Here is a 72,089-nt window from a genome sequence, read left to right on the forward strand (position 1 = left end):
GCACCAAGTTTTGGAGGTCTCTCCTCGTGGGGGCTACATCGCAGTTAAATTTGTACTGCTTTAGGAAGGCATCAGCTAAATCCTTCCAGGAGCGTAGTTTGCTCCTATCTAACTATATGCACCATCTTAAGGCTGCGCCGAAGAGACTCTCATGAAAGAAATGGACGAGAAGTCTGTCATCTTCTGTCAAGGAAGATATTTTGGCAACGTAAGTTGCCAGGTGAATGCGGGGATCTGAGTTCCCGGTGTACTTGTCGAAATCTGGGACTTTAAATTTAAGTGGTACTATCACATCTGGCACCAATCTAAGTGAAGCCACATCGACTGAATCGTACATGTTCAGACCCTCTATTGCTCTCAACCTTTCCTCCAGAGCAGAAAGCTTTTCATTTTCCCTGATCTTATTTTCTGCTCCTACTGCGTGAAATACTCCTCCAGTTGGGAGATGAGGGTCGGAGTGGACTGGAGGGACTAGGGCTGAAGGGTATGGTTCGTGATTAGAAACAACTGGATAGTAGGAGAAAGGTGGGTCATTACTTATGGCAGCCGGGTTGACAGTGATTGTCGGGTCCGGGATAGGTGACTGAAAGGTAAAAGAAGTTGAAGCTTAGTGCGGATCATTTGTTGTAGGTGGTGGAGGAGGTAGTGGCAAGTTTGGTTCTGAAGCAGGTTTATTCTGGGACATCTCCCTCATTAGTCTCATGAGTTCTGAGACCTGATCTTTCAGCTCGGAGACTTGCCCTTGTAGATTCTGTACTTGTTCCTGGTCTTCCATTATCTTCTTTGTTCGGGATCTTGTTAAGTACACTCGTTTGGGTTGAACTGTGTGCCCGGTCAGACTTGCTTTGTTTGAAGCAATGTTGATTTTCTGTGGGGAATAAAAAGAAATTTTTAGTGAATCTTGATCAAAATTAAATAGGGTTCTGAAGTGGACAAAGGATACGGTGGCATCTGAGAGCCAAAAATGAAATCTTCAGAAGGATAATTGCATCACTTTTATCATGGCATCGTTCAATAGTCTGGCTGTGAATGACTGGATTGAACACGCCTCTATGGTATTTATCCATGTGGCGCTTTCAACTTTTCGCATAACCCTAACGAGGGGATACCTACGGGAGTCATACTATTCATTCACAATTTGCTAAACAGTGGCCCAAAGTCATTCCATTAATTGAATAGTTCATACATGACATTCTTTACATTGGCCTAGGCTCAGGAAGGCTCTTTATAATGAGATGACATTTTCTGAGATATTCGTAAAGCCTTTCTTCTTGGCTGGCGGGGTTGAATGTCTTCAGAGCGTACTCGGATTCAAGTAGGAGTTCTTGTCTTCCTTGTGCTATCATTCTCTCCAGCTGGTCAACATTCTCTTTCAGCTCCCGATAAAGAGCAGCTTGTCTTTCTTTTTCCTTCCTCTCCTTAGCACATTCTTTCAGAATGTCGTTGATGAGTAGTGCTTGTTCCTTTAATTCGAGCTTCTTCTTTTTGCTTTCTTGTTTGTACTCTTCTACGAGTATATCCTGATATTTCATTTTCTCCTGAAGCTCGCTATTACGTACTTCTACTCTTTTATGACAGCTTTGAGGGAACTTCTTTCTTTTTCCCACCGTGTCTCTTGTTCTTCAAACCCAATCTTCTTGGTCCTAGCCTCTTCCCTGAGCCTCCTTAATTTTCTCTTGAGGATATGCTGTTGGCCCTTTAACTGTTCTATTTGTTTTTGCAGTTGCGAGTTTTCGATGTTTGCCTTTTGTAGGGAATCGACCAAATGATTGCTAGCTTCTTCTGATAAGACGTCTCGGGGAGAGTTGTTGTCTTCGAATTTTGTTGAATCCGCAGTTAAGTGTTCTTAGTCCCTGTCAGTCCTCCATTTAAGATAATCGCCCGTGACACTTGGACCTTTAGGCGACCTCTCTGTCAGAGTGATGTTTTCCCAAGATTTACGAGCCATTTTCAACCCTTCCTCTTCCTTGAGCTCATGGTAGAAATGACCTTGGTGGTATTCTTCAATGTTGATTCTGGACTGTGTTGAGCCAAACTGCCTCATTACCAATGCTGGAGTGTAACTTGTGTATCCAGTCACTCCGATTAGGGATACCGATTGATTACCTCCTGTGCTGATCAAAATAGATTGACTCGACGTCCACAGTTTCCTCCAACAGTAATCATGGCTATTGAAACTCAAAATCCGTTCCTGCCACTGTTGTTCATTCTTCGGACTGATTACTAACCGGGTTATCTTCTCGATGAGAGGCTGGTCAAGGTACCAAGTCAATCCCTTTGTCTCCACAGGACACATATGACTGATAATCCAGAGATACAACAATTGAGAACAACACTTAATGGACCCCTTGCCTTGTCGTCTGCAGTAAGTAAGGGTTAAGAAAGTCTCGGCAAGAATTGCAGGTATTGGATTGACCTTCTGTTTCTCTACTGCCCAGAATATTTCTATAACACCGCATGTTATGATTCTGAAAGGTCCAAGGAACAAGATCAAGCCGTAAATTGCCAAAGCGAGCATCAATGAAGCTTGGTCCCACTGTTCATCTTGAATGCATTGATCTAACCATTTCTCGAGGTAGGTCCAATGCCATCCATGCTTGTTCCCTTTGACAGTTTCTTTTGCCTTTGCTTCTTCATGGGGAATTCCCAACATATGTGCAAACCGTTTCCAGGTCTGTCTATGTTTGAGGTGTAAGTAGATCCGATTCTGTTTCGAGTAAGGAATTTCTAATAATGCCTGACATTCTTCCATAGTGGGAACAGTATCAATATCGTTGAAAGAGAACACCCCATACTTAGGATTCCAAACTGACAACATGGCTTTTAATGCCGAAACTTGAACTTTGACCCATATTAAGGTCGCAATCCTCCTATACTTTTCCTCAAAGCGTGCCTTAACCTGGTCGGGAAGTGACCTCCAACCATTAGACAGACTCTCAAGACTATTCATTCTGACCTCAACTTTGCTTAGATCCAATGAAGGCAGTGAGTCAACCTGCGCCTTGGTGACATCATTTTGTGAGGGTACTGAACTATGAACTGACTTGGGCCATAGTTTGGCATTCTGAACTTCTTCTGCCGACTGACTCGAGGATGCCATATTAAAAATGATGCTTATCCTTTTACAGACCTTAATTTGGTGATGCCTGTAGGAAAAATTTGTTAGCGAGGTAAGTTCGAATAATTTTGAATTATACTTTTGGCAAAGTGACACCTACACACTTATCAAAGTAGGAAAGCGTGTAGGTCCTTCCAACAGCATAATTCAAGATTACCCTAAAAATAAGAACAAGAGAAAACACAAACAGAGTAGGGTAAGGGTAAGTATGCCCCTTTTGTCCTATAATAGGGAAAATCCTAGTACCGGGTGGGTGCTACCTAACTGGATAGTTCTATCTTATAGGGTAGCTTGCTACGGCTTCCAACTATCGTGATAGTTTAGCTCAAGGTCTAATTTTCTAAAAGCCACAAGTTTCCAAATTGCCCCTACTGTAAACAATAGAGCCCCATTCTATAACCATGATATTGTCGGGAAAATTCCACGGGTATCATAGTGGATAGAATGAGTTTCAATTTGAGCAGAAGCCTTCACGGATACTAACGGGGTAGAACCCACGGGTACCGCTACATGACCCCCTCCTACTTTCCTAAAAGGGTAAGAAAGCCCGGGTATAGGGCTGAAGTGTGTGAGGACATCGTGTGAGAGTTCAGTGTGTGAAGGGACACCCTTACCTCTTCCCAATTCAGGGGGATTTTATTTTTCCCTTTTTTTTTAAACGAAGAGCGCTGTAGAAAATAAAACAAGCAAGACAAGCAAAAACGGTTAGTAGGAATAATCAATTAAAATATTGCCAGGTGAGCCCACCTAACTATAATTTGATCGAAAAATTAAATATACTTTTGGACCTCTGGACTGGGGTTAAGTTGTTCAGAAGACTATCCCCAGTGGAGTCGCCAAGCTGTCGCAAGGTGTTTTGCGATCGCCTGAACAAACCCTCACCGAAGTGGGAAAGAGTAAGGAGTCGCCACTTTAATTTTGAGGGAAATTAAAGAAAACCATTTGTGAAAATAAATTAAAATGAAACCACTTCAAAACAGAGATTCTAGGTTCGGGGTCCGTAAATGGGTGGGGAAGGTGTTAGGCACCCCACCTCGTCCCTCAATAAGGGTAAGTAGATTTAACTTCGCGTTCTTTATAAATTAGTTAGGAGGGCTCGAATGGAAATGTTAATCCTTTTGACAAAAGGAATATTCGATTTTTCACTAATTCGGATTACCCAGATACATAAGTAAATGAGACAACCTTAGTGAGTTACTGTTATATGTTAGTTTTGTTTGAAGGGCTATTTTATTAGAATTTAATTTTGGGAATTGGATAAGAACTCTCCTCCAATCTCTTTTAATATTTATTAAAATTTTTAAGCTTGAGGATCGGATAAGAACTCTCCTCCGACCTCTTTAAAATTTTTAAGTTTGAGGATCGGATAAGAACTCTCTTCCGATCTCTTTTAAACGTTTTTTAAATTTTAGATTGAGAACCGGATAAGAACTCTCCTCCAGTCTCTTTTATTTTAATGGGAGTCGGATAAGGATTTTTCCGATCTCTTAGAAGTTTAATTTCAATTACACCTCGTAAGAGCCTAAGACTAAGGGTTTTGGGCATTTGAAAATAATGGGGATCAGAATAGGGCTTCTTTTAACTCATTAGTACCTTGTGACTAGACAGGGAATAATGGACTGAACTTTACCGACCTCCTGAGCGGTCGCCTAACCAATACTTTTTCGATACCCGATCTGTTCTATTCATTTAGCTAAGATTTAGTTTTATTTCGCTTTGTGGCGTTTTCCCGATCGTTTTCTATGTTAGCCCAATACTTTAATATTTTGCTGACTTATTAACCAAACTTTCTATTATTTTAAAGGAAAGCTTAAAACACAGTTACCTACATTTTGTCTAACTATTACTACACTATTTCGGGACCGAAACTCCTGTATTAAGAAGTAATAAATATTAACACAAGGATGAACTGATTGACAAAGAAATAAACCTGAGAATGACATTCTTCGTGTTTTTTAACTTGGTGAAAATTACAAGCATAGAGATAAAGGAAATAAAACGAGCACTTGATAAAGCAGCGATATAAACACTTACCTGTGGGGAGCCGAATCTATTGAACCAACTGCAAAATCACAAGATGTAATAGGACTGCGAGCTGATGACCTGATGACTAAGGTTCACTGTGACACCCCTTACCCGTGTACAGTATATCCGAGTAAGCAATATCACACGGTGTACCGGCACACTCTATTTTACCTTAATTAATTTTTATCATAGTTTTGAATATAACTTGTGAAATATTATTTATTTAAGTCATTTATTGAAATTATAATTTATTTGGGGTTCCGAAAATTTTATAGAAAATCCGGCAGAGTACCGGTTAAAAATGGAGAAAACAGTTCTTTGGAACCTATGAAAAACACTTCATATAATCATATTCAATCATCTCAAACTCCAATATCAAAATCTCAATATTTTTCAAATTCATTTCTCAATCATTCATCTCATGTGATAATCATGTACAAGTCACAGATAAATATTTACTTTTTCATTCCCAAACATAATTTTCATTATTTACATGAACATCAATTGAACCTACACAGCCAAAGATATGGCAGTCCAAACAGGCTGGACTCACAGCCACCCTGCTGGTTTCACTAGGTAGCCTACCAAATCAGTTTGTAATGCTATAATTCACTCCAAGTTATGGTCAATTTACCTCAAATGGTCACTAATTGACCATTAGAATGTTCATATACCATTTCATGAGCAAACCCTAATTTTGTTCAAGTCTCCAAGTTCTCAAAGTTCAATTTATGCATTAAACTTACAATTTTAACTTAAATCATGTTCTTAAACATGAATTGAGTGAGAGAGAATAAATTGGGCACTAACCTTAGGAGGGCAGAATTTTCCCTTCAATTTTCTTCACTTTCTTTAATTTTCTTGGCAGCCAAACACTTTCCCAAGAGGTAAAATCAAGTTTTTGTGAAGAAGACTAAAGGTTTTATGGTGATTTTTCAAGAGAATTTCTAGTGAGAAGTTTGGAATAACAATGGTGAAGGGAGAGGAAAGAGAGAAACGGCTGAAGAAGATGAGGAATGCAGAAATTGTTTTCATTTTTTTGTCATTTTATCTTTTTTTAATTTGGCTTGTTGAGTTGTGATTGGTGGAAGCCTTCCAAATGACATCATGTGATGTCATATTTAGGTATTTCTTTCATTTTCTTTTCTTCTTTTCTCTACTCATTTTCAATTTAATTTTTAGCAATATTTATTCATATTTTAGATCATAATAATTATTTACTTAACTGGACAAGTCGGCCAAAAATCACCTCTGAAGGCGAAATGACCAAAATGCCCTCCGTTTGGCTTAACGGGTCGAAATTGTCTGTACCGATTGAAAAATTTTTCTAAATATTTTCTTGGCATTCTAATGCCATAGGAACCTCAATGACCCTTCTATGAAGTCCCAAAAATTATTTTATGAATTTTTCCTCGGGTCTAGGGCTCCTAGTTGCGAGAACCGCAACTTCTCTCTGGGTTACCCATCGCTTGGGCACCGGCTCATTTGACTTAGTTGTATTTTATTTCTAAAATTTTTACTAAATTTTTCTTATTAATATTTGAGTTAATTATGGTTCCTTACTTTAGTTTAAATATTTTTCCGGATGTTCTAGTATCGGATGACCTAGTCACCGGAACAGTAGAATGTACGGAGTTGCTACCGGGAGGGTGTTACAACTCTTCCCCTCTAATTTAAATTTCGTCATCGAAATTTACCTGATGCAAACAGTTGAGGGAACTGTTGCCTCATCGTTCTTTTCACTTTCCCAAGTTGCCTCCTCGGTGTTGTAGTGCCTCCAAAGCACTTTCACCAGTGGAATCTGCTTATTTCTCAACTCTTTTACTTCCCGAGCCAGGATCCGTAGAGGTTCTTCTTCATATGTCAAATCCGGTTATATTTCAATTTCTTCCCTGGAGATGACATGTGAAGGATCTGAGCGGTATCTTCTTAGCATAGGCACGTGGAACACATTGTAGATCTTGTCCAGCTCTGGTGGTAAAGCTAGCCTGTAGGCTACTGGTCCCACACGTTCAATGACTTCATATGGGCCAATAAACCTAGGGCTCAACTTACCTTTTCTTCCAAACCTCAATACCTTTTTCCACGGTGACACCTTGAGGAACACTTTGTCGCCAACCACATATTCTATTTCTTTTCTCTTCAGGTCAGCATAAGATTTCTGTCTGTCTGAGGCAACCTTCAGGTTGGCTTTGATTAGTTTCACTTTCTCCTCAGTCTGTTTCACCAGGTCTGGCCCTACCAGCTTATCTTCGCCCAATTCAGTCCAGCACACTGGAGTTCTACATTTCCTCCCATACAGTGCTTCATACGGGGCCATTTGGATGCTAGCTTGGTAGCTATTGTTGTATGCAAATTCTGCCAGTGGGAGGTATCTATCCCAACTTCCCTCAAACTCAATGACATAACTCCTCAGCATATCCTCAAGGACCTGACATATATTTCATGTTATTATTATCATTTCAGTTCAATATGTGTATTTGTTTAATTGGTTTCAATTGTTTACCTGGATTACTCTTTCTGATTGCCCATCCGTTTGAGGATGGAAAGCTGTGCTGAAGTGGAGTTGTGTACCCAAAGATTCATGCAACTTCTTCCAAAATCTCGATGTAAACCTTGGGTCTCGATTAGATATGATGGAAAGTGGAATTCCATGTAGTCTAACTATCTCACTGATATACAATTTTGCTAACTTCTCCAGTGAGTAATCAGTCATAACTGGCAGAAAGTGTGCTGACTTTGTCAATCTATCCACTATCACCCATACTGCATCATGTTTCTTCTGGGTGAGAGGTAGACCACTTACAAAATCCATGGTGACCCGATCCCATTTCCATTCAGGTATGCGTATAGGCTGTAGCAAACCTGATGGAACTTGATGTTCTGGCTTGACTTGCTGACATGTCAAGCATTTAGTCACATAGTCAGCTATGTCCTTCTTCATACCAGGCCACCAATACTGAAGCTTTAGATCAAGATACATCTTTGTACTTCCTGGGTGCATAGCATAAACACTGGTATGTGCCTATTTCAGAATACTGGCCTTCAATTCCCCATTATCCGTACACAGATCTTCCTTTGTAGTCTGAGACACCCATCCGCTTTTACCTCATAGTCGATTGCTTTTCCCTCGAGATTTTTCTCATAATAGCCATTAGCTTCTCATCTACCTTACGCCCATCTAAAATCTGCATGTGAGTTTGGCCTCACTTGCAACTCAGCCAAAATAGCTCCATCTCGAACCAAAGATAGACGGGCATTCAATGATCTCAAAGCTGTGATGGATTTTCTGCTCAAAGCATCAGCAACTACATTTGCCTTCCCAGGATGGTAGTCGATTACACAATCATAGTCCTTCAGGAACTCAATCCATCGTCTCTGTCTAAGGTTGAGCTCCTTCTGGGTTGGCAAGTATTTCAGGCTTTTGTGGTCTGTGTAAATGTAGCACTTTTCACCATACAAGTAATGTCTCCATATCTTCAGTGCGAAGATAATTGCTGCAAGCTCTAAATCATGGGTAGGGCAATTTTGTTCATGTGGCCTTAGCTGCCTGGAAGCATAAGCGACCACTTTCCCCTCTTGCATCAATACACACCCTAACCCAATATGAGAGGCATCACTGTAGACCACGAAGTCCTTTCCTGACACTGGCTGTGTTAACACTGGTGCCTCTGTCAACATAGCCTTCAACTTCTCAAAACTGGTCTGACACTTGTCATTCCAGTCAAATCTGACATTCTTGTGTAACAGCTTGGTCATTGGAGCAGCTATTAAGGAAAATCCCTTCACAAATCTCCTGTAATACCTAGCTAGCCCCAAGAAGCTTCTGACCTCAGTTGTATTCCTGGGAGGTTTCCATTCCATCACTGCTTCTATTTTCTTGGGATCCACCCTAATCCCATCAGCTGACACTATGTGTCCAAGGAATGCAATCTCATTCAACCAGAAGTCACACTTAGACAACTTAGCATCTGACTTCTTTTCTCTCGGGGTTTGCGAACAATCCTCAAATGCTCATCATGTTCTTCCCCGGTCTTGGAATACACCAAAATATCATCAATAAAGACCACTACGAACCGATCTAAGTATGGATGGAAGATACGGTTCATAAGGTCCATAAATGCATTGGTGCATTTGTTAGGCCAAAGGGCATCACGAGAAACTCATAATGCCCATACCGGGTCTGAATGCGATCTTTGGCACATCTACATCCTTCACCCTCAATCGATGATACGATCGAGAGATCAATCTTAGAAAATACTCTGCTCCCTTCAACCGATCAAACAGATCATCAATTCTAGGCAATGGATATTTGTTCTTCACGTCACTTTATTCAATGCCAGTAATCAATGCAAAGCCTCAAAGTCCCATCCTTCTTTTTCACAAGCGATCGAGCTCCCCATGGTGACACCTTTGGGAGTATGAACCCTTATCAAGCAACTCTTGCAATCGAGTTTTAACTCCCTCAATTCGATGGGTGCCATCCTATAAGGAGCAATGGAAATGGGTCTTTGTGCCGCGGTGTCTCAATAGCAAATTCAACTTCCCTTTCTGGTGGCAAACCAGGTAATTCTTCAGGAAATACCTCTGGGAAGTCTCTTACTGTGGGTATATCACTCAAGTTTGGCTTAGCCTGCCTAGTGTCCACCACATGTGCTAGGTAGGCTTCACAGCCTTTTCTCATCATTCCTCTTGCAACTGTGGCTGAGATGACATTGGACAAGAAATCTGTCATTTCCCCCACAACTGTGATCTCATTACCCTCAGAAGTTTTCAAAGAAATTCTCTTCAATTTGCAATCAACTATTGCCTGATGACGTGACAACCAGTCCATTCCCAAAATCACGTCAAACTCATGGAAAGGCAACTCAATCAGGTCTGCCAAGAATTCATACCCCTGAATCCTTAATGGGGCAACCCTTGTATACTTTATTCACCACTACACTGTGGCCCAATGGATTAGTGACCAGAATGTCTTGGTCACTCTCCCCTACTAGTATCTCCCTTTCTACGGGTAGGTTGATGTAAATGTATGAATGAGTGGATCCTGGATCCACCAATGCATGCACAGAGGTATTGTAGAGGGAGAACGTACCCCTGATGACATCCGGGGCATCTTGCTCCTCCTGAGCTCTCAAGGCATAAGCTCTGGTAGGTGGTCTATTATCTGGCCTCTCTGCTGGCTCAGATGCAGGCCTCTAGGATGGTCCCACTGCGTCAGATTTGCCAGATTTCCTACCCCTTTGTGGTGCAGGAGCAGGTCTGTCTACTTGTGTTGGAGCAGCTGTAGTAGTTCTACGTGGACAGTTCTTCAACTGATGCTCTGTCGACCCACACCTTAAGTAGGCACCAGTTACTCTCCAACACTCCCCCTTGTGCCACTTCAGGCAGTGTGGACATACAGAAGATGCTGGGGCTGGTCTCCTGAACCCCATCCTGAGAGGCGCCCCGATGGTGTGGTGACCTCTCTAGGGGTAAAGCGTGGCTGGGCCCTTGAGGTGACCACGACCTTGTGGTTGACCTGAACTGCGTGCGGTGGACCCTTGAACTTCTTCCCGGATGCGGAGATGAACTAGACCGACTGGCCCCTCTTCTTTGTCTCTCTCTTACAGTGCGCTCACTTATTCTAACCTTTTCAACCTTTATTACAGCTTCCACTAACTTGGTGAAGTCTGTGATTCCCAAGGCAGTGATCATGATCTTTATATTATCATTCAATCCCTCTTCAAATCTCTTACATCTCTCGGCCTCATTAGGGACTATCTCCCTTCCATAGCGGCTCAATCTGACGAATTCCTTCTCATACTCGGCCACTTGTTTGTCTCTGCCTCAGATTAATGAACTCTCTTCTTCCCTCTTCCAGGTATACACTACCCACATATTTCTTCTTAAATTCGGAGAGGAAGAAGTCCCAAGTTATTACTTCTGGCTGTACTTCACTGGACACAGTATCCCACCATTCATATGCATCATTTTGCAACAGAGATACAGCAGCTTCTAGATTTTGCTCTGGAGTGCAGTGGAGTTGTTTTAAAACTCTGCCTGTTCTGTTCAACCAATTTTCGGCTGCAACAGAATCATCTTCTCTCTTGCCAAAGAAGTCCACTGCTCCAAACTTTCTTAATTTTTCCAGGTGTGATTTTGGTTGTGGAGGTGGTGGTGGTGGTGGTGCTGGCATTACCCCGGCCATTTGTCTGAAGAATTCGGCCATTTGTTGGAACATGGCCTGTGGAGGTTGAGCAGGCTCTGATGGAGCTGGTGGTGTAGGTTCTCCCCTACCCCCAGTCTCAGCTACTATAGGTGGAGCATGACTCTCCACTTCCTCCTCAACTGCCCTCTGAGATGTAGGGTCCATATCCTATTCAAAATAAGAAAGACAAACAGATCTGCATTAGTGTCACCTCAACTCTTACAAATGCAATGCATGCTATGGACTCAATCTAGGCCCAGAAACGCCTAAACCTTGCTCTGATACCACTAAATGTGACACTCCTTATCCGTGTACAGTATATCCGAGTAAGCAATGTCACACGGTGTACCGGCACACTCTATTTTACCTTAATTAATTTTTATCATAGTTTTGAATATAACTTGTGAAATATTATTTATTTAAGTGATTTATTGAAATTATAATTTATTTGGGGTTCCGAAAATTTTATAGAAAATCCGGCAGAGTACCGGCTAAAAATGGAGAAAACAGTTCTTCGGAACCTGTGAAAAACACTTCCTATAATCATATTCAATCATCTCAAACTCCAATATCAAAATCTCAATATTTTTCAAATTCATTTCTCAATCATTCATCTCATGCGATAATCATGTACAAGTCACAGATAAATATTTACTTTTTCATTCCCAAACATAATTTTCATTATTTACATGAACATCAAAATACATTACATAAGTTCAATTACATATGAGAAAATAAAAGTTAGTTACAAAAATACCAAAATGAAACCTAGTGTCCTACCAATGCACTGTGGATGGTGAGGTGACACGGACACTATGCAGAGCTGCAGGATAGTCTCACCCAGTCTGCGGTCTACTGGGCTCTCGATCAGTATCTCCAGAACCTACGCGTGGCAAAAGCAACGCGCTAAGCAATAATGCTTAGTGGTGCAATAATAAAATAATAGGAAATAGCAGAAAATAAATATGTATTGAATGTATATATCTTATTTGTTTTGTATTTGTATATCCATTTATTTTGTTAACCTTGTCCACTTTCATTCATTTGGTTACCCAAGTAACCTATCTTGAACGATCGGATCGATAAACGGTAACCGCAGCGGGTATCTAGTACCTCGGGCCGTCACACAATCGTTTACATGTGCATCTCCCGGTGTGCAACAGAACAGCTAATAAGCTGTAATGACAATGGGCACAAGGCCAAATATCAACACAAGGTCAGAATGGCTAAAAGCCATGAAATCACAGAATGGCATAGTGCCATGTGCAGTACTGCTAACTGAACCCTATTGGCATGCCAAACTATCCAAACCAATCTTGTTAGGTATACTAGGGCATTTGATACTTTTGAATTCTTCAATTTTTGAATTTCAAGTTTTGGTGTCACTAGTCACTTCATTGGTCAACAAAAATGTTGACTTTTGGATAGAAAATAGGTACATTGATTTTAACACTCTCAATGTACCACATTTTGTATTCAAAACTTGTTGGAATTAATCACCAATACCATTTCTAAGCTTAGAACTAAGGGGGCAGAATTTTCAGTTTTTGTACCCTAATTTTACTGTTCCATTAGTGACTGTTACAGTGGGAATTTTAGGAAATGGTAAACATGAAAGTTGTTCCTTATTTTGTCTAGTTGAATTTCTTTTTTTGAATCACTCCATTTGGAGTTTTGTAGCTCCAGATATGGTCTAAAAACCACAGCTAGCCGGATTGCAAAACTGCAGAATTGACCATATGTACAGTGCAATGAACAGTGACTGCCACTGCCTTATTGGATAGGTTATGGTCATAATTTGGGGTAGATTTCTTCATGAAAGTTGTTTGTCTATATCTTAACTTATTTCTGTAAAAATTTCAGGTCAATTGAGCCATTCTACAATGAGTTATGGCCAAATGAACAATTACTATTTATTTGGTCATTTTGCAGATTCTGATTGCAGGACATCCGGGTTGGGGCTAGTTTTTGGTCCACTTGCTTTGGTCTTTTGGGCATGGTTTCTTCACCAAAATTTTGCCATTATAAGTCTAGTTTCATTTCCAATTGGCCAAACACCAATTGAACCTACACAGCCAAAGATATGGCAGTCCAAACAGGCTGGACTCATAGCCACCCTGCTGGTTTCACTAGGCAGCCTACCAAATCAGTTTGTAATGCTATAATTCACTCCAAGTTATGGTCAATTTACCTCAAATGGTCACTAATTGACCATTAGAATGTTCATATACCATTTCATGAGCAAACCCTAATTTTGTTCAAGTCTCCAAGTTCTCAAAGTTCAATTTATGTATTAAACTTACAATTTTAACTTAAATCATGTTCTTAAACATGAATTGAGTGAGAGAGAATAAATTGGGCACTAACCTTAGGAGGGTAGAATTTTCCCTTCAATTTTCTTCACTTTCTTTAATTTTCTTGGCAGCCAAACACTTTCCCAAGAGGTAAAATCAAGTTTTTGTGAAGAAGACTAAAGGTTTTATGGTGATTTTTCAAGAGAATTTCTAGTGAGAAGTTTGGAATAACAATGGTGAAGGGAGAGGAAAGAGAGAAACGGCTGAAGAAGATGAGGAATGCAGAAATTGTTTTCATTTTTTTGTCATTTTATCTTTTTTTAATTTGGTTTGTTGAGTTGTGATTGGTGGAAGCCTTCCAAATGACATCATGTGATGTCATATTTAGGTATTTCTTTCATTTTCTTTTCTTCTTTTCTCTACTCATTTTTAATTTAATTTTTAGCAATATTTATTCATATTTTAGATCATAATAATTATTTACTTAACTGGACAAGTCGGCCAAAAATCACCTCTGAAGGCGAAATGACCAAAATGCCCTCCGTTTGGCTTAACGGGTCGAAATTGTCTGTACAGATTGAAAAATTTTTCTAAATATTTTCTTGGCATTCTAATGCCATAGGAATCTCAATGACCCTTCTCTGAAGTCCCAAAAATTATTTTATGAATTTGTCCCCGGGTTTAGGGCTCCTAGTTGCGAGAACCGCAACTTCTCTCTTGGTTACCCATCGCTTGGGCACCGGCTCATTTGACTTAGTTGTATTTTATTTCTAAAATTTTTACTAAATTTTTCTTATTAATATTTGAGTTAATTATGGTTCCTTACTTTAGTTTAAATATTTTTCCGGACGTTCTAGCTGTCCGGACCGATACTGGTCACCGGAACAGTAGAATGTACGGAGTTGCTACCGGGAGGGTGTTACATTCACCGTGAAATGAAGGATACTTTGCTAAAAAAATCAGTCAGGTCAAGGTAGTAACCGAGTTTGGATGAAATAGAGCTCGAACAACGGGGATGAAAATAAAGATAACAAAGCTAGAAAGCGAGAGTGTCCCAGGATGATGAACGGCCTGAAAATGAAGTTTCAGTATTCACAAATCCTCTTGCAAGAAAAATACTTTAGAAAACTAGTTTCAAAAGTCTTTCTTATGAAAGCTCTAATTAGCAGAGTAACGAACTAAATTAAATTTCAGAGTTCTTCCACAATAGTTTCCACCTCTTTGATATCTTTTTTTCCGTCCCTTGAACAGTTTTTCATGCAAGTATTTATAGGAACCGGGTGCTTCCCCTGAAGGGTCAGGATCTATTTTGAGGGAGATGGAGGGTCAGGATTTCAAAGGACATGATCTGAGGCTCATGAATTAAAGAGAATCAGAACAGACGGCCGAGATCCCCTTCAGAATATTTGTCCTTTTCCTCTTCTAATCTGACGGTTCCAAATTCTCTTGTCCAGGGCGATCCGAGGGCTAGGAGTGAAAGGCGCTGGTCTTATCGTCTTCTTCTTCGATCCAAGGGCCCTGGGGCTCGTCCTTACAAGTCAGATCAACAGTGGAGATTGGAAGGTACAGCGCTGTCATGATATATTCTGGCACCTGTCAGTAATGCGGGCGATTCTGGGGCGTGCGGTTGAGATTTCACCTGCAACCCTTTAACTACCTCGGCTCTGATTATGACGACAGCAGTAAGCGTCTTATTCTCTTTGTTTTCCGCTCTCTCCTCCTTTCCGGTCTTTTCATCATGCTGCTTTTCCGATCTCTCATACCGGACCCTTCTTTTTCGATCCCTCCTACTCCAGTCCTTTCATCCGATTTAGTTGAGTCAAAGCATTAATTTCCCTTAATTCCCGAAGCGACCGCTTCGTTTTCTGCTTAGCAATAAATGCTCGGATTTTCCTCTATATATACCCCTGACAGGAAAAACCTTCCTCATTCGATTTTCCTCTTTTTTCCTTACATTTCCTGTTCTAGCCGTTCCGGCAGCAGTTTCGGCCATGATTGTGGCTTTTGATCCTTTTTCGATGGACTTCTTTATTCCCCGACTGAAAATTTACGATCCTGGTGATCGGAGAATTATGATAACCTCATTCGATGACAGTGGGAGAACCGGACTAACTTACCGACCTGGATCGAGGACCTCGATCTCATTGATCTCGAATCATTCGACCGATACAAATGGCGAACTGATTTCGAGCGAGAAGACTGCTAATATTCCCCTTAACACCGGTGACTGCTCTTTGGCGTTTATCTAGTTCCTCACCACACTGGGTGTTCCGACAGCGGCTTGGTTTCGAGCGGTAACTTTAATGATGACCTCTCTCATTCTCATGAGAGTCATAATCCCCCTATCTAAGTTGTACATCTATCCGATGTCAACAGCCGGTCTCCTGGTCAAACACATCTTTTGACTCAGCCACGATACTAGGCTTTGACATAGGCCTTTTAGATAGGATGTTCCACCGGTCTCTAGAGATCGCCAAAATGATGTAATCTTTCAATGTAATCCGATCTCTAGAGATCGCCTAAATGATGTAGTTAGACCTTTAATGTAATCCGATCCCTAGAGATCGCCCAAATGATGTAATCCGATCTTTTGGAAATAAAAATTTTACTTTGTCAATTATCATCTTATTGATTATTTTTCGATCTCTGATGTGTTTATCTGATCTGGTTCCTAACTGAACAACCCTTAACTGATCCATCTTTCCAAACATTCGCCTTAATTAGCCGATCTCTAACTAGCCGATCTCTCCTTATGGAATTCTGGAATATTCGTGAGACGTGTCAGAACAGCTGGTGAGTCCCGCTAACCAATGCATTGCCTGGAACATCGTGAGCATTAAATGCTCGGACGAGTATAAATAGGGGTGGGGTTAGCCAGTTGCTCTCTCATGCCACTTCAGTCTCTCGCGAGCAACTTCAAAATTCTCTCGTTTTCTCAAGTTCTTCCGACTCCGATCAAGCTCCGGTAAGGGTTTTGATCCTTCTTTTAGTTTAAATTCTTTATTTCCTTTGAAAATGAGCGTGGCAGAAAGTCGAGCGGCGAGCCCTCCTTCCATTCGATTCTCGTGGTCGTGCGATGAAGTAGAGGTGGTCGGGCTAGCGCGCGACACGAACCTCCTAGGGTCTCGTTCGGCTCGGGGCAGCGGCATTATCAAGGCATGCGCCTTCTTGAGAGAGAGTCTTCCCATGGGCGAGCCGCCATCGGTCCTTCAAGAAACCGATCTGCGATCGTTCGCTCACCGAGTACAACATTGAGCACGATTCATATGAACTTATCCGGTGTCACGGCGATCACCGGCGATCATTTCTTGAAGAGAACGACATGATTATAGTATACGAAGAAACGATTGAAAGTGGGCATGCGGTTCCCTCTTGACGACTTCTTTAAGGAAGTCTTAAAATTTTACCAAGTGTGCATAGCCCAAGTTCACCCGAACTCGTGGCGGATCTTAGTAGCCTTCCGAGGCCTCTGCCGAGCTAAGGGATTCCGTCCTATGCCTAAGGTACTCGCCGAACTGCATAGATTAACTCATCGAAAGGACGACGAGTACTGGTTTTTTCAGGCGAAACCACATTGCGGGCTCTTCACTGATCTGCCCTCCTCCCTAAAAAATTGGAAGAACTGCTTCTTCATTCTAAGGAGCAAAATTCCGAACAGCTTTGAGGGCTTCCCTCGTAGCTGGCTACACCAAGGCCCCTTAATTCCGAAGCGTCTCGTGTTGAATAGGGAGGAAGGCCTGATGGTGATGGAGCTGAAAGAACAGGCGAGCAGAGAGAGGTTCTCTTGCTTGGATGCAGTGACTGCCGAACTTCATCACTGGACAATGGAGTTGACCACCAGCAAAGATCGCGGGCTTCAGCTCTCTGACCTCGGCATCGGTATTTTCTACATCTCATATCTCAGGACCTCAGCGATCTCACTGACCTCTTCTTTGTGCAGGTATGGCAAGCGGTGAAGCCTCCAAGGAGAGCCGGAAGCGAAAGAGGGAGATCTCCAGGAAGGTACGGGAGATGAAGCAAGCTGAGGAAATGCAGACACCCAGGCATGAGCCCGGGGAAATTCAAGGAGGCTCGTCTCAACCTTCTGGACCTCCGGTCATAGAAGTGGTCTGATCTCTCCCTCGCCAAGAAGAGCCGCCTCCACCTCCTCCAGTCGCTCCGAGTGTGGAAGGAGGTCCTTCTCAACCTCCGGTAAGGCCCCTTTCTCGGGGTGCTCAGGTTCTGATCAACTCACTGGAGAAGAATCGGACTGTTCGGGAAAACCCGGGTTTCGCTAAAGTCCTGGGGTCTTCCATCTGCCTTCGGGAAGATCGGGATAGGCTGTCTCCGGATAGTCTTGATGACGTCTTGACCAGATCGATGAGCCTGAACGTGGAATGCTTAGTGAACCAGCACATAGTCCGGGAGAAAGCTCATCGCCTGGGTAAGGAAGTCGAGAAGATGGGTCACGAGGTGTCTTCTCTCCGATCCCAACTCTCATCCGCTCAGGATTACATATCTCAGATTGAGGGGCGGATGAAGTTTTATGAGGACAAGCTGGCCGAACAGTCTCGTGTTCTGGCCGAGCGAACCCGTGTTCTGGAAGAAGTTCAAGCACTTCGGACCGATGAAGTTGCTCACATCGCTCACCTTACTGAGGAGCTCAAGGCGAAAGAAGAAGAGATGGTGACAGGAGTGGCCGGTGCTTATGTGAATGCTCACAGGGATCTCTTGGCCGAACTCAAGAAGCGTTACCCCGAGGAGGACTTCTCCTGGATGAAAAACCTGGCTCCCGAGGGTGAGGGTGAGGATAGTGAGGAGGAGACCGAGGGTGAGAGAGAAGGCGAGCAAAATGTAGATCAGGCTGGGGGTGATCCTCCAGCCGAATGACTTGTACAAACTTTAATATGAAATGAAGCCTTCTTTTTGTCCAGTGAATGAATGTGATCAGAAAATCTTCAAATTATTTAAACACTTGATTGTCTGAGTATATTGAAATAACTAAAAGTGATTATTAATCTAAGTGTAAGAGGTCGGAAAACACAATAAGCATGAGATCGGCAGGGAACCAACGCTAAATGGGACTTGATTAAAATTGGAAATTTGGCTTGAACATTTAAGATCGGGATCATCATTAAACCGGATTGGAACCTTAACTTGATTATTCCTAAACTTCTAAAAGGGAGGTCGACAATAAAACTGGTGACATAAAGATCTAGTGTTGGTTCAATTTTGTTTGACAGGAGAGATCGGGAATGTAGTTGACTGGTCAGGAAATTTGACAATTGGCTTGAGAGATCGGTGAGTGATTTGAGAGACTGGTAAGACTTTAGCTGATTATGAGGACTTAGCATTGATTCAATTCTCTGTGAAGAGAGATCAGAAATGTGGTTAAATGGCAAGGAGAGATCGGAAATGTAATTGGCTGGCAAAGGGAGACTTAGTGCTGGGGATTGGTTTCGAAGTTTATTGATTCTGGGGATCGGCCGAAATATGGTGTCGACAAGCATCAGTAGGCAAGACTGGATGGTCCGGAGACCCAACATTGATTCGAACCCATCTGATAAGAGATCGAAAAACAATTAACTAAGTGTGGGATCGGTTTATTCCATAGTCAAGCAATTAGTGAGTTCGGAAAAGCCATTTGTGATCGAAGGACATAGGTTGAGAGCAGATAATAAAGCGAGAAGGCCTAATAGTTCCTCGACTTCGGAGGTCGGCCAAAATATGGTGTCTACAGTTGTGAACATGGATATGGTCAAAATCGACATATTTTCATAATTGTAGTGATCATAATAATTAATATTCTAACCATAGTATTACATCTCACCACCGAAAATGGCAGATATATATTACTACCAAAAGTGGCAGATATATCTTACCACCAAAAGTGGCAGAATAGTGAGAAATGGCAGATACACCAGAAGTGGTAAATAAAAGAAATAGAAAAATATGGAAAATCAATGCTATGCTATGCATAATGATTTTGACCATGATCAAGTTGAAACAACACATTTAGATGTTAATTTTTCCCTGAAGAAAGTACACAATACATTTAGATGTTAATTTTTTTGTAGAGGAAATATTGACCATATGGTTAATAATGAAAATATTTAAGAATAAATAATTCTTAGGTTTTATTGTTTTATATTACATGCTTTTATATATAATGTTATTTTTATATTAATTTGTTTCCATATATTATTTTATGATTTTTCTTATTATATTTATATTTCTCTTGTTTATGAAGAAAATGTGCTATCAATGATAAAGATATATATCTAACAGACAATATCAATACAATATTTGATAGTTCAAAATTGTTTAAAGGCTCTAGAAGAGCTAATATATTATTACCCAGAAAGATAAATGATGCTTTATTCTCCCTTAAATCTCAAAGAAATTTATTAAGTTTTAAAGATATTTGATTTAACAGATATTATATTGAGATAATGAATAAGATAAATATAGAGTATATTTACATTACTGCTATTATTTTTGAAAAGAAATATTTGTTAGGAAAATTACCCTCTTTGTCCTCTAGATTATACTACACAAAAATTCTTGTGATTGAAACACATGCTATAGTAAACTTGAAGTTTACTAATATAAACCTGAAGTTTACTAATCAAAGTGACTTTATTGTTTGGCATGACCAGCAGGGTTATCCTAGATCAATTATGATGCGAAAAATTATTAATTCATGTGGTCATTTATTAAAAATCTGAAAGATTCTTCAACTCATTGAATTCCCATGTGATGTTTGTTCTCAAGGAAAATAAATTAGTAGGCCATCACCAACTAAAATTGCATTTGAATCTCCTGCATTTTTATAATGTATTCAAGGTGATATAGGTGGCTTTATACATCCACCATGTGGATCATTAAGATATTTTATAGTTTTCATTTATGCATCAATTATATGGTCCCATGTGTGTTTATTATTATCTTGCAATTTGGCATTTGTAAGATTGTTTGCACAAATAATTTGCTTGCAAGCACATTTTCCTGATTATCCAATTAAGACAATTCATATTAATAATGTTGGTAAATGTAAATATCAAATTTTTAATGATTATTGCTTATTAATTGGAATTGTTGTTGAACATCCCGTAGGTTATGTTCACACACAAAATGGTTTGGCAAAATCATTTCTTAAATGAATGCAATTGATTACAACAACATTACATATAAGAACAAAACTCCTTGTTTCTATTTTAGGAACATATTATTCTACATGCAATAGCATTTATACGCAAGAGGCCAACATCTTATCATAAGTTCTCCCCTTTACGATTGGTTTTGGGTTATGAACCAAATATTTTTCATCTAAGGATTTTTTATGTGCAGTATATACTCCAATTGCTCCACACAACGCATTAAGATGGGTCCTCAAAGGAGGTTAGGAATATATGTCGAGTATGAGTCTCCATCTATAATTAAATATCTTGTGCCTTTAATAAGAAATTTATTTACGGCCAGATTTACCAATTGTCACTCTGATGAATCGATTTTCTCGACATTCGGAGGAGAAAATAAGTAGTTGAACAACAAGTTACTTGGCAATAATTATCATTTTTACATTTTGATCCTTATACTAAACAAAGTGAACTAGAAAGTTCAAAAGATAATTCATTTGAAAAACATTGCCAATCAGTTGTCAGATGCATTTATTGACTGAAAGAGAGTAACTACATCTCATTTATCAACTGCCAATGTTCCTTTTATAACTGAAATCTTGAAGGACCAATTACACAAACTGCCTATGCTATGAGTCTATAGTATGCCTGAAGTATGGTAAACCTATCGGTTCCAAGGATAAAAATCCTCAAAAACTGAAAGGAACAAAATTTCAAGATGGTTAAACCCCAGATGCGAATGCTTCTGAAGAGCAAACTCTGCAAAGCAAACTCTAGCAAAGAAAACTTCAAAAGAGAACCTAGACATGACTAATAAATTTTCAGGAAAAATTCAGGTACCTGAAAGTAATGAAAATTAAGAGATCTCGATAAATTATGTCAAGTCAGGATAAAGACAAAACCAATACGAAATAAACATTGATGCTATTTTTGCATATAATATAATGCTCAATATTGCGAAAGCTGAAGAAGATCATGAACCTAAATTTGTATAAGAGAATATATAGAAATTATTAGCCAAAATGGAATGACACAATCAATGCAAAATTAAATTCACTTGAGAAACGTAAAGTTTTTGGACTTGCAGTTCGGACACCAAAAGATATCCAGCCAGCGGAATATAAATAGATTTGTGCGAAAACAATATGAGAAAATTGAAATCGTGAGATATAAAGCATGACTTATTGCACTGGCATTAATTATGAGGATACATATTCTCCTGTGGTGGATGCAATTATGTTTCGATATTTACTTAGTTTGACAAATCATGAAAACCTTGAAATATATTTAATAAATGTAATGACTACCTATTTATAAGGCTCACTTGACAAAGATATATGTATCAAAATCTCTGAAGGATTCAAGTTGCCTGAAGCACAAAAATCAAAATCTTGAGAACTTTATTCAATTAAATTATATAAAGCTCTATATGGATTAAGGCAATCTAGACATATGTGATATAATCACCTTAGTGAATATTTGTTGAAAGAAGACTATAAAAAAGATCATATATGTCCATTGGGATATGAATTTCCCATTGTTACAATTTTTGTGATAATTTAAATATTATTGGAACTCCTGAAGAGCTTTCCAAAACTGTAAAATTTTTGAAAAAAGAATATGAGATGAAAGACCTTGGAAAGACAAAGTTTTATCTCGGCTTACAGATCGAGCATTTCAAAATGGCATCTTTGTCCATCAATTAACTTATATAACCAAGGTTTTAAAATGATTCTACACGGATAAAGCCAATCCATTGAATTCACAAATGGTTGTGAGGTAACTTGATAAAAAAAAAGATCGCTTCCGACTTTAAGGAAATGATGAGGAACTCCTTTGTCCTTAAGTATCGTATCTTAGTGCAATAGGCACACTAATATATCTTGCTAGCCATATTCGACCTGATATAACTTTTTCTATAAATTTGTTAGCAAGATATAGTGTTGTCCCAACCCAAAGTCATTAGAATGGTGTTAAGCATATATTTCAATATCTTCGAGATACAATGGATATGAATTTATATTTATACTAACATGTCACAATCAGATTTGGCAAGTTATGCAGATGTAGGTTATTTATCTGATCTACATAATAGTAAATCCCAGACAGGCTAAATATTTAAATGTGGAGTACACTTATTTCATAGCGTTATGCAAAATAAATTATACCTGCTACTTCTTCTAACCATGCAGAAATTTTAGCAATTCACAAAATAAGTTGAGAATGTGTCTAGTCGAGATATTAGTATTTCAACATATTTGAAGTACATGTGGTCTACCTACCTAAAAGGAAGTTCTAACTATTTTTTATGAAGATAATACTATATGATAAATCAGTTAAAGGAAGGATAAATTAAAGGAGACAAGACAAAACATGTTTCTTCAAGATTCTTTTTCATTCGTAATCTTCAAAAGAATGATGAAATTAATGTTCAACAAATTTGCTTAAGAGATAATCTTGCTAATTTGCTTATCAAAGCACTTCTAAATGCAAGTTTCGAAAATTTGGTGAACAAAATTGAGATGCAAAGACTTAAAGATCTCAAGTGACATCTTCATAAGGGGGTGCACTGTACTTTTTTTTTTCCTTTACTATGGTTTTTTTTCCACTTAGTTTTCTCGATAAAAGTTTTTAACGAGGCAGTATTCATTGTGTATTCTAGAAAAGAATAATGTGCTATTTTCCCTTCACTATGATTTTTTTCCCACTTGGTTTTTTTCTTAGTATAGTTTTAATGAGACATATTTTTTTATAAAATGGACATCTAAGGAGGAGTGTTATAAATCTATATTTATGATGGGTGTCTATTTGTATTTTCAATGAATTGATTTATTTTATTTTTTTATAAAATGGACATCTAAGGAGGAGTGTTATAAATCTATATTTATGATGGGTGTCTATTTGTATTTTCAATGAATTGATTTATTTTCTGTGTAATTTTATTTAGTAGACCATTTAATATAGTATTTCTTGCAATGTAATTTATATGATATAAATAGGATTTCCTTAACCCTACAGTGATTATCTTTCTAGATTCATTTTTCAACCATATAATGAAATTCTCTCTATCATTTCTCTATATATTCTTATCTTTTATTGTTGTTATTTTATAACAATATCTAAATTTTATATTTAAATAATTTTTTATTTTACATTATATTATATATTTTTATATTTTTAATTATTTAAATATAAAATAATAAAAAATATAGAATACCAAATTGAAATAAATGTATTATTTTAAATTAAAATTCAGTTAATAATAAAGATTAATTTATTAATGAAATCTAAATTTAAGAATCAAATTATTATTAAAAGTAAATTAAAAAAGTGAATTTTACTTTATACTAAAAATTTAATTATAATTTAGCAAAAAAACATATAAGAGTGATGTGTGTGTGTGTGTATATATATATATATATATAATTTTAAGGAAGAACTACTATTTTCCCTTAAAAAATGAATTATAATTTAATTTTTAATTATTTTTATTTTTTATTAATTAATTATATATTTTAAAAATATATTATTATTTCCAAAATTTAATCAATTAAATAATTTATTCATTTATTTCTCAACATTTTTCTCTCTCAAGATAAAATTAAAAATTAATGACATATCTTTTAAAGGCTAAAAATTCAAATTAATCCCTAAAGTACACATGAATAGTCAATGAGTTTAAACTTTTAAAATAGTATAAGCCCAGAGGCCCAATAACAAGTTCAAATATAAAAATGGGCTTCGGTTAATGGGCCCAATGACAGAAGCCCAAACCAAAACAGAGAAAGAATCAAATTAGGTTTTCTGATTTCTCTCGGAACGGAGACGGACTCGAAGTGAAAAGGCCGGGAGGCACCCAACACGCTAGCTTCAACTGTACCCTGCTTCTCTGCTCCTTCACTCTTTAATGGAGTTTACAGCTTCTTCTTCTTCTTCTTCGTCTTCTAGGGTCTTGAATAGCATCAGCCACTTCTCATGTTTAACAACACCCAGACTCCAAAAATCAAGTTTATTTAATCCTTCAAATGTTTCTCTTCGCCTGTCAGCACCATTTTTTCGTGGAGATATCTCTTGCAAATCTTCTCTCAAAGACAGTGCTTCCTTTATTCCTAAGGTCTATATTAACTCCTTTTCCCTTAGTTTTACTCTTTGTTTTTGTAATTTAAATATTGATCTGTGATTTTCTGTTTGATGAAGATGGCTACCCGTGATTTTGAGCTTTCAAATTTGACAGCTTTGTCGCCTTTGGACGGACGGTATTGGGGTAAAGTGCAGGACTTGTCCCCTCATTTGAGTGAATACGGCCTAATTTATTATCGGGTTCTAGTCGAGGTTCATTTTTTTTCCCCGAATTTTAATGGTTGTTTACTTTGATTTTGTATAATCTGTATGTTATTTCTATCGGAAATGGAAGTGCCAAGTAAGTTTGTCATGAAACATTAGGATTTTATCGTGACTCTGCTTTTGGGGCGTCTGGCGGATTAAAAAGATACCAACATTTTGCTTAATTTGGAGAACTGATCATATGGGGAAGCTTGCATTTAAGATTATCATTTAGGAGTCTGATGTTGGTATCATAAATCAGAGCTGGGATGTGGGTTTAAGTTTTTCAAGTACATCATGCTATTGGCTTTAATTGATTCATGGTATGATAGGGAGTTCTTGGTAGGTTATCAAGGTTGCCAGCTATCTTCTGATGAGGTGCATAGGATCCGTCCCTGGTTGAGTTGGATTGTGAAAGAGTAGTTATCTGTACCACAATGAATAATTTTAGGCATTTCAACAAAAATAAATATTTTCTTTGGCTAAACAATCGAGGGTGAGCTGATGCTGAAAATTGGTTCTTACCCTGATAGAAGAATATCTGCAGCTCAAATTTCTAAAGGGACTTTGTTAGAGGGGAGGGGAGGCGGGGTGGGGGGCGGCGCGTGTGATTATAATTATATAAAATGCGCCGGTTAATGCCTAAGAAAGATGGTGGAGTCACAATGGTTTCACTTAAGTACCACATCCTTAGACAGCATTTCCTAGGCATGCACTTCATAACAGAATCAAATTACTGGTAAGTACCGTTTTCTCATGACACTACTACGGTATTAAAGATTTTTGCCGCGAAGGCATAAATAGATAAAGTCGCCACCCGGGTAATAACTGGGACATATTCAGTGTTTCTTCCGAGGGTCATGGATAGCAACTTACTCATTGTAGAGTTTCCACAACCGTCGTTACCATAGCCCAATGTCTAGGTTTAGGATAGTAGGTACGTAAGGTGAAGGTGTTAGGTACCTCTTACACTTGGTCTAATCTTGTTAATTCGAGTCCCAGTTCTCTACTAATGTTTCTAGAAGTCTTATTTATTATTCTTTTATTAAACTTTATCCTAAAAATGCAATTCTAATCCTACACACGCAAGTAATTCACAAAAGTGTTGTTATTTATAAATAATTTTCATGCACAGGTAATTCCTATCTATGGGGTTGCTAATTATTTAAATGATATTTATCAGATGATTAAAATTAATTTATTATTAAGAATTTAATTTACAAATAAATTCAATTTCAAATAACTTTAAGTTTCTATTTAACCTAATTAATTAATTTTTCATCAAGTTACCCTTAGGATAATTAAACTAAATTAATTATGTATATGTGTAATTTATTCTAATATCACATAAGGTCCAAACAATCACAATCTAATAAAGATTTATAACATGCAAATTTATTTTACGATTACCAAGTATTAAATTAAATTTATTTTACATGTTTAGGTTAGTTTAATTTACAAACAAAATTAATTTTAATTTACAAAGTATTTATTTAAATTAATTACATGCAAAAGTCAGTTTAATTTAAAACAAAGTTAATTTTAATTTACCAAATAAAAATCCTATTATTATTGCAATTTCATGTCAATGGTTATTTTAGGAATTTAGGATTATTTACTTGTTAGTAATTGCAGTTACCACTGGGACAAACTACCTTTAAAAAATGATATTCTCTTCTAGTATGACAATGATATTCCTGGCTTACTCCCGTTTAGCTCCATGTAAGCTCTACGCAAATGTTCTCTTTGGTACTTATCTTATGGCTACTTACCAATTTTGTTTGTAATAAAAATAAAGAAACTAAAAAGTAAATAAACTAAAAAAAACAAGAAAATACTAATAACAATTCATATTGGATTCTAACTCTAGTATCCTAAGGGATTCAAATTCCTAATTAGTTACAACTACCTAAGGGTCCAGGTCTTCTAATATGATTTAAACACTTCATAACACTTCTTGAATTAAGAGAACTCAGAAAAATAAATCAAATATCAATTAGAACTCTAGAACACACAAGAACATAAATAAATATACAATTCTCAGATTCTGACAGATTGATAGTAGCAAGAAATTTGATTTTTTAAAAATAGTTATACAAGCCTAAAAATTATGAAAAAATTACAGAAGACAGCCAAAACATCATACAACATCATAAAATTCATAGATTCAACAAAATCCTAGCCAAATAATCTACACAAATCGTAAATTTTCCTAATGACAGAATCGCACTATTTTTTTGTAAAATTTATAACTCACCAACCATAAAAGATATGAATGCGAAACTAATTGGAAAAGATTCATAGGATTCCAAACTTAATTTTAGACACCAGATTTACACAAAAATATTAAGAAACAAGGGAGATATGGGCTACACAAGTCGGGTATCCTGCAAATCGGATTTTACAGGAGCCCTAATTTCAAATAGTCATAACTTACAAAATATTAAAGCTTTTTTAGTGATTCTTGAGCTTAAAATTAATAGAATTTCGTGTAGAATATGAATATAATTTTTTCAAATTTTTTACAGATTCAGAAAATAACGAAAAATAATAAAAATATGAGAGACAGAAAATTGAACATGTGCAGAGTTGTGTATCCCCTTAAATTAAACATGATTACATGATTTATATGAACATATAAAATAAATTAAAAACAAGGAACATAGAATTAAACATTACATGACATAGATTTTGAAAAGAAAATAAAAGAACTAACCTTCAAGAAATATTGCAAGAAAGAAAGAAGAACTAAAAGAAATTTTGGCTATTTCTCTCTTTAAATTTGGGTGAGACTGTGATATGGATGATGTATTTCAACCAATAGAAAGAGAGGGGAAGGGGAAAGGCACCAATAGGGAGTGTGGAAGAGGTGTGGTAGGGTTTGAAGTTCGAGTGTGATAAGGTTCAGATAACTAAAGCAACTGGGATTGAGAAATTTGGATGAGACTGGGATATGGGTGAAGTGTTCCAACTAATAGGAAGAGAGGGAAATGGGGTGACACCAATAGGGAGTGAGGAAGAGAGTGGGGCTAAAGGGAGAGAAAAAGTTTGTATGGGAGAGGGATAGAGAAAAATATATTTTCTTATTTTAATTTTCAAAAAAATAAATTAAAAGGATCATATTTAAAATTCCTAACTATGTTTTCTTAGTCCAATGGGGCCTAATTAAGCTTAATTAGGTACATTTAAAAACTATCCATAGTAAATTTAAACAAAACAAAATTTTATTTAAATTTAATAAAATTCTCAAAAAAACATATTATTATTTTTTTTTAAGATCATGCCACGGAATTAATAATTCAGTTCTATGCCTCCAATTATATCTTACAGCTATATAATTTTTCATCATCGGGTTTTCCACAGTCTCAATGCACATACTTATCATAAAATAAGGGTCTACATACTTATGCCATGGCTATGAGCTGTTGTGTATCATTGTGTGCTCTAGCAGATCAGATTACATAAATTATATTGTGGGTTTATGTTTGTCTCCATCCAAATAATAGCATTTTAAGTTTTTCAATGCTGGTGCTGTAGGTGGTTTCTAGAACTAGTTTCACCGGAAATCTTTTTCGAATTTTATCTTTTCCTATGATGAAGTTCTTAATTCTGTTGTTCTGATATTTTGATACCTTTTCCCCCAAAATATAAAGTTAATGTTAAATCTGGATTCCCTCTTTCAGGTTAAATGGTTGCTGAAACTCTCACAAATTCCTGAAGTCACTGAGGTTCCCAACTTTAGTGAAGAAGCTCAGATTTATTTGCAAGAATTGATTGATGGGTTTAGCATGGATGATGCCTTGGAGGTTAAAAATATTGAGAAAGTCACAAACCATGATGTAAAAGCAGTGGAATACTTCTTGAAAAAGAAATGCCAATCACATCCAGAGATTGCTAAGGTTGAAGTATTACAGTAGTTGCTCTATGCACTAGAAGCAACTTGCTTCTATCCATCTGATGGAATCCACAATTATAGAATATCTCTTGAAATTATTATGATTTCGTAACCACCTCTTTCTTTCTCTCTTACGCTGCAGGTGCTCGAATTTTTCCATTTTGCTTGCACATCTGAGGATATTAACAATTTGGCCCATGCATTAATGCTTAAAGAATCAATGAACAAGGTCATGTTTCCTGTAATGGATGAATTGATCACAGCATTATGCAACATGGCTGAAGATCATGCTTCCATTCCAATGCTTTCCCGCACTCATGGACAGGTAAAAGAGCTGTCTCTTGGATGCAATGATTATTGGAATGTAGTTTTGCAATTAGCCAATAAGTTTCTCTCTGGTATTCTAACTTTAAGAAGGATGTCGGACACCTAGTTGTTTTAACAAACCTACCCTAAGGTGTCCATCCACATCTTGGTTTATCTTTTAACTTTGTTTTTTTCTTTGCTGTAAAGATTGTTGGTTTTTTTATAATTTAGACAGTATCTTTTATGTAGTATTGGTTTGGCATAACTGTAGTTATAAGCTTATGACTTCGTTATTCTTTATTCTACTGTAGCCAGCTTCACCTACGACTTTGGGAAAGGAAATGGCAGTTTTTGCTGCCAGGTTAAGCGAACAAAGGCAGGAAATTTCTCAAGTTAAGATAAAGGGGAAGTTTGCTGGTGCAGTTGGAAATTACAATGCACACATTGTTGCATATCCTGCTATCGATTGGCCCCTAATTGCCAAAGAGTTTGTGGAATCTCTGGGATTGTGTTTTAATCCCTATGTTACTCAGGTACATCATTCGAGCTTAATCTTTCTGGTGACATCGTATCAGATTCTGATTTCATATCGTAAAGGTCTTATTCTATCAGTTTTGATTGAGACTAAGAAATGCAGTTAGCTGGTTGATAATTTCGCACTAATGCATCCAAACATGCTCAGTAACTAGCTCATCTGTTTTCAATGAATCAATGCTTAAATATGCTGCAAAGGATAAAATCTTTTCATGGGTTTCAATATAAATATTGGAACTATTTGCATAGAAAATATGCAGTGAGTGGGGGATGAAAGATGGCAGGGTTTTGGAATTGTTGAGTGACTGTATGGTGGAGTTCATGCAAGCTTCTTCTTCTTCTTCTTCTTCTCTTTTCCTTTTCTGAAATTTTGGTTCCTATTTTCATTGATGTCACTTGATTTGTCTTGATAATGCCATTATTAAAATCAATAACGGCATTATTTGTTTTTCTGATTATGTGTTTGTATACTTTTTTTGCAGATTGAACCACATGATTATATGGCAAGACTTTTTCATGCAATTATGATATTTAACACTATATTAATTGACTTTGATAGAGATATATGGGGCTATATATCCTTAGCATACTTTAAGCAGGTAGGCATTGTTGTGTCAGATTTACATTGTTATATAGTTATATACTTATATCACACTAGAAAGGTAATTAGTTCATGATTTGAAGCAGATAACTAAGGCTGGTGAGATTGGTTCCTCAACAATGCCTCACAAAGTAAATCCTATTGATTTTGAAAATAGTGAAGGTAATCTTGGTAAAGCCAATGGAAGTTTATCTCATCTCAGTGAGAAGTTACCTATTTCACGTTGGCAGGTAAGAAATGGTTCATTTACTTTTTAACGTATTCCTTTTGTGTTCCATGCCTGCTTAGTCTGTTCAAGTTGTTGCTTCTAGTTTCTATGGCTGTGTGTGTGAAATTTCAAGTTAAAAGAGTTGTGTTGAAAGCCTACCTATAGGAAGCTGCTGCAGTATTGTCTTGTTTTTAACCTAGGTTACAGCATTGAGTAAGTACTATTTGCTTATTAAATCCCTGATTCAACTCTACTCCTGCATAAGTTCTCATGGGCCTTAAGGAGTAGTTTTAGGTATCAGTTGTATTTTGATGTGCCCATAATATAGATCATAGTCATTGGCTATTTACAATTCGGGTGTTTTTCTGTCCTGACAATTATAATTTTTTTGCATCTATTCTAATTTCAGCGTGACTTGACTGATTCAACTGTTTTAAGGAATGTGGGTGAGGGCTTGGGACATTCTCTTCTTGCCTACAAAAGTGCATTGCAGGGAATGGGGAAGCTTCAGGTATGCTATATGATATAAATGTGATGCTTCTCATTTCCCAGGAGATGTGGGGAAAGTAGTTATTTTCATGTTACATTTATGCAGAAGAATTCAGGAGTAACTGTCAAATCAAATATTAAGTTAGGTGTTGATTGGTAACTGTTCTGATTGTGTACGTGTTTCATTTAGGTGAATGAAAATCGTTTGAGTGAAGATCTGAACCAATCATGGGAAGTGCTTGCTGAGCCAATACAGACAGTATGTACCTTTTAATCTGTTGATCACTTTTTCTTCTTTGGTGAACAAGTCTTTATTTCTCAATTTTGACAGATGGATGCATTTTTAATGCCAAAGCTTGAACCTTTTCACGTTCTATATTCAAAATGTTCCTTGCTTCCATTTTCAAATTGTTCCCCATGCATATTCACTGTTGATTAATTATGTGTAGGTAATGCGACGATATGGTGTTCCTGAGCCTTATGAGAAGCTAAAAGAGCTAACCAGAGGAAGAGCTGTTACTAAAGGGAGTATAAGAGAATTTATTGAAGGCTTGGCATTGCCAAAAGAAGCAAAATCCTATCTTTTGGAGTTGACACCCCATACCTATGTCGGAGCAGCTATTGAATTGGGTAAATCTGTGAATGTTACAATGAATTTAATAAATGGGGTGAGAGCTATATAAACTGATACTGGAAAGTTGCCCAAGATAATCAACACATATGATGGCCATATTTAGGATAAGATCGAATACCAGGCTGCTACATGGATCATGACCAGGTACAATGTGGTATTTAGTATGCTTAAATTGGGGAGGGGAAAAAGGATGTCAGATTTCCTGCTTAAAGAGTGTTATTTTGTTAGTGAAAGTGAATTTGTCTCTCATATCATATATTACCATGCTAGGGAGCTATTTTCCCCTGTTATCCCTCTAAATAGGGTCCTGTAAGGGAGTAATTTCAAGGAGTTTTACCTTGAAACAGTTTTATAAGAAATAGTAGCACTCAAACGGTGACCCTCAGAAGAATGAGGGATGAAGTTTTGTAATGGTATTTATTATATTGAGCTTATAATCGATTCTCGGGTTTGATTTGCCGTTTCATTTCCCTTGGTGTCTGAAACTAGTCGGGTTGGGACATGTTAGCATCTCACTTTCTGCTAAAAGGTTTCGCATTTTAGGCTCACAAATTTTATGATGCTGAATTCTTATTTTCAATTGTTGACAGTTTGGGGACAAATAAATGCTCTATTAAACAAATTGGTAAATGATGCAACTATATCAGTGAATTGTGAATGCTATTATGTCAGATTCAACCAAAAGAAACTTCATTTCCAGGTATTCTTTTTAATGAAAATGCTGTTCATGGGCATTATTTCAGCAGAAGTTTCTCATGGTTGTCAGATTTTTCCAAGAGGCCAATATGTGCACTTTTACCTCCTCCTGTGGGGTTTTTGTTTTTGAGGACTGTACTACTTGTTCTGTTTGTATTATATAAGCTGTATTGCTAGATAGATTATAGAAAAGGTGCTCCAATGGTACAAGCCTGATGACATTAATGGCCTAAAAGCATTGAAGCCCACATTTTACCTGGAGAAATTTTATCGTCTTAATGTCTATGTTAGAAAGTAACTGGTGAGAAAAACATTTTCTTAGAGTATCAAAAATTAATTTAAAATTAAATTTGATAAGTTTATCAAAATAATAAAACAATTTTTTTTTTTTTTTAACATTGAAAGTGTTTTTTTGGGCCATCAAACAATGTAATTCAATATTACAAACTGAACAACTTATCATTGGTTTATTGTATTTGGGTTACATCAGTTGACCAAACTAGTATTGTATATGGTAGGTTTATTGTATTTTGTTAAATTAAATTGATAAAGCCGATTTGATAGTATTTAAATTGAAATCAACAAATTAAATTGTACATATTCAATTTTCATATCAAGTGGGTTATACATGTTTAATTTTCATATTAAGCGGGTTGGGATTGGTATGAGTGATTTTTTACTTTTTCCAATACTTTTTAGGCTTTTATAATTTAATTTTTATTAAACATATTTCATATAAGTAATATCATACACTAATTAAAAAATAAATATTATTTTAAAATATATTATTCAATAAAAATAGATAATAATAAAATGAGGTTATTTATATTTTTTACTTTAAAGGGTAATTATCACATACAATCACTCAATTTTATGAGTTTTTTTATAAAAGTAATTAAACTTTAATTTCTTTTATAAAAATTATTGAATTTTAATTTGTTTTTATAAAATCACTGTAATTAAAAGTTAAAAATTTTCATATTAATTTACTGATTTGTCAACTATTTTACAAATAAAATTATCTAATTATTGGTTACTGATGGGAAAGAAATGAAAAAAGGGAGAGAGCTTGACAGCGAGGGAGGTAACGGGATGTTTTATTCATCCTATTTTTTTTTTTTTAAGAAATTAATAAAATAATATAATTTTATTTGTAAAATAATTGATAAGTTAGTAAATTATTCTGAAAATTTTTAATTTTTAATTACAGTGACTTTTATGAAATTAAATTAAAGTTTAATTACTTTTATGAAAATATTCATAAAATTGAGTAAGCGCGTGTGATATTTACCCTTACTTTAAAAAAAAAAAATGAAAAATTCGATTTATAATTATTTTCGAATCATAACTAACATTTAAATATATAAAATTATTAATTTCGAATTAAATTTAATTAGGTTAATCAATTAAGCAGTTTCTTTATACAACTCTAGACCAAATCAGATTCTTCCAAAATCTTTATCCATAGTAGGTGAATTGTTAATATGAATGCTCTACTATGATCCTTTAATAAGTTGAATTGGGTTTTATAATGCTATGGAATCTGTTTGTGGATATAGAACCTATCTATCTATGGCGGGTTGAAATCGAAATAAACTCTGATCCTAAATAATAATGGACTACTTATTGTGACACTGGCACGAATTCCTATGGAGCATGGAGATGCGAGTTGTGGCGTACCCCATCTTCGTACTGAACGATTACATGTATCTATACGTAATGCAAAACCATAAGAAGTTAAAGTATAAACCAACAAAAAGATGGGAGGCTTTGCTTTGCTACCATATCCCTTGAATGAGAGCAGAGCCACGAGTATTTTAGCGATGGTAATTAGCCTTTCCCAGTCGCCCACTTGATCATCCCATCTGTTGAGCACCATCCACGTGGCATTGCACAGTTAACTGCTTATCTAGTCTCCTACAGTCTATTCCAAGTTTCCTTGACATCAAGAGACTAAAATCATTACCCACTAGCAAGGGCCAACCTTTCAAGTTAAACCAGCTATAACTAAACATGGAGACTGGAATAGCTTGCTGTGCTCGTGGGGCGTTGTTGCCTGGTATTTCTTCTCAGCACTCTAAAGCTCTAGCTTCTCCATCCTCCTTCACCGCCAGGGTATGTCAATTATTTACAGCCTGGTAATCTTAAAAACTTTTTGTTCAAGGAAAGAAAGAGCGAATATCAAGTTATCAAGTTACGGAGTCAATTGCCTCTACCTGCTCATAGTTTTTGTCAAGCTTGCAACTTGCAAGATATGAATGATAATCATGCAAATATTAAACAAGAAGAACTTGCATATTTAAGAATTTAAACTTGTGAAAATATGATGGATGGGCAAATTTAAGTTAGAAACTGAAAATGGGATGTTCAAAATGCATGACAGAATCTGAAATCAAGTTCACTGTTTGGGGAATCATTGCGGTTGGTACCAAGATCATCCCTCCAAGTTTTAAATACAAAGAACGCTTTGCTTGTGACCAAATGTGAGATTGGTGACAGCTTGGTAAGTTACAGAGACATTTATGTTTCTTAAATAGGTTATTGTTGGTCATAACCTGAATGACTTTTATGGTTTATGTGATTGTAGGAAGAGTTCCTGACAAAGGCAACCCCAGATAAGGGACTTGTTAGGTTGTTGATGTGCATGGGAGAGGCATTAAGGACTATTGCATTCAAGGTCAGGACAGCTTCTTGTGGAGGAACAGCATGTGTCAATTCCTTTGGAGATGAGCAGCTCGCTGTTGATATGCTTGCCAACAAGCTTCTTTTCGAGGTTGGACTCAAAGAAAATGATTTACTGCTTTTTTTATCTTGCTTAATGTGTGTTTGAATAATTGCTAAATGGAGTTCTGTTGTCAATTCTCAACTGAGAAACATGAATAGACCCTTTGAGATTCTCCAGTGAAGCATGTTTTACATGTTGGATTGGATCCATGAGTAAAATCTTTTCATTTTAAACTCAGCATTGCATAAAATTTTGTCCAAAAAAGTCTTTTGTAAGTTTCTGACTCATTCTTAGCTCTTTCTACGAAAAAATTGTTCATGATCAATTTAGATGCAGAGTTTCCCTGACATTAAGGCGTACCAAAATCTGAAATTTGGAGTTTATGTATTAATCAGACAAAAGCAATTTCTCCCTGAATGCACTTCTGCATACATTCCTTACTTTTAGAATCTGCATTGGAATGTGGAAGTAATGTGTCTTAGGTTTGATGTGCAGGCCTTGACTTACTCTCACTTTTGCAAATATGCTTGCTCTGAAGAAGTTCCTGAACTGCAAGACATGGGAGGCCCAGCTGAAGGTCTGCATGTTCTACAGTTTGTTTAAGATTCTGATTTTGAAATCAGAAATCAATATATGTAGCTTCTATACCTCTAAGAGGGAAAGAACACTAATTAAATTCTTGCAATACAAACAGGTGGATTTAGTGTTGCTTTTGATCCACTTGATGGTTCGAGTATTGTGGACACAAATTTCTCTGTGGGCACCATCTTTGGAGTGTGGCCAGGAGATAAATTAATTGGAGTAAAAGGAAGAGATCAAGTTGCAGCAGCAATGGGGATTTATGGTCCAAGAACTACATATGTTCTTGCTCTTAAAGACTACCCTGGAACCCACGAGTTCCTTCTTCTAGACGAAGGTGTGCATTCAACATTATAATTCTAATACTCGACTTCTGAGATTAGAAATTTTCTGTTACTGTCATGGTCATCCACCAAATTATTGATAAACTTGAGATCTTGCTAGTCCAAAAGGAGTTTCTGTCCCTTCTAAAAGACTATGAACTTAGGGTCTCTCTCTATCTATCTTCCAGGAAAATGGCAACATGTGAAGGAGACAACAGAAGTTGGTGAAGGAAAACTATTCTCCCCTGGAAATTTGAGAGCCACATTTGACAACCCTGACTATGACAAGGTTTCTATTGTAATTTTACCTATTATATTTGATGGAGGAGGGTTTCTGTTGTTTTCAAGTTTTGGTAAACTAAAAAACTAGCTTCCTCTTAATAACTTCTTTTTTTTTTTTTTTTTTGGTCAACCCAACAGTTGATCAGCTACTATGTGAAAGAAAAATACACCTTGAGATACACAGGAGGAATGGTGCCAGATGTTAATCAGGTAATTACAACTTTATAATATAATTCCAAAATTTTGACATGTTCTGGATGTGGCTGAAAGGATTTGGAATATCTTTATTCTCAGATCATTGTAAAAGAGAAGGGTGTCTTCACAAATGTGACATCACCATCTTCCAAAGCCAAGTTGAGATTGTTATTTGAGGTAGCTCCTTTGGGATTATTGGTTGAGAAGGCTGGAGGATACAGTAGTGATGGTTATCAGTCTGTGCTAGACAAGGAGATCAAAAATCTCGACGATAGAACTCAAGTTGCTTATGGATCCAAGAATGAGATCATCCGGTTTGAAGAAACTCTATATGGGAAATCAAGACTCAAGGCTGGTGGAGTTCCTGTTGGAGCTACTGCTTAAAGTGAAAGTGCTAGCTTCCCAGTTCTCATGTCTTTCCTTTTACGAGTTTGTAAGATAGCGCCTGAAACATTCATTTATTGGAGACTTAGAATTAACAGGTTGAACTTGTGTTGAAATTAGAAGGCAAGCAGGAATGCATATTTTGCTCTCTGGTATGTGTGATTGAAGTATGTAGAATTGGAACTTAAGGGAAGTACATCCTGTTACATCTTAAGGTTAGGTGATCTTAAATTTTGCCCGATTATTGATTGCTAACTACATCCTCATTAAGACTATTAGAAATCATTGTGAATGGAACAGCTAAAATTTTTTGAGCACCTTATGTCTCAGAAGTCTCTGCAGAGTATATAATACATGCTCTGACATGAGAGGCAGTCGTAGTGAGTTGTGAGTTCAGTCTTTGTTCTTCAAAGGACAGTTTTCAAAGAGGCATTGAAATAAAAGAAGCATATATCTGCTTTGCAATTAACAATTTTTCATTTTCAAGAGAGGAAATTAATGATAAATTCAGAAGAATCTGATTGAACAATTGTAAATCCCTAAGGTGGTAGTCTTGGAGTTGCCCATATTCCTTTGTCTTCTTTGAACATGCCAATTCTCACACTGCTTCATAGGATTCTTTCACAAAGAAACAATGAATATATATTATCAGAACCAGCTTTCTTTTCTATTTCATCATGTTCATAATCCAGAGATTATATATCCATGTCTAGATTTTGCATTCAATGAAAGGTGAGCCTAAAGGTTAAATTGTTCACCTTGTGACAGAAGCACTCAACAACAAAGCAGGTTACTAAATAATAATGGTATGCATTCTCTTGTTTTCATTCAAGCATCTTAAAATTGCACTAATTGAAACACATGTATGCATATATGAATGCTGGCACACTTTCACCTTCCACAGGCGCTTGAAGGGGCAGAAGCAAAATGGCGTGGATCTGTAGGAGGCATAGTTGATGCACCTATAGACAAAGTCTGGACTATAGTCTCTGAAACTAAAAGACTACCAGAATGGATGCCAATGGTTGAAAGGTGCAATGACTTAGAAGGAGATGAAGGAGTTCCAGGCTATGTTCGGTTAGTCTCTGGCTTCATGTTCCCTCAACAAGATGGTGAAAGATCATGGATTAAGGAGAGGTTGGTTTCTATGGACTTCACATCCCATAGCTACGCTTACAAAATGGAAGCAAGCAATGTAGGCTTAGATGGATCCGTAAATACATTAAGACTTGTGGATTATGGGGATGATTCCACACTAGTTAACTGGTCATTTGAGATTAACCCTTTAGAAGGTGCATCTGAGGACAATCTTATGGACTATCTGGGATTTCTGTATAAATCCTGCATTAATAGGATTGAGGGAGCCATAGAAGCTGCATCAAAGAAGTTTGAATAGCATGGCTATATGCCTTATTGTGTTACGCTATTTACACGCATATTTGACATTTCAGTTAAAACTACAATCAAGAAAAGCACACTCACATATATAAATATGTTTTCCAAGGAATGCAGCCAACTAAGTTGTTGATCTGTTAAAAGGAAAATACTTCTATTTCAGTTAAAAGCACTGCCTTTGCTTTTTGTTTTTTAAAAAATCAATTACTCTACTCAGGGTTGGTTGAGTGACAATACGCACTTATACCCCATTTAAAGGCACGTTCGAGTAGTACAGTTACCATTTATTGAGAGGGTTTTAATATAATTGCATTTCGATTCAAAAAGATTAATCTTTCATCAAACCATAAAAGGTAAAAATACATGAATATTTTTCAATAAGATTTTCGATTGCTATTATTTTAATCCTTCAGTAATTAGTTGTTGATCATTAATCGGTAGTTGTTGATTATTAATCATTCACTATAATTATTAAACTAAATATACTACAATTTTTTTAATTAGATTGTAATTAAAAGATTTTTTCATTTAAATTCAATTCGTAATGAGTAAAAATATAAATCTATCAGATTCATTAAATTTCATTATCTATTATACATCTTAATTATCAATTTAAGTAAGAATTTTTCATAATTAGAAAACTCAACACCTAAGATTATTTATTTATTTATTTCTATGGCTTGATAGGTGAAGACAAAATGTAGGTAAGTAGGACCATCAGGGAATAAGATTAGAAAGGAGAGCCTTGGGAACCTTCCTCTGGGCTTGCAATTGAATGTGTAGGATGGACTGGAGCCCCATTTGAGGCCAATCTTGATAAGCTGATTAACAATCAATTATTGTGGTCTTCTGGGGCTAATAATTTTTATTGGAATTTTTTTTAATTAAAAATATCATCAAAAATTTAAAAGCAATAACTCAAGTGACTTTTTTTTTTAATTTTTTACTATTTTTCTTTTTTTTTTAAATAAAAAAATTTCCATTCAAATAACCGGATGCAATTACGCAAGTAAAACCCATAGAATACATCTCCCATATTTATTTTCATCGACAGAACTTGAAGAAGAAAAAAGATATTTCTTACAAAGATATAGAGAATAAAAAAATAATTTTTTTTTTTTTTATTTTCCTTTACATGCATATAGGCAGGTGAAAATCACGTTGAGCTTTAGGTAAGATCACTTTGATGTTATGGTTGCTTGAAAACTTGTCCATCAGGTTGAAGAAAAAAATTTTCAAGTTCATGTAAAGATAATTTTTCTTTCAAGCTGATAAATTCACCTAAGAGAATAGAAACAAAAAGTCATATCCAAAATCCCCACGGAAAGAAGCAAAAGATAACCAAATGGTGATTTTATTTTATTTTATTTTATTTTTAAAAAATCATATGTAACATATAAGTTTAATGTGATAGATCACAAAGGTCAAGCTTAGAAAAAAAAAAATACATGAAAAAGAATGACCCTATAATTCAAATCCCACTTCATATTTTCACAAGAAACAAAGGGTAAAATAAATGAAAAAAGTAGATGACCATTGTTTTCTATTCTAAAACCAAAAGACAAAATTTATGGTAATAATGGAATCATGTGTTGTCTCTAATATTGTGTATGCGTGGAAAGAAAGAGAAGTAGAGGACGAAAGGCTAATGAAAAAGAAAATGGGAAAATAAAGGTGGAAAAGATGTTTTATTTGGAAATTGATAGCCATATATATCTAATTTAATTTTGATCTTTTAATTTCTTTAAGCATTTTAAAATTGCAGCTAAGCTAAGATAGATATTGATATATGTGAAATGTCATGATCCAAATTCTAGACCAAACCGGCACTAGAACTTGGATCAGTATAAGTTCCCCAAAACCCGTAATAAGCTTGACTATTTCTAACCCAATCATAGCCCATAACCATAGTCCAATTTCAAGAAAACAAACGGATGAAGTCCAGCCATAAATTGGACTGTTCAATGGAGAGTATTAACTAAACACAAAATAACTCAATTTAGGGAGCACAGCTCACCCTCTCAATCATCAAGTAGATAAATAATCAAATGGAAGCTCAGATCCCTCATCCAAGGTAAATACTCATCTCAAACATTCCAACATACCCATATAATATGTTTACAACTTCAAAGAAATAAATTATTACAGTTTCAATCAAGATTAGAACACTACTAGCACATGCGGAGTTTTAAAATATAAATAAGGAAATAAGAACATAATAAATCTGCTTCTGATAAATCTGCGAGGAAGAAACCAGGTTAAACTCAAAGAGCTCTCCTAGTACCTGAGGAAAAATAGTTGAATAGGAGTAAGCGTTTGACTCATAAAATAAGATATTGATTTTAAATACAATTTCTATAACTATCTAAGGCTAATACATTTCTAGATATAAAATGTAACATATACAAACATATTCAACCAAATTCAAATAATACTCTCACAAAAGATAATTTGGAGTACGCACACACTCGTGTGTTTCAACAACATATATACATATTGGAGCTGGTCCTCTATACAGCTCTCTTAATTCTAATACCTGCCAGTGAGATCAACTCGAGCTGCACTTTCTCTTAATAATCCAAGTGTGGGGGTCAACGAGATCAACTCAAAGTCGTACTCTCCCCGACTTATCCACATATAAGGATCGGATTCCAATGAGTCAAGCTCCAGCCGTTCTACCTGTCCTACCCATATCCATACACACACCATAAGCACGCCGACATACGTACACAGCTCCAAATCACCTTAAGGCAACATCCACAACAATATTATCAAATAAAGAACGGAATACAAGGCATGCCTAGTATTTACTATATACCTATATTTATAGGTGAATGCATGAGCTTGCTTTGCATATATAATAATACTAAAATTATAAATAAAATAAATATCTACTCACTGAATAATCAAATATCACTAATGTAGCTGGACAGAGGAGGAGAATTGCCCCAGATTACCTAAACAATTATATACATGATTTTATCAATATTAAAATAAAACAAGAAAGTTAAGGAGATAAAAACATCCTAAATTTATGCAGGAAATTCGTCAGAGTTTTTCCTATACCTAAGACCCATCCAACCTGCAAAGTAGCTCAAACAACACTTCTATAACTCAAGACCTCATACTCACATCTTAACAGCATCATACAGTCCCTCCTGGACCCACCAAACCAAACAAAACTCAAGTAATCAAATAATTCAATTATAAGGCTTAAAACTAACATTTTTCAAAAATCATCCAAACCAACTTCAAAAATTCTATAAACGTGTCTCGCAGTCCTTAACGATGCTATTAAGCTATTGCAATAAGAATCATAATTTTTTTACTACCCACGAATATTTTATAAATTTTATTCTAAACCCAATATTAGGCAAATAAGGCAATTTAGAGTTTGGATTTACCTACACTAATTCTGACACCTAAAATATGTCTGAAACATTTGAAAATATTAGGATCAACTGTAATATCAATTATATTCCGGGACGGACCATCGGGCAACTAGATGAGGCCAAAAACTCGATCTTGGGTGTTGGTGGGCTTTCACTGATCTGGTCACACCTAAACGAAGCTCAAAATTTATTAATAATTATCATAAAATTAAATTAAAAAAGCCCGAAAATTTCACCAAGCAATCTGGACCGTTCGATGACCGTCTTTTTCAAATGTTGTCCGATCGCAGCGGGGTTAGTTCCATCTTGAAGATTTTGTCGCTCTGAGTTTATTGGTGGTCTCGGATTTCTAATCTGACAGTCGGATCGCTAAAAAAGTGATACAAAAAGTGCTACCATCCATTTTCTCTCTCCTCGATTCTCATCAGAAACTCCATTAAAACTGACAGGTCTTGATTAGACGAAGAACCTTGGCTGCCAGAAGCTTGATGTCATCATCCCCTATCCTCCCTTTGAATGGCCTTGGAAGGTGCCACTCCAATCACACGTGCCCTCCTCTCTCTCTCTTCATTCTGGCGGCTGAAGGAGCTCTTGCCGGTGTCCATGGCTGCTGGAGGAAGGTCGATCGACGCTGGAACTGCTGGGGGAGGTCACTGGCTGGGTATGCCTCGCCGGCAAGGGGGGGGGGAGGCTGCGTTTATGAGGTTTTTTTTTGAACTTTTAATTATCGTATTGATCCCTAAACTTTTTAAATATTTAAAATTAGGTTGAAAATTCTTTTATTATATTTAAATTAAATAAAACTTTAGTAATAATAATAATAGTAATAATAATACTCTAAAGAAATTTAATTATTATTATTTTAATTTAATCTTAAATAACTTTAATTGATTTTTGATAATGACAATATTGCAAATAACAATTTAAAATAATAATAGTAATAATAATACATGTAAAAATGACATTCATAAAGTAAAATATTATTATTATGAAAATACTAATTTAATAATAAAATAGTAATAAATTAATAGTCTAATTTTTAAATATTCTCTCTCTCTCTCTCTCTCTCTCTCTCTCTCTCTCTCTCTCTCTCTCTCTCTCTCTCTCTCTCTCTCTCTCTCTCTCTCTATATATATATATATATATAAATGAGGTTGTTCCATGAAAACTATTTCTCAACTACAAAATTTGTATTATATTAACTTAGCATACTTTCATGGACCATTACCCACCACCACAATCGCCATCTCATCTCTAAGCTTTTATACTCTTCTGGAAACATAATGCCTTTAGCTCCTAGTGCTTATAAGTTCTACCTTTTCATTTCCATTACACCTATCATTTACCATATAATTCAACTACCTAGTTATAAAATCTAAACATGTTACTTAAGAAGCAATTATTTACATGAATGTCTATCTTTTTTTCCCCCTCAAAAAATTGGCTCAAGATTCAGTTGTTGATGCGCCTCACTCGAGTTCAAGTTCCGTTGACTGTTGTTGGAATTCCTCGTAGGTGGGTGATACATAAGTCCTACTATAAATTCTTTAGGCTCTCCTTGACCCCAGGATTGAAATATTTCTCAGGGATTCCTCGTGGGTGGGCGATTTAAAACTTTTTAATTTTTGTTCTTTCTAAAATTATATGTAAGGTTTTAGTTTTTCTTTTCCCATCAATTTGATTGATTTTTTTACTATAATTTCATTTAATAATCACATTGAATATTCATAGGTTGATTTTTTTGGAGAGGTTTATCAACTAGGGATTAGTTCTAATGTCTCACGCTATGTTTAATTTTTCATGACTTTTACTGTTATTAATAAAATTATTTTTACTTATAAAAAAATGTTTAAGGTTTAAATGGGATTCTCTTCTTTCGAATCAACAAATTATGCTAATTTTTTCTCTCAATCTAATAAAAAATGTGTGAAATTGATGATAGTTCAAGATCAATGGAGATAATAGTTAGTAAAAGAAGTATAAGATGTGAAAAGTGTTTTATTATAAAACAAAGGTTTCATATGTATCGTATGTAGGGTTTACAATATTAAGAAAAGAAATGAAAAGAATTAATTCCTGATGGAGATCAACAGGATTTGATCATTTATTAATTTATATGCAGGGTTCCTACAAGTATATAAATATAATTAGTATAATACAAGGCTTTAGAAGCAAGGTATGCTACATTGGAGATAGAAAGAGAGACGCAATATAAACATATACGGTTGGGCTGTAAGTTTCAACTCACAGAGAAGGGTTTGAAAGTGAAAACAAGGTCATAGCTGGCTTACTTCCAAATGGACAGGAAAGACTACTATTGTTTGTGTAGCATGCAAGAAAACTCTCAAGAGAAAACATGACTGCAATTTTCATTCACCTAACCGGCTAAAACGACATTGCATCGAAACCCCTTTTTTTTCCTTTATAAACATAAGGTGGTCAGTCTTACATTAAGAGTTCCAACATAATCATAATAATATTTCTTCGTCTCATCTCACAAACCCCACTCAAGAGATAGAGCTTGAAATCTAGAGAGCAAATCAACCATGGCTTGCTCTTGGCCACCCACCACAATGCTTCTGCTCATTTTCCTTTTTCCAGCATTGGTTGAGTCTGCTGTTCGTCATTATAATTTCACAGTAAGCATTTCTCATATGCATTTCTTGTTCTATATCCATAGATATTATAGTTTATGCATAGCAAAGAAGCAAACCTAAACCTTCAAGAACATGAAATTCAGGTTTAATGTTAAGAAAACTAGATATGATAAGAATGAGATGTTTAAATTTTTTCTTTTTTCTTTCTTGTTCATATCTTTAATTTTCAACTCATTCATTTTTTAAAGAAAGGCTAAAATATGGTATGCTGAAATCGTTTCATTCCTCAAGTTCTTGTCATGGGCCTGATCTTAATTGGAATGACAAGGACGACTTCACCAACTACGACTTCACCAACTAAGCCTTTTTGATAGCTACCCAATAAACTATCAGTTACCAGCACACACAAACACCATTATTAACCTCCAAAGCTGACCAAGAACAATAAATAAAGAAGATTTGGACCTGGTTTTCAATCCAAAATTGTGAGAAATTACTCTGATCTGGTGCTTAAGAATTTTAACATCAGAGACAAAAAAATATAATGGCTAATGCATGCAGGTGGTGATGAAGAACACAACCAAGCTATGTTCAAGTAAGTCTATAGTCACCATCAATGGAAAGTTTCCAGGGCCAACTCTTTTTGCGAGGGAAGACGATAATGTCAATGTTAAGGTCGTCAACAACGTTCGATACAATGTCACCATTCACTGGTAATTAATTAATTAAGAAGCATATTGTATTTTTTCTTTTTTCTTTTTTTCTTCAAATTATTGAATTCTAGTGTAAATAATAATATGCATTTGTTTGTATGTATTGAAAATGACTTAGAACTCGTTTAGCAAAATTGTTGAAAGTGCTATCGAAGAAAAACAACTTCTAAAATGGTATTTTATTTAAAGTCTTTAGCATAATTGTTGAAAGTGCTATCGAGAAAAATAACTTTTAAAATGGTGTTTTCTTGAAAGCCTTTTTTGACACAAAATTTAAATACCAAACAAGAACTTGATATTATATACAAAAATTGGCTCTAATACCTTATTTATATTTTTTTAATAGAATAAATAATGTTAATTTCTTTTTAAAAAATGAAATTGATAAAATTAACTCAATCTATATGAATCAACTGTGATTTAATTTATTCTAAAAAAACTGTGATTTAATTTAATAGCCTCTCCTTTTTTTTTTTTTTTTTTTTGGGTTTTGGGGCAGGCATGGGGTGAGGCAGCTACGGACGGGCTGGTCAGATGGGCCTGCGTATATTACACAATGCCCAATACAGCCTGGGCAAAGTTATGTCTACAATTTCACACTTACAGGCCAGAGAGGTACTCTTCTTTGGCACGCACATATTTCTTGGCTAAGGGCAACAATACATGGTGCTATTGTCATCTGGCCGAAGAAAGGTGTTCCTTACCCATTTCCAAAACCTCACAAGGAAAAACTCATCATATTAAGTAAGTTTGATTCCTGTTTCAATACCTTATTTCATTGAAATTTGATGATCTTAGGATACAAATGCCAGGATCAATAATGGGATTTGTTTCATTGTGTTAATTTTGTAGGTGAATGGTGGAAAGCAGATACTGAAGCAGTGATCAATCAGGCTATGCAAACTGGTTTGCCACCCAATATATCAGATTCTCACACTATTAATGGCCATCCAGGACCAGTTCCTGGTTGTATTTCTCAGGGTACTTGATCATATTCCCATCTGAAATTCCCTTCAGGTGTTAACAAAAAACAGGAAACCTTACATTTGTTCCTTGGAATTCTTTGTCTGCAGGGTACACCTTACATGTTGAACCTGGCAAGACGTACCTGATACGCCTTGTGAATGCAGCAGTAAACGATGAGCTATTCTTCAAAATTGCAACCCATAATCTTACAATTGTTGAAGTTGATGCATCTTACACAAAACACTTCACCACAGATTCAATATTCCTAGGTCCAGGCCAGACCACAAATGCACTATTAACCACAGACCAGACCACTGGCAAGTACTTAATAGCTGTTTCTCCTTTCATGGACACCGTAGTAGCAGTTGATAACCTTACAGCAATCGCTTTCTTGCGATACAAGGATACCGTGGCATTTTCCCCACCTGTCCTGACAACCACTCCTGCCATAAACGCAACAGCAGCAACATTAAAATTTATGGACAATCTTCGAAGCCTAAACTCGAAGAAGTACCCTGCCAACGTCCCATTGACAGTAGATCATTCACTGTACTTCACTATTGGAGTAGGAATCAACCCTTGCCCAACCTGTGTTAATGGCAGCAGGTCTGCGGGAGATATTAACAATGTTAGCTTTGTGATGCCAAGTACAGCTCTTCTCCAAGCACATTACCATAACATTAGTGGAATTTTCACAGATGATTTTCCAGGGAATCCACCAATCCCTTTTAACTATACTGGCAATTTTACTGGTGGGATTGCAACTTCAAATGGAACTAGGCTTTATAGGCTGGCTTTTAATACTACAGTTCAGGTTGTATTACAAGGAACGGGAATTATAGCACCTGAAAGCCATCCAGTTCATTTGCATGGGTTTAATTTCTTTGCTATTGCCAAAGGTGTAGGGAATTTCGATCCAAAGAATGATCCAAAGAAATTTAATCTGGTTGATCCTGTGGAAAGGAACACTTTTAGTGTTCCTACTGGAGGATGGACTGCAATCAGATTCAGGGCAGACAATCCAGGTAAATCTAAATCCTTCTTTTTTTCTTTTTCAATTTCTAATTAATAATTCATAGATTTTGAGGTTAGCAGGAACTATCTGAAATGCAGCTTGTCATACTAATTAGTCCTTTTCTTGACAAGGAGATAGCACCTACATCTTCCTATTGCCTTAGCATGCATGAAAAATATTTTACAATTTTTTTTTATAAAATGAATAGAAATGAATTGTGATTCAGTAGTATTGAAATCGTGAAATCTTAATGCTGTGAGGTGAATTATTAGATATGAAATCTTTAATCATTAAAACTGATTATTTATTTACAGAGCATATATTATTATGTGGGCACTATTCCAATATTCCAATTCTATGGTGGGTGTAGGTGTTTGGTTTCTGCATTGCCATTTGGAAGTACACACCTCATGGGGACTAAAGATGGCATTTGTGGTGGATAATGGTAAAGGTCCAAACGAGTCACTCCCACCACCTCCAAGTGACCTTCCAAAGTGCTAGAAATAAATGAAGCTGCTTCGAAACAAAGCATATAAGACTAGGCATATTGATGAGAGGGATAGTAGAGGCTGAAATTCACAAAACAATATTTAAAAAAGCTAATAAACAGCAGAGAAAATTTAGTTTTTTTTTTTTTAATTTAAGAAGGTGCTCGAAATGAGTGAATAAAATTGCAGAAGATAGTCATGTTTTACCATTTTAAATTTCCTTTCTCGAGTGGAAATTGTTTGATACTCAGAGTAGTGCACTTGAGGGATATACTTACTTGTATGCTTGTAATGGTTTCTTTCTTTCTTTTCAATTGTAAAGTGTGAAAAAATCATTAGCATTAATAATTCATTTGTCCAAATATGTGCAGAGGAAGAGAAAATTTCTATGTACACATTAAAAATGTCTAAAAAAATTAGTCCTATAGCAAAAAAAAAAAAAAAAAAAAAAAATTATCAATAAAATTTAACTTCAAATTAACAAGAAGAAAAATTTTAAGGTTAGAGTTTTGAATTTTACCAAGTGAGGTGAAGGGGTTTATTGAAAAGAGATGAGTAATCCAATCTAATAAAATTTATCCCAAAAAATCCAATCTAATAAAAGAAAAAAATTGAAAGTACAAATAAATATTTTGAGATTTTATGCTTTGTTACTTCAAGATCTGTAATTTAATTTGTAATAAAATGATATACCAAACTTTAACTTATATATATATATATATATATATTCTAAGCTCCATAAATAATATGGAATTTAAAAAGATTCAACAAAAACTAAATTCATAATTTTAATAAAAAAATATTTATTATACATGGTAACCTAAACATAACTAAAAATGTTAAAATTTTAAGAAAATAAAGCTTAAGATATCATTTTATCAAAGGACAATGCTAAACAGCACAAATGTTGTGGCACAAATAGCACAAATGCTCATAAAATGACATAACTATTCTTATTAAAATTTTGAATGGAAGAGATGTGAGGAGATAGAGTGAAATTTGAATTTTCATTATCTCTCTTCTATCTAACAACTATTTGAGTAAATAGGATGAGAGTTCTCATGCTTTCCTTGAGCTACCCACTATAATTAATATTATGTGAATTCTAATTATCTTTTTAAAAAAGTTTTAAGAAGTATACTATTGATTTATTAAATAAATCCTTTTTTATATTTATCTTCATCTTCTTTCTAAGAAACTCTTCATTGTAAAGCATTTTAGTTTCAACCCTAGGCCACTTGACTTTTCTTCATTGAGAAAAAAATTTTTTGGCATGTGATAAATCCGATCACACAGTGACAAGGAAGCATACATCTGAGAAAAACAAAAGCAATACAAAAGTCTATGTTGTATTCATTGGGATTAAACCTAGAATCTATCATTCACGGATGAATGTGCACCATTGGTCATTAGTGTTAGTAAAAGTGTGTACAAATCTTACGAGACCATGCAGGAGGCTGTAGAGGCCTACAATCACTTCTTGATTTCAAAAAATAATGGAGAGAGCAGTTGTAATGACATTCATTTTGCACTATCAACAAAAGAGGTTACCTCAATTGATAGAGCTATACAAGTCACACATAGAGATGCTGTTTCAACATGCAGTGGATATTGAAGTGAAACTAAAAAATTTTTCATTGGCTTTGTTATTGGGATGTTGTTTGCAATGCATTTGTCCAAGCATTAGATTGTTGAAATAATTTTGGTTTGATGATCTTAAATTTAGCTACTTTGGAAGATTTTGTAAGTGTTCTTGTTAAAAGTAAACCATGGTTAAAGAACTTTATTTAGCACAAGAGTAGTTTTTTATTAAAGAATTTTGTTTCATTTTTCTTCACTTATTAAGATTAGTAGAAATAGATCTTACAGCAATGGTTTTAATGTTACTTTATATTAGTATGGAGGTGTAATTTATTTAATTGATGTATGTAAAACAAATATTATGGACTCTAATTGATCCCAATGCAAGTCGGGCTATTAGCCCTCATCCAATAATTTTTGTATGAAATATATATATCTTGCCACAAGAGTAATTCAAAATCAACACATATATTGATTTATACATTTCTATATATTTCTCTCCATATCTTTATCTCTCTCTCCCTCTATTTATTTTTATATATATGATAATCTTAATATCGATAGTCTATAACTCTTTTTATTTATATCCTTTTCTAAATATCTTTGACTAGCTCCCTCTATACTTAAATTAAAAATAATGATTTAATGATGATAATGGTGGTAATATTGTACACGTGGTGATTATAGCGGTGGTGCTGATTTAACTATTGATCGTTGTATAGGTGATTATTCTAATAGTAGTAAAGTGGTGTTAATGTTATAAAACTAAGTGTATATAAGTAAATGATTTATATATATCTTATAATTTTAAATCTAAACATTTGTTATATTATAATTTTAAGGAAAAGTATTAATTAAAGTTTAAAAATACTTCCAATAAAAAATACTTTCAATCATTACAATTTAATATTATATTTTTTAATGAAAAGAATTATAAAGAATCATAAAGAAAAAAAGAAAGGCAAAGGGAGGACTCCAAGCCTGAACCCTCTACCTTATGCTTAGGAGCATGTGCCAATCAGGCTATTAGCCCTCATCCAATTATTTTTTACATTGAAATATATATATAGACACACACACAAGAGTTATTAAAAAATCAACACATATATTGATTTATACATTTCTATATATCTCCCTCCACATCTTTATCTGTCTCTCCCTCTATTTATCTTTATATATATGATAATCTTAATATCGATAGTCTATAACTCTTTTTATTTATATCATTCTCTAAATATCTTTGACTAGCTCTCTCTATACTTAAATTAAAAACAATGATTTAATGATGATAATGGTGATAATATTGTACACGTGGTAATTATAGCGGTGGTGCTGATTTAACTATTGATCGTTGTATAGGTGATTATTCTAATAGTAGTGAAGTAGTGTTAATACTATAAAACTAAGTGTATATAAGTAAATGATTTATATATATCTTACAATTTTAAATCTAAATATTTATAAAAGTATTAATTAGGGTTTAAAAATACTTCCAATCATCACAATTTAATATTTTTTAATGAAAAGAATTATAAAGAAAAAAAGAAGGGCAAATGGAGGATTCAAACCCTGAACCCTCTACCTTATACTTGGGAGCATGTGCCAATTGGACTATTAGCCCTCATCTACTTTTTAAATCAACATAAATATATATATACATATATAAAGAATGTATTATGTTAGGTGCGCTTATAAATGAGAAAAAATAACATCTAACATAGGGAGGACTCGAACCCTAAACCATGCTGGAATACGTGCTTCTATGCCAGTCGGGCTACTTGCCCTCGTCCAACATTTTATTGCATGAAAATATATAACAAATGTTTACATTATTATTCTTTTAGTAGTTGCATTTGAGATTATTTCATTATGATATGTTGCTTTTATTGTAATACTAATTAAAATTTTTTCATTTAATACAAATTGGCAGCTGGCTTCATTAATTATTCTTTTAGAACGACCACAAGTAATAATTGTGAGTTAGTTGGTAGATTATTTTACTTTAATAAGCAATAATGATACCAAGTTTAATTCACCATTTTCTCTCCCAATATTCCCTTCATTCATATAAAGGGTAAGTTAGATAATTTACATCAATTTCTGCCATTTGTGACATTTTTTTTGTGCCAAAAAGCGTTTCCCTTTATCAAAATTATATCATAGGCATTGATGTATTAAACTACCAAATTTTGTGTTTTTTTAGTAAATTATAATGTAGTTCTTAAAGTTCAGTGAAATTTATTATTTTCTTAAAAGACAATTTGGCTAGTTGATAAGTTGTAATTTACAGACGTGCTGAAATCTAGATTGTACTTCTGACTTTTGAAATAAAGAATCATATTAACTGACAATTAATTGAATTAAAAAGGCTGATTTGATTGTTTGGATAATAAATACAAGGCTTTGAAAAGTAAATACAAGGCTTTTGAAAATTAAATGCAACAGTTAGAAAATTAAATGCTAATAAAAATAAAGGATAGATTGACTATTAGAGTTTGGCTTGATTAATTGGTTGAGTGGGGTGGTAAATGTTGTGGCTTATTTGATATTTAAAGCCCTCCTTATAGTATGTGGAAGTGTCTATAAGATTCACTATCACATTCTATTTGCCAACTTCCTTTAATATTTATCCCCTAACCACCCACACTTATTTATTAATTTATCTTTATGCCTTTAATTAATTAAATTAATAGAATAAAACTAATTAAGTTAATTTTACAAAAAAAATTATTTAAATAAATCTTGGGCCTAAAAATAATTATTGATCTAGAAATTAATATTTTTGTGTAAACACTTAGAGCTGTGCACAGTTCTCGAAGTCTCAAACCAAATTAAAAAACCGCACCAAACTGACAGGAATCATACCGAATCAAAGTTATTTTAATACTTTGGTGTGGTTCTGATTTTTCATTAAGAACTGAACTAGAACCGTATTGAAACCATATTGAACCAAGAATCAAATTTTTATACATATATTTTTCTATTTTTTTAAAATGAATTTTATATATATATGAATTAAATACAACATAATATTATATTTTATTTCTTTATATTTTCTTAATAATTTTAATTATAAATATATCAAATTACCTTATAATTTTTAATTATAAATGTACTATTACACTATATTTAATTCATAATTATATTTGTATTTTATAGTTAAATATTATATAATTAATAAATAATTAAAATGCATATTATAATATGTTTATATTATTATATTATATAACATATTTAATCTTAAATTATATAAGCATCTTATAGTTAAAGATTATATAATTTAGAAATAGCTAAAAAATATATTATATAATATACTATGTATTGATAACACTATAAGAAAAGCGCGGATTAGCAACGGATTTTTTCTATTTCTAATCCCTAAAAATCCGTTACTAAATGATTTAGCAACAGATTTACAACCGATTTTTGTCTGTTGCAGCAAGGCTCGTTGCTAATTCACTTAGCAATAGATTTTAACTTCTATTGCAATTAGCAATGGATTTAGCAATAGATAATCCGTTGCTAATAGCAATGGACAACGTTTTTTTGTTACTAATTTAATTAATTTTAAAAAATAGAAAAATTCGCAAAAAAAATTACTATTTGCAACCGATTTTGCAACGGAATTTCATTGTTAATTGCAATTGATTATAATCCGTTGCAAATTTGACTGTTATTTAATATTATAAAATTTTAACTTTAATATTTAAATTTAAATTTAAAATTTAAAATTTTAATATTATGACTGGTTTATAAATTCTAGTTGATACATAAATTGTCATTGATAGTTATTATAGATACATTATAATGAGAGCAAAATGTATTATTCAAAAAAAATTACGGTGAAATAATGAATTGAAGGAAAATTATATTAATGAAAATGAAAAATAAAAGTAAATAATAAAAGTGAAGAGAGTCATAGGAAAAGTGAGAAAATGAGAGAAATGATAAATGATATTAGAAAATGGAAGAAAATGAGAGGAAAAGTGAGAAAATGATGAGAGAATTAGAAAGAAAAGGAAAGAATTTAATGATAGAAAATGAAATAAAAAGGAAGAAAATGAAAGAAAATGAAGAAAAATAATTAGAGATTTGGGAAGAAAATGAAAGAAGATAGAGAAAAATTTGAGATATGAGAAAAAAATAAAATAAAAGGGAAGAAATTGATGATAGAAAATCAATATAAAGTGAATAGAATGAAAGAAAAAGAAGAAAAAATTATAGAAATTGGAAGAAAATAAAAGAAGAGAAAAGAAAAAATTGTAACGAAGAGAAAAGAAAAAAAAATAAGTGAATGAGTAATATGGAGAAGGGAAATAAAGTGTATGAAAAAATATATACGCGAATTAATAATGTATTTAGTAATAGATTCATAATTCGTTGCTAAATTTAAACACTGAAATTTATTTTTTCCCTCAAAAAAATAGTAACAGATTACAAAATCCATTGCTAATTAGCAGCGAATTTGCAACCCGTTACTAATTATAATTACATAGGCTTTCAAAATTTTAATGGCGAGATTTTTCCTTCATAAAATAGCAATGGATATGGATTAGATACTTCATTGCTATTAGTAACGGATTTTCAAATACGTTACTAAATTTATATTTAAATATTTTTACAATGTCAATTTGCAATAAATTTTAGCAACGAATGTAAATCCGTTTCTAATAGCAACGAATTTAGAAATAAAATGTTGTTTTTGTTGCTAAAGTATTGCTCTATATAATTTTATTTCAAAATTGCAATGAAAACAAAAATTAGTTGCAGAATCCATTGTTATTAGCAACAGATTACAGTTCATTACAAAAATCATTGCTAATTCGTGTTTTTCTTGTAGTGTAAGTCTATTCAAAATTTGAATACTAATTTAAATTTGACTTTTTAATGAAACAACTACATAAAATTATTTCAAAAATCAAGAGCCAAACTGAAATTATACCAAACTGAATGGAAATCAAAAAACAGAAAACCGTATAAAATCAGAATCGAAAAATTAAAAAACTAAACTAAAACTGTACCAAAATTTTGATTCGGTTCCAATTCCTAGGTAGACCTTGAACTGAGTTAAAATCGCACATCTCTTTAAACATTTACAACTTTGTCCCTACATTTTTAGAAGCCACCTATTTAATTCTTGGTATTTTTATAATCTAAGATATTTTTATGGATCAATTCGTTAGATTATTAAAATGTCAAATATTAAATAAGTGGCTTTTAAAAATATAGGATTAAATCATAAGTTTCACTAAATCTCAAGTTGCAATTTACTTTTTTTCTTCCTTCAAAAAATTAATAAATGCCAACGAAATAAATGAGTTTAGGACATCAGGTAGAGATCGAGCTCTATGACTTTCTGCCTACGAAATAAACATTCTATCCACTGAGCTATAAGACTCCAGAATGTTGACCAAATATTAATTACGTTTTCCTGGATGGATTATGAAACTTACAATTGGAATATTCGATTCATTAGACTTTAAAGTGGTCATGTGTAGTGTTGTTGTTAGTTTTCTAAATTATAAATTCCATATATTGTGGTGTGATTAGAATTCCACTTTTTATAAGATAACATATATTGTACAGTGGGGGTGACGGGAATGTCATTTTACGTCATAGTTTAGGTGTACTGAAAGGTCTGCTGACTTGAGTTTAATTTAGAGTTATTTTATTAAGATTTTTTAATAAATATTTATTAATTTCTAAAAAAAATTATTCAATATGGAATTAGATTCAATTTACTTCTCATCTTAATAATAAGATGTAATTTACAGTAGTATGCATAGTTCAATGATAACTATATATGTTGAACTTGGAAGATCTACGATCAAATCTCTTATTTCCTATGTATGGGTTAAAAAATAAGACGTAATTTAATTATAAAATATAAAAATTAGAATAATTAAATTCTAAAATTAATAAATTAATAAGTATATGAGTGTTGAAGTTTAAATAATAAATTATATTATAAACCTTAAATAAAGTATTGTTTAGATTTTAAAATTTTGTAAAAGATGGTAAGTAGGAAAATTAATTAATTAATTAATTAATTTCAATTTAATGATATTAAAATTATTTTTAAAATTATGAGATTTGTAATACAAATTTTAATAATGAATAAATAAAGATGGTGACTGCTACTGTGTTCATAACTCTTGTTAGTGATGATGGCATAAAGATGTTAATGGTGATAACACCATGCAGGGAATGTTATTTAAGTCGTATTAAATTGAATCTATAATTTTTTTTTTCACATTTCATTTCTGTTCTTCAATTTTAATTTGTTATGAAAAAAAATTTAATTTTAATTTATTTTCATAAAAATCCCTCTCAACAACTAATAATTGAAATTATCATTTTGCCATACTCTTTCATAAATGAAATAATCATTTTATCCCTATTTTCTTTCTCATCTTTATAATCAAATTAAAAGATAATTATGCATCAATAAATTATTTTATTTATTAATTTTATTAATAAAATTGTTAATTATAATAAAATTCCAAATTATAGATGTTAATAAAATTATTAATAAAAACTTAATTCTTTTTCCTTCGATTCCCTTACTTGTGCTGTTGCCATTCCTCATTACTCCGTTCATGTCCTTTTCCAAAAACTTAAGATTGAGATTCACCTCTCCTTTTTCCCCTTTTTTCGACTAACTAGAACCACTGCATTCCCTCTGCCCTGTCAACCCCCAACTCCTCCATTTTCCACAGTTACTATGTTACCTTCCCTTCCTTTCTCGCCACTCTGTCTTCTTCATCTTGAGTCCACACCCAACAGAACCCATACAACCCTTAACCTCTACCCATGACTCCTTAGCACATACCCATCCCAAACACAACCATGTCCTCACCTCAAGTTACGACCCCCTTTACCCTTATGCCTGGAAGCATACTGCTAGTGAGCAAGATCACTATCGGATTAATTGTTGAAGGGATCCACTCTCTCAATTCCTCTGTTCCACCATTTGCATGGGCCTCTAGGATGTTTTTGAACGGAAGTGGGTCACAGGTGTAGAATTGGTTTATGCAAAATTAACTGAAATGGGTTTTTTATGGCGTTATGAGCCTTATGCTCTACTTGGGAGGAAGTTTTTTGGGATAAATTTCAATAACTGTCTCAACTTTAAAATGTAACATAAAACCCCTTAAACTTTCAAATTTTACACAGTAAAATCCCTCTAGGTTTTAATTACTGATTTTTTAGTTAGAAACTGATGTGAATAGCTCCTGCATTACGCTTAGTTAATATTTCTCTCTCATTTCTTATGCAAAGTCTAAAATTATTCTCTCTACACGTGAAAAATTATTCTTTCTGTAGAGAGAAAAATGATGCAATTTATACATGGCTTGAAAGAGAAAAGAAAAATACTGACTAAGCTTCATACTTGAATTATCTAGGTCAACTTCTAACTGAAAAACCGGTAATTGGAGATTAGAGGGATTTTACCGTATAAAATTTCAAAGTTAATGGGGTTTTATATTACATTTTTAAGTTAAGAGACTGTAATATTATGATAAATTTTGACAACCGTCCCTGAACTTATCTAGTATAATATTATAGTCCTTCAACTTAAAAATGTAACATAAAACCCTTCAACTTTCAAATTTTGCACAGTAAAATCCCTCTAACCTCTAATTATCGGTTTTTCAGTTAGACGCTGACTGGACAGTTCTAGCATGGAGTTTAATTAATATTTTTCTTTTCTATTTCAAGTTATGTGTAAATTGAATCTTTTTTTTCACTGTAAACAGAATGATTTTTCAGGTGCAGAGAGAATAATTTTATAATTTGAATAAGAGAGGAGAGAGAAATATTGACTAAGAGCTATGTGGAAGCTGTTCACATCAGTTTTCAACTGAAAAATTAGTAATTGAAAGTTAGAGGAATTTTACTGTGCAAAATTTGAAAGTTTAGGGGGTTTTATGTTATGTTTTAAAGTTTAAGGACTGTAGTGTTATAACCATATAAGTTCAGGCATAATTATTGAAATTTATCCTGTAATATTACAACTAAATAAGTTCATAGACAATTATTAAAATTTATCCAGTTTTTTGAGGCAAGGCACGATTTGTTAAAATAATACTTCTATTTGGGAGGAAAACTTTTTAAGCAAGGTGAAGTTTTTGGAGTTTTCAAAACTTATAAATCCTCATTTTTTCAATCTAACCTATCAAATTCTTGGATAAGAAACTTTTAATTGCTTACCTTTTATTGCACTTTTTTTTATCTGTGAGAATAAATTAAAATTAAAAAATGAAATTAAAATAATATAAATCAAGAAAGATGAATAAAACTTTCCCATTCAGCTAAGTAGCTAGCCACCACTCATTTCACATATCTAAAAAATTTTTAAAAATATAACTTTTATATATATAATAATTATTATATTTTATTAACTTATCTTATCACACTTCATAAAACCTCCCATCACTTTATCTAAACACACTATTAGTGATTTTAGAAATATTTGATTTAGACATATTTGTAAGTCTTGCTAGTATTTGCCCCATCCGGGCTTTGATAAAGGCTAGGCAACTCGAGCTCCGTCGCATTATTATTATTATTATTATTATTATTATTATTATGGAAAAATAAGCCAATCAGTCTAGCTACTTATATTTTTTAATTTTAAGACCTGTTTGATATTATTGTTAAAACTGTTATTGAGAAAATTATTTTTTAAATATATTAGTTAAAAAATATTTAAAAATAATTTAAAATTAAATTTAATAAGTTTTAATCATAATAATAATAAAATAATTTTTTTCAAACTATTTTTTTCAATATTATCTAAAATAAAAATTTATTCAGAAAATTAATTTAGGCCCCACAAACTCAATGCTAAACAGATACTTAGCTTAAGATTGAATGTGGCTCTGCCCCTTCATTTTAACTCTTAATGTAATGCAATTTAATTTGAGAAATCTATAATTCTACTTGCATTTTGTTAAAAAAAATATATATTTAAAGATTACATAAAAATATTTTCTTAATTTAAAAAGTATTTTTATTTATATTGAATAGGCTGGTCTGAATTTAGATAAAACATTTCCAATTTAATTTAAATTTGACTCAATTTTTCTAAAATTTAGGAGCCTGGTTGGTTTAACTGTTGAACACAGCTGATAACCGTTAGCTGATAGTTGTTACTGTTAGCTGATAGCCGGTGATAGCTAATTTATGTTAATTGTTTGGTAAAATTATATTTAGTCGTTGCTGTTGATATGTGAAATGACTAATAAGGGTATATATTATATAATTTATTTTATTATTGAAATAAATATAAAATTATAAAATTATTATATTATGTTATTTATTTTATTTATTTTATTATTAAATTAAATATATAATTATTAAATTAATATATTATATTATTTATTATATTATTAAAATAAATATATAATTATTAATCTATTATATTATATCATTTATTTTATTATTGAAATAAGAAAATAATTAATTTTTTTAAAAAAATAATTAAATAACTTTAAAAATATAGATAAAATAATAAAGTAATTATTATTGTTGATAAAGAAAAAACTTATAATTAATTTTAAATTTTTAGATATAAATAAATATTTTATATTTTATATTATTAATAAAAAATATTTTAATAAAGTTGAAATGTGTTAATTAAAATGTTAAAATTGTAAATGAAAAATATAAAGTATTAATAATATTAATTTTTGAGTTAAATAAAAAAGGATAATATGGTCAAAATAAAAAATAAAATCAAATCAGCTATCGACTGATGAGAAACAGCTTTAAAAATAGAGCTGATACAAATCGCAGCTGATAGGTATTAGCTACCTATCAACTATCGGTTTTATTTTTTTTAACTTATCAAACAATCTAGTTCACCTGTTTGGATGTCTATCACCTATCAACTACACCCAACAGGTAAACCAAACACCCCCTAGATCTATTAAATGTTATTGTTTCTTTTAAGTGAATTGTTTGTTGTTGAAAATAATATCAAAATTCCTTTATCATATAAAATATTTAAATTTATTTTTTACTAGAAAAAAAAAAAAAAAAAAAAATATATATATATATATATATATATATATATATATATATATATATATATATATATATATATATATATATATATATATATAAAAAAGAGTTTTACAAAAATGTGCCACTTAATAAGAATATTTAAAATGTTGTCATGTGGAATAACTTTCTTTTTTATTATTATTTTAAATTTTTATATAAAAAATTAACTTATTATATTCATTGTCAACTACTAAAATCTTATTTCATGCAAAAAAAAATATTAATTATCTAAAATTTATTTTACTACATAGTTTAGAAATTTTAAAATTTACAATTTCAAAAATTATAAAATTCTGGTCATCCTATTATATATCTATAAAAATCAATTTTTTTGATTAACTTTCAATTAGACTAAAAAAGTGTGAATTATTTTTTAAAAATTATAATAACTTATATTTAAATAATTATTCAAGATAATTTATTTATAAAATTTTTTAGCTAAACAAGAGTGCTTAAAAATTATTATGTGGCACAAATTCTTTTTTATCTTTATTTTTGTATTTTGTTATATAAAAAATTAACTTATCATATTAAATATTATCTTTTTATTTAAAATTTTCAAATTCCAATTATTAAAACCTTATTTTATACAATTGATACATGCATTTTATATCATCATTTAGGTATAATTTTTGCACATAATTTACCCTTGTTCATAGCTATTACTATAAATATTAGCATATATTTAGTCAATTTTTCCTTTTTATACTTCTTAGTTTAATTTATGAAATTTATTTATTTTGTAGGTTAAATTTGGAGAAATTTGGTGTATTTTGATCAGAGCAGCCATTTGGAAGAAATTAAAGTTGAATTGCAAAATTTTGAAGTTGATATTAAAGAGGCCAAAAGTGACACAACCTACAACACAGCTTGTGTCACAGGTTGTGTCGATTGTCAGATATGCAGTTTCTCTCAGGCAACAGGTTTCACAACCTGCAACACAACCTGCAACACAACAGATTCAGCTTGTGTCGTTTTTATTGAAAATGGTTGACGTGGCATTTTCGTTCCTCTGATTTAATACCTCACTTTCTCTGAAATATTCCACATTTTTACCCATTCTAGGGCAGACCTCTGAACTATATAAAAGCTCCTTTATCTCTTTCTTTCCATAAGGAGGAAAAGAGGGAGATTTTGCAAGAGAGAGAGGGAGAAAGGAAGAGGAGCACGTCTGGTTTTGCAGCAGCAGCAGCAGAGGACATTTCTGCAACTCTCCAAAAGCTGATACTTCATCATTCTACTGGGTTTTTCTATTCCTTAGCTTAGTTTTTCAATATTTCTTCATTTTTATACTTGGGTTTGTCACCATGATTTGTGAGTAGATATTTGAGATTCTAGAGATGGGTTTGTAAATATTGCTTTGTATTATGGTTTTTGAACTGATTTAGTCATTTAAATGAGATTTGCTACATTTTGATTTATTGCTTGTGAGCTTGTTACCTTGCTTGATGAATGGGCCCTCATTAAGTTAAGTTTTAATCCTTAACAGATGGACTGAAAAGTGAATGTTTGGGATAGATAATCTTGCAATAAACTTAGTTTTCTTGGTGTTAGAGATAAGCTAAGAGGATTAAGGGGACTTTCCAAAATCAATTAGAGCTTTAATTGGATTTTTGTTAGGTTTGAAATACCGTGAAAACATGATTTGATTTAATGAATACCAACTTTGAAATGCTTGAAAAAGTTTCAAAGAACTAAGAATTGATTTTCCTCAAAATTGCAATTCTCATGTATTTGGCTAAATTAGGGATAAATCACATGCAAATAATATTGAAAACCCTATCTCTAGAATCACTTTAATTTTTATTGAATTTAGATTTAATTCCTCCAAATTTCATAAATAGCAATTTCAATTTAAATTTTGGTAATCTAGTTTAATTAATTTAGTTAATTGTTTGATTTAGCTTAAATTTGTCAAATACCAATCTTAAATTTTAAATTCCATTTTATATCTTTAAATTTTACCATTCTAATTAGCTTATTCTTTTATTTCCAATTTAAGCACAATTCCCTGTGGGAACGATATTATTTTTTTAAAACTATACTACTGTGACCCGTGCACTTGCGGAAGCACACCAAGTTTTTGGCGCCGTTGCCAGGGAATTGTTTGTTTTTAAGTTGGATTTTAATTGTTTTAAGCTGATTAGAATTTTTATTTTCTTCTATTTTCACTACTGTTCCTTGTGTTTGTCAGGTACTTTTCTTGTTTATGAAACGATCGAAAAGCACAAGCGATACTAAATTATTGTTCAACCCTGAAATTGAAAAATTCTATCGAGCCAACAAAAAGGAATACAAGAGAAGAAAGGAAGCAAAAAAAGAAGAACAACAAAGATTTGAGCAAGAGGAGACAATTGAAAATATGGACAATCAAAATAGAGCTATTGGTGGAGATAATGGAGGAAATGAGCAAAATAGGCAGAATGAAGTTGTTAATCAAAATGATCCTCAGAGAAGATCCATGTTAGATTATGCTTTTCCTAGATGTGCTGATGTGAGAGATAACAGACCTATCATTAGAGCTAATCAATTTGGGTTAAAGACTAGTCTCATTCAAGTAGTTCAGAATTCTCAATTTGGAGATAGCCTACTTGAAAATCCTCATTCTCATTTGAAGAAATTTTTTATGATATGTAGCACACAAAGACAGCTTGGAGTTTCAGATGAAGTGATTCGGCTCACCTTATTTCCATTCTCTCTTCGGGATTCAGCATTAGAGTGGTATGACTCACTTCCATAAGCTACTATAACTACTTGGGAGCAGCTATCTCAAGCTTTTCTATCTCAGTTTTTCCCACCTGGGAAGACCACTCATTTGAGGAATTTGATGGTAGCTTTTAAGCCAAGGGATGATGAAACTTTGTATGAATCTTGGATGAGATTTAAGGAGCTTGAAATGCAATGTCCTCATCATGAAATACCGAAATGGATGATTGTTCAGAATTTCTACACCAGAGTTACTCCAACCATAAGAAACATAATTGATTCACAAGCAGGAGGAGATTTCATGAGAATGACAAGTGAAGAATGCTATGATCTATTAGAGAAGATTGCTCATAATACCCATTTGTGGGGAAATCCAAGAGCACTTGAGCCAAAGAAGGCTGGAATTTATGAACTTGACTCAGTTAGCTACATGAATGCAAGATTTGATCAGTTGACTCAACTTCTTAGTGATTTTTGCACAAAGGCAACAACCTCAACTCTTACAACTATGCAACAAGTTGCCTACACAGATGGAAGCCAAAGTTGTGGAGTTGATTACTCTTCTTATGGTGATGATTATTTGCAAGAACAAGCTGCTTATGCAGGAGGTTATCAACAAAAACCTATGGGAAATTCTTACTCTAACGTGAACAACTCAACATGGAGACCACAAGTAACTTTTGCTTAACAAGGTCAAAGCTCAAATTATACTCATAACCAGCAGTATATGCAGCAGAATAGACCTCAGTTTCAGCCTCAATTTCAGCCCACAAGGCAGCCACAACCTGGATATCAAGCAAGAGCACAACAATCCCTTCCACCTCATGAACTGAAGCCAACCTTGGAAAGCATGATGGAGAAATTTTTTGCTGAACAAAGCAAGATGAATAGCAAATTGGAGGATGAAATGCAACATATGAGACAAACCATGGATCAATTACAAACCCACAATCGTATGTTGGAGACTCAATTGGCTCAACAAGCAAGCTCATCGGGAAGTAAATCCTATGGCAAACTACCTAGCCAACCACAAAACCCTCATGAACAATGTAAGGTTGTGACCTTGAGAAGTGGTAAGAAAGTTGGTCAAGAGAGTGAAAACAAGAGAGAAGAAAAAGAGAGCACAAAAGAAGAAAATTCAGTTGAGAGCAAGAAAAATGAAAAAGAAGAAGAAAGCAAAAGTGAGCAAGATGAGGAAGAGAAACCATACATTCCACCTGAGCCTTACAAGCCCACCCTTCCCTACCCTCAAAGATTCATCAAGCATAAGCTAGACAAACAATTTGGCAAATTCCTTGAAATGCTAAAGAAGTTGTATATCAATGTGCCATTCACTGAAGCACTATCCCAAATGCCAAGTTATGCCAAGTTTTTGAAGGAGATTCTTACCAACAAGAGAAAGCTAGAAGATTATGATACCATCAACTTGGGAGAGCAATGCAGTGTTATAATTCAGAAGAAGTTACCTCCCAAACTCAAAGATCTGGGTGTGTTTTCCATCCCTTGTCATATAGGTGATAATTGTGTGACAAATGCCTTATGTGACCTTGGGGCTAGTGTTAGCCTAATGCCACTTTCAATATATGAGAAGCTGAATATGGGAGAGTTGAAGCCCACAAACATGTATCTTTTATTGGCTGACCGTTCAATTAAGTATCCAGAAGGCATTCTAGAAAATGTGCCTATCAAGGTTGGAAAACTCTACATTCTGGTGGATTTTGTCATTTTAGATATGGAGGAAGACAAAAAAATTCCTATCTTATTGGGAAGACCCTTTTTGGCAACAGTTGGTGCATTAATTGATGTAAAATGTGAGAAATTGACACTTAGAGTGGGAGATGATCAAATAATATTCAAAATCAATCCTGCCATGAAAAGGAAACATGAAGAAGTTGAGTCTTGTTTGCGGGTAGACATTATTGATGAGATTGTTCAAGAGCATTTCAGAAAAAGCTATCCACAAGACTCTCTTGAAAATTGCTTAGTCCATGGTGGAAGCATTGATGATGATAATCACAACATAGCTGCTTTTGCAAAACACTTGGAGAGCTCTCCACCACATCCTGAAGCCATAATTTTTCAACTTGAAGAAGTGTAAACTTTGGAGATTAAACCACCATCATTAAAGGTAGAGGATGCCCCAAAGGTAGATCTTAAACCTCTTCCTTCCAATCTCAGGTATACTTTTATTGGACCCAATGGAACATATCCTGTTATAATTAATGCATCTTTGACTGATATTGGGATTGATAAATTATTGAGAGTTTTGAGAGAATATAAGAGAGTTTTGGGTTATGCAATTGATGATATAAAGGGAGTTAGTCCAACAATCTGTATGCATAGGATTTTCCTAGAGCCAAATAGTAGACCTTCTATTGAATACCAAAGAAGATTGAATCCTACAATGAAGGATGTTGTGAAAAAGGAAATCCTAAAATTACGAGCTGCTAGAATTATTTACCCCATTTCTGACAGTGAGTGGGTTAGTCCTGTGCATGTTGTACCAAAAAAAGGTGGGGTGACAGTTGTTAAAAATGAGAATAATGAATTGATACCCACTAGAACTGTTACAGGTTGGAGAATGTGCATAGACTATAGGAAGTTGAACAATGCTACAAGAAAAGACCATTTTCCCCTTCTTTTTATGGATCAAATGTTAGAGAGATTAGCCAAGCATTATTTCTTTTGTTACTTAGATGGATATTTTGGATTCTTTCAAATTCCAATCCATCCTGATGACCAAGAAAAAACTACATTTACCTGTCCCTATGGCACCTTTGCATATCGAAGGATGCCATTCGGATTGTGTAATGCGCCTGCCACCTTTCAAAGGTGCATGATGGCCATTTTTTCTGATTTTATTGAAGAAATTATAGAGGTCTTCATGGATGACTTTTCAGTATATGGAACTAATTTTGATTCATGCTGGACTAATTTGTCTAAAATCTTGCAGAGGTGTGCTGATAATGATCTAGTGTTGAATTGGGAGAAATGCCACTTTATGGTCCAAGAGGGGATCATTTTAGGGCATTTGATCTCAAACAGGGGAATTGAAGTAGATAGAGCCAAAATAGAAATTATTGAAAAAATGCCCCCTCCAACCACTGTCAAAGGAGTGCGGAGTTTTCTTGGACAAGCCGGGTTTTACCGGCAATTTATTCAGGATCTTTCTAAACTTGCTAAACCCTTAACAAATCTTTTGAATCATGATGTTAAATTTGATTTTAATCAAGATTGTATGGTTGCTTTTTGCAGGTTAAAGACGGCATTAACAACAGCTCCTATCATGCAGCCCCTGGATTGGACTTTGCCATTCAAAATCATGTGTGATGCAAGCGAGTTTGCTGTTGGAGCTGTCCTTAGCCAACAAAAAGATAGAAAACCTTATGCCATTTACTATGCAAGCCGAACCCTTGATGAAGCTCAAGTTAATTATGCTACAACTGAAAAGGAGTTCCTTGCGGTAGTATTTGCACTCAATAAATTCTGTTCTTATTTGGTCAACTCAAAGGTAATAGTTTTCACTGATCATACAACAATAAGGTATTTAATGAGCAAGAAAGAAGCTAAATCTAGGTTGATTAGATGGATTTTGTTACTTCAAGAATTTGATTTAGAAATAATAGATAAAAAAGGTGTTGAGAATGTGGTGGCTGATCACCTTTCTAGGATAAAAACTGAAAATAAAGATGATGATATTGTGCCAATTGATGAGTTTTTTATGAATGAGCAGTTGTATGTGTTGAAATCTGCACTTCCATGGTTTGCTGATATTGTGAATTTCTTGTCTTGTGGTGTCTTGCCACCTGATTTATCTTGGCAGCAAAAGAAAAGATTCTTGCATGATGTTAAATTTTATTCTTGGGAAGAGCCTCTTTTGTTTAGGAGATGTAATGATGGAATAATTAGGAGATGTATACCAGAGGAAGAAATAAATGATGTTATTTACCATTGTCATTCCTTTGAATATGGTGGTCATTGTGGTGTCTCAAAAACTATTGAAAAAGTCTTGACATCAGGTTTCTATTGGCCTAATATGTTTAAACATGTGAGAAACTTTGTAAGCAAGTGTGATAGGTGTCAAAGGGTAGGCAATATTTCTAAGAGAGATGAGATGCCCCAACAGTCCATATTAGAAGTTGAATTGTTTGATGTGTGGGGAATTGATTTCATGGGGCCATTTCCATCTTCTTATGGGAATAAATATATCTTGAGAGGGGTGGACTATGTATCTAAATGGGTAGAAGCTATTGATACACCTACCAATGATGCAAAAGTTGTGATGAAATTCTGAAAAAATTTGTTTTGACCACATTTAGTGCCCCACGTGCCATAATCAGTGATGGTGGTAGCCATTTTTGCAATCACCAATTTAAAAAATTGATGAGAAAGTATGGGGTAAAGTATAGGATTGCCACACCACTTCACCCTCAAACAAATGGCCAAGTAGAAATCACAAATAGAGAACTTAAGCAAATCTTGGAGAAAACTGTCAGCAAGTCTAAAAAAGATTGGTCCCTTAAATTAGATGACACTCTTTGGGCATATAGAACAGCCTTTAAAACCCCCATAGGAACTACACCTTATAGGTTAGTTTTTGGGAAATCATGCCATTTGCCCGTAGAGTTAGAACATAAAGCTTATTGGGCCATAAGAGCAATCAATTTTGATTTACAAACTGCTGGACACAAAAGACATTTGCAACTTGATGAGTTAGAAGAATTGAGACTTAATGCTTATGAAAATGCTAGGATCTATAAAGAAAGAACTAAAAAATGGCATGATAAGCATATCAAGAAAAATTACTTTAAAGAAGGAGATTTGGTGCTCTTATCAATTCAAGGTTGAAATTTTTTCCAGAAAAATTAAAATCAAGGTGGTCAGGTCCATTTAAAGTTGTGAAAGTTTTCCCTCATGGTGCTGTGGAAATTTTTGGTGAAAAATCTGGTAATTTCAAGGTAAATGGGCAAAGGTTGAGGCATTATTCAATTTGTGAGCCAATTGAGAAGATAGCAACCTGCTATCTCTCTCATTCTCCATAAAATTTTGATTGAGTAAAGTCAAGCTAAAGACCTAAACTTAACATTTCTGGGCATAACCCACAATTTTTCATTGATTATTTATTTCTTTCATATATTTGTTTTAAGTTTTTCTATACTCTATTCAGAGTTTGACATTGTTCTAATTTTCTTGTGCAGATGGAATACAATTCATTGCAAGCAAATAAGCATTAAAAAAAATTTTTTAGTTCTAACTTTAAATTTCAGCTTTAAATTTTAGTTTTAAATTTGTTCACTTATACTTTTCATCTTTCTATTGTTGAATATTTGCTGGTGGATCTTGCTGGATTCCTTGCTCTTTTTGTTAATTTTAAGAGAAAGTTTTTCCAAACTTTGTCATCTTGGTTTAAAAAAAAAAGAAAATTATTTGAATGTGGATGTGTGAATTGGTGCTTTGAAAATTTTTTTTTATGAGTATTTGATGAACATAACAGGTTGAACAATTAGAATTCATGTTATGAAGGTCTAATCACTTAAATTCTAATTTGTTTCAATTTTTCAGGTACTGTGTAATTTTATCAAATTTGGGCAGCAGATTTCACAATCTGCGGCACAATCGATTTTGATTGTGTCGTAGCTTGTGTTCACTGGGTGGAATTTGGGCAGAATATTTCACAACCTATGGCACAATCGATTCAGCTTGTGTCGTAGCTTGTGTTCACTGGCCGCAATTTGGGCAGAATATTTCATAACCTGCGGCACAATCGATTCAGCTTGTGTCGTAGCTTATGTTCACTGGGAACAATTTGGGCAGAATATTTCACAATTTCTGGCACAACCTCCATCCTTGTGTTCTAACTTGTGTTGTTTTTTTTTTTTTTTGGTTTTGTAGGTTGACAACCCACTTCACTAGAATGGGCCCGCGACCAACCCCATGCTAAAAAGCCCACTAACCCATGATAAAAAACAAAAAAAAATTTTAAAAAAAAAATATTTCATGTCTTTATTTTAGTTGCTTCATTAATTAGTGTTTTTAGTGACTTGTTTAGTTAATATTTTGCTTATGTTGCTTTTCTTTTATTTGAAACATTTGCTTATTCAGTATTTTTTTTAGTTGCTCATAAGTATATTTTTCTTTTGAATCTTTAATGCTTTGCTCACTTGCTTTTATATGCTACTTCAGAATTTCACTTGATGAGTGGATATCTCATGGTTATATTTTTGGGCTTAACCTCCCTATTTCAACTTTTTGAGTTTAATTGCTTTAATGGATTCCATTCCACTGTTTTTTTTGCAATGAGTGCAGCAGCTATCCAAATTTTATTTAATTAAATTGGTTGCACCTTCACTGAGGTAACAATTTTTATCTCAACTTGTGTCATTTTCAGCACAAGTTGTGCTACCACTTATGAAACAGGGTACCCCTTATTCACTTTAAGCTTACATATCCATTCTTCATGCACATATTAGCCACCTATTTTCTGCACAATATTTGAGAGAACCCATTGCATTTATAGCCAAATAATCCCATTCCTTGCAATCTTTTAACATTGAGGACAATGTTCATTCTGAGTATGGGGGAGAGGGTAAATTTTTTGCAAAAATTATTTTTTTTTTCATTTACATATAGTGACATACTTATTCATTACTTCATACTTGTACATATTCACTTATATACACTGCATTTAGCTTCATACACTTAGTTATGCATACTTAGTTGCATATAGGTTCATTATACATTTATACATTTATGCATTTCATTCATTCATTTAAAATTTTTTTGGATTTTTAAACCAGCCTTTGAATTCCAGAAGTTGCTTATTCAAGCAATCTGACTTGCCTTTAGATGGTTAGTGGAATGAAAGTTCTAGCTGGGTACAAAGTCTTAAGCATTATTCTTTCTCTTACTTAATAGCTGAAAATTAATATATTCATCTAGGTATGCAGATTCTGATTAGTTATTTTGAGTTTTTGAGTGTCTGGATAAGCCTTTAAGGAAGAAAATGGTCATTGTCGTCTCACCATTCCTAGAACAAGCATCTTAGATCTTTCAAAGCGAAATTTTTAACTAGCATTTGATAAGAATATGATTTAGGCATTCTTTCATATTTTTAAACCTCATATTTAGCCTTAACCTACTTTAATTTCATTTCAACCCTTGCAAACCCCCTTAAACCTTAATTCCCTAATTTCTTTGGAACCCAAATCATTTACCTAGCCATAAAACCTAAACACTACCACCTATTTATGAGAATAATATTTTAGCAATTAAGTACGCATAAAAAAAAAACTTAGAGGATTGAAACATCTTGAAAAGTGCTAGAGTAATTGTGAAAAGCTGATAAAAAAAAACGGGGTCACCAAAATATCCCAAAGGTAATTTTGGGTGTGACATGAAATAGGGACACATACAAAATCAAAATAAATAAATAAATAAATGAAAGGGTATAAAAAGTAGTCCCTTTATATAATCATTGAGATAGCACTTGAGATTCATCATGAATTTCTTTCCTCTTGATTTAAAAGAAAAAAAAATTATATATAAAAAAAATGGAAATAAAAAAAAGAATATTGGATGCACTTTGAGTTTCATGATTAATATTATTCTCATATTTTATTTTCCTTAATCCCTTTTTTTGTTAACCATAATTTTACCCTATTGGACCCCATTACAACCCTTAAAAAGACCTAATGATTCTTTGAAAAACGCTTGTTACATTAGTGAAGTTAGATCTTTTATGCTTGCACATGGGTTTGGCAATATAATCTTTCATACATTACTCACCATCTATTTGAGACACATTAGCTATCTATTTCATTTAGGTTTGTTTTGGCATAGTTGACTCTTGTAGCTGGTTGGTATTTGTTGCTTGGGTTGATTGGTTAATTCTTAGCTATTCTGTAATTGTTGAGAGTGATTGCTTCATTCTTTGTGCTTCGTTGGTGGGAATTTGGAATGTTGGTAGCTAGAGGTAAGTTGGTGGTTTGGATTAGTGATTTTTGTGTTTTTAAAGACTAATTCTATTCCCTTCCAAATTAGTTTTAATGAAATTTTGCTTGGGGACAAGCAAGAGTTTGAGTATGGGGAAATTTGATGCATGCATTTTATATCATCATTTAGGTATAATTTTTGCACATAATTTACCCTTGTTCATAGCTATTACTATAGATATTAGCATATATTTAGTCAATTTTTCCTTTTTATACTTCTTAGTTTAATTTATGGAATTTATTTGTTTTGTAGGTTAAATTTGGAGAAATTTGGTGTATTTTGATCAGAGCAGCCATTTGGAAGAAATTAAAGTTGAATTGCAAAATTTTGAAGTTGAGATTAAAGAGGCCAAAAGTGACACAACCTACAACACAGCTTGTGTCACAGGTTGTGTCGATTGTCAGATATGCAGTTTCTCTCAGGCAGCAGGTTTCACAACCTGCGACACAACCCGCAACACAACTGATTCAACTTGTGTCGTTTTTACTGAAAATGGTTGATGTGGTATTTTCGTTCATCTGATTTAATACCTCACTTTCTCTGGAATATTCCACATTTTTACCCATTTTAGGGCAGACCTCTGAACCATATAAAAAAATCCTTTATCTCTTTCTTTCCATAAGGAGGAAAAGAGGGAGATTTTGCAAGAGAGAGAGGGAGAAAGGAAGAGGAGCACGTCTGGTTTTATAGCAGCAGCAGAGGACATTTCTGCAACTCTCCAGCAGCTGATACTTCATCATTCTACTGGGTTTTTCTATTCCTTAGCTTAGTTTTTCAATATTTCTTCATTTTTATACTTGGGTTTGTCTTGAAACCATGATTTGTGAGTAGATATTTGAGATTCTAGAGATGGGTTTGTAAATATTGCTTTGTATTGTGGTTTTTGAACTGATTTAGTCATTTAAATGAGATTTGCTACATTTTGATTTATTGCTTGTGAGCTTATTACCTTGCTTGATGAATGGGCCCTCATTAAGTTAAGTTTTAATCCTTGACAGATGGACTGAAAAGTGAATGTTTGGAATAGATAATCTTGCAATAAACTTAGTTTTCATGGTGTTAGAGATAAGCTAAGAGGATTAAGGGGACTTTCCAAAATCAATTAGAGCTTTAATTGGATTTTTGTTAGGTTTGAAATACCGTGAAAACAGGGTTTGATTTAATGAATACCAACTTTGAAATGCTTGAAAAAGGTTTCAAAAACTAAGAATTGATTTCCCTCAAAATTGCAATTCTCATGTGTTTGGCTAAATTAGGGATAAACCATATGCAAACAATATTGAAAACCCTATATCTAGAATCACTTTAATTTTTATTGAATTTAGATTTAATTCCTCCAAATTTCATAAATAGCAATTTCAATTTAAATTTTGGTAATCTAGTTTAATTAATTTAGTTAATTGTTTGATTTAGCTTAAATTCCTCAAATACCAATATTAAATTTTAAATTCTATTTTATATCTTTAAATTTTACCATTCTAATTAGCTTATTCTTTTATTTCCAATTTAAGCACAATTCCCTGTGAGAACGATATTATTTTTTTAAAACTATACTACTGTGACCCCTGCACTTGCGGAAGCACACCAACAATAAAATAAGAATTATCAATTCTTTTTACTACATCTTTTAAGAATTTTAAAATTCTTAAATTTACATTTTAGACATTATAAAACTCTATTTATTATAATACATCTATAAAAATTAATTTTTTTTGTTAACATTTTGTTATATTTGAAAAAAGGTGAATTATTTTCTAAAAAATTGAAATAATTTATATATAAATTTAAAAATTATTCAATAAAAATTATCTATAAAATTTTAAAAGTCATTTAAAAAAAATTCTTTTATTTAAAGTATAAAAATTTTAATAATGATATTGTAAAATTATCAATATTCATTTTGTTTATTTTGTTTATTATTTTATTGGTATAAGACTATTTCAACTTATTTAAAAAATAATAGAAAAAAAAAAGAAAAAAATACTAAATAAATCTAAAATTATGTTTTGGATCAAATAAGTCCCTATGGCCAACTAAGTCCATACCTATTTTTTAATAATAAAATAATATTTTTTATGGTTTTTTAAGTAAATATTAAACAATTTTTTATTCATCAAGTTTTTCATTTCTTTTTTTAATTTTATTTTAATTAAAACTAATAAATAAATTTTAATATTTAAAATTAGAAAAAAATATTTTATTAAGTGTGAACTTATTTAGCTTTAATTACTTATTATGGCTTATTTAGTTCAAA

At 33.7% G+C, this 72,089-nt stretch overlaps 4 protein-coding genes and 1 non-coding gene across 6 annotated transcripts; 4 read left to right on the top strand and 1 right to left on the bottom strand.

The window, feature by feature from the left end:
• The first annotated feature begins 24,553 nt into the window (after positions 1–24,553).
• Positions 24,554–32,201, top strand: LOC110664317 (uncharacterized). Of its 2 annotated transcripts, XM_021823940.2 has the most exons (10): positions 24,554–24,859; positions 24,943–25,077; positions 28,752–28,967; positions 29,106–29,288; positions 29,581–29,802; positions 30,286–30,402; positions 30,491–30,634; positions 31,022–31,123; positions 31,292–31,360; positions 31,551–32,201. In XM_021823940.2, exons 1-10 carry the CDS (start codon positions 24,653–24,655, stop codon positions 31,782–31,784), a joined length of 1,629 nt encoding a protein of 542 aa, XP_021679632.2. In that variant the 5' UTR covers positions 24,554–24,652; the 3' UTR covers positions 31,785–32,201. The 2 variants fall into 2 exon arrangements, with proteins under 2 accessions (XP_021679632.2, XP_058007783.1); XM_058151800.1 differs by lacking the exon at positions 24,943–25,077.
• Positions 32,202–34,282: 2,081 nt separating this feature from the next.
• Positions 34,283–37,133, top strand: LOC110664318 (sedoheptulose-1,7-bisphosphatase, chloroplastic). Its single transcript, XM_021823941.2, has 8 exons — positions 34,283–34,546; positions 34,815–34,934; positions 35,019–35,204; positions 35,652–35,733; positions 35,851–36,072; positions 36,247–36,347; positions 36,479–36,550; positions 36,635–37,133. Exons 1-8 carry the CDS (start codon positions 34,445–34,447, stop codon positions 36,917–36,919), a joined length of 1,170 nt encoding a protein of 389 aa, XP_021679633.2. The 5' UTR covers positions 34,283–34,444; the 3' UTR covers positions 36,920–37,133.
• A 139-nt stretch (positions 37,134–37,272) lies between these two features.
• LOC110664319 (uncharacterized) lies at positions 37,273–38,426 on the top strand. Its single transcript, XM_021823942.2, has 2 exons — positions 37,273–37,725; positions 37,824–38,426. The coding sequence occupies exons 1-2, from the start codon at positions 37,723–37,725 to the stop codon at positions 38,313–38,315; spliced, it is 495 nt and encodes a 164-aa protein (XP_021679634.2). The 5' UTR covers positions 37,273–37,722; the 3' UTR covers positions 38,316–38,426.
• A 5,732-nt stretch (positions 38,427–44,158) lies between these two features.
• LOC110664320 (laccase-4) lies at positions 44,159–47,833 on the top strand. The gene is made up of 6 exons (XM_058151801.1): positions 44,159–44,345; positions 44,865–45,016; positions 45,516–45,760; positions 45,869–45,997; positions 46,090–47,007; positions 47,368–47,833. Exons 1-6 carry the CDS (start codon positions 44,253–44,255, stop codon positions 47,496–47,498), a joined length of 1,668 nt encoding a protein of 555 aa, XP_058007784.1. The 5' UTR covers positions 44,159–44,252; the 3' UTR covers positions 47,499–47,833.
• A 14,116-nt stretch (positions 47,834–61,949) lies between these two features.
• On the bottom strand, positions 61,950–62,056 carry LOC131182702 (small nucleolar RNA R71). The gene has a single exon (XR_009150963.1). It is a non-coding gene; the product is annotated as a small nucleolar RNA R71 (small nucleolar RNA).
• Positions 62,057–72,089: the final 10,033 nt, after the last annotated feature.

The sequence above is a fragment of the Hevea brasiliensis genome, chromosome 8 (genome assembly GCF_030052815.1).
Source record: "Hevea brasiliensis isolate MT/VB/25A 57/8 chromosome 8, ASM3005281v1, whole genome shotgun sequence".
In the NCBI taxonomy this organism is placed as follows: Eukaryota; Viridiplantae; Streptophyta; class Magnoliopsida; order Malpighiales; family Euphorbiaceae; genus Hevea; species Hevea brasiliensis.

Coding starts and splice junctions, on each gene's coding strand:
- LOC110664317 (XM_021823940.2), top strand. CDS start 24,653: ATGGAGTTTACAGCTTCTTCTTCTTCTTCTTCGTCTTCTAGGGTCTTG. Junction 25,078..28,751: donor ATTATCGGGTTCTAGTCGAG/GTTCATTTTTTT, acceptor TCCCTCTTTCAG/GTTAAATGGTTGCTGAAACT. Junction 29,803..30,285: donor TTAATCCCTATGTTACTCAG/GTACATCATTCG, acceptor CTTTTTTTGCAG/ATTGAACCACATGATTATAT.
- LOC110664318 (XM_021823941.2), top strand. CDS start 34,445: ATGGAGACTGGAATAGCTTGCTGTGCTCGTGGGGCGTTGTTGCCTGGT. Junction 36,073..36,246: donor GTTCCTTCTTCTAGACGAAG/GTGTGCATTCAA, acceptor TCTATCTTCCAG/GAAAATGGCAACATGTGAAG. Junction 36,348..36,478: donor ACAACCCTGACTATGACAAG/GTTTCTATTGTA, acceptor TCAACCCAACAG/TTGATCAGCTACTATGTGAA.
- LOC110664320 (XM_058151801.1), top strand. CDS start 44,253: ATGGCTTGCTCTTGGCCACCCACCACAATGCTTCTGCTCATTTTCCTT. Junction 44,346..44,864: donor TTCGTCATTATAATTTCACA/GTAAGCATTTCT, acceptor TAATGCATGCAG/GTGGTGATGAAGAACACAAC. Junction 45,998..46,089: donor TCCTGGTTGTATTTCTCAGG/GTACTTGATCAT, acceptor CTTTGTCTGCAG/GGTACACCTTACATGTTGAA.